Source organism: Micrasema longulum, unplaced genomic scaffold (genome assembly GCF_059751315.1).
Source record: "Micrasema longulum isolate JH-2025_06_02 unplaced genomic scaffold, ASM5975131v1 h1tg000378l, whole genome shotgun sequence".
NCBI classification, from domain to species: domain Eukaryota; kingdom Metazoa; phylum Arthropoda; class Insecta; order Trichoptera; family Brachycentridae; genus Micrasema; species Micrasema longulum.
Window position 1 is genome coordinate 274,172 of NW_028277579.1, and position 72,089 is coordinate 346,260.

General features: G+C 34.2%; 4 protein-coding genes across 8 annotated transcripts in view; 3 read left to right on the forward strand and 1 right to left on the reverse strand.

Annotated features, from left to right (window-relative positions):
• The window catches only part of LOC148282078 (uncharacterized), a 17,406-nt gene extending 13,640 nt beyond the window's left edge, over positions 1-3,766 (forward strand). Inside the window, exons 7-9 of the mRNA XM_088225665.1 lie at positions 906-1,028; positions 1,824-2,306; positions 3,428-3,766. Coding sequence (XP_088081791.1) covers positions 906-1,028; positions 1,824-2,306; positions 3,428-3,648 — 827 coding nt within the window. The 3' untranslated portion in view covers positions 3,649-3,766. The remainder of the gene's footprint in view (positions 1-905; positions 1,029-1,823; positions 2,307-3,427) is intronic.
• Positions 3,767-10,316: 6,550 nt separating this feature from the next.
• P5cr-2 (Pyrroline-5-carboxylate reductase-like 2) lies at positions 10,317-26,507 on the forward strand. 5 transcript variants are annotated; one of them, XM_088225651.1, is made up of 7 exons: positions 10,317-10,413; positions 15,742-15,832; positions 17,900-17,970; positions 19,011-19,193; positions 21,197-21,409; positions 24,036-24,240; positions 25,647-26,507. In XM_088225651.1, the coding sequence occupies exons 2-7, from the start codon at positions 15,763-15,765 to the stop codon at positions 25,724-25,726; spliced, it is 822 nt and encodes a 273-aa protein (XP_088081777.1). In that variant the 5' UTR covers positions 10,317-10,413; positions 15,742-15,762; the 3' UTR covers positions 25,727-26,507. The 5 variants fall into 5 exon arrangements, with proteins under 5 accessions (XP_088081777.1, XP_088081774.1, XP_088081778.1 ...); XM_088225648.1 differs by having other exon boundaries at positions 10,322-10,413; positions 15,681-15,832; XM_088225650.1 differs by lacking the exon at positions 10,317-10,413 and adding an exon at positions 10,436-10,573.
• An 11,887-nt stretch (positions 26,508-38,394) lies between these two features.
• On the reverse strand, positions 38,395-56,813 carry UbcE2H (ubiquitin conjugating enzyme E2H). Its single transcript, XM_088225653.1, has 5 exons — positions 56,603-56,813; positions 49,676-49,752; positions 45,393-45,560; positions 41,781-41,909; positions 38,395-40,316 (listed from the first exon to the last, which is right to left on the reverse strand). Exons 1-5 carry the CDS (start codon positions 56,653-56,655, stop codon positions 40,141-40,143), a joined length of 603 nt encoding a protein of 200 aa, XP_088081779.1. The 5' UTR covers positions 56,656-56,813; the 3' UTR covers positions 38,395-40,140.
• Positions 56,814-58,189: 1,376 nt separating this feature from the next.
• LOC148282081 (adapter molecule Crk-like) lies at positions 58,190-70,915 on the forward strand. The gene is made up of 6 exons (XM_088225655.1): positions 58,190-58,733; positions 62,041-62,163; positions 63,936-64,155; positions 66,695-66,823; positions 67,832-67,966; positions 70,059-70,915. The coding sequence occupies exons 1-6, from the start codon at positions 58,699-58,701 to the stop codon at positions 70,260-70,262; spliced, it is 846 nt and encodes a 281-aa protein (XP_088081781.1). The 5' UTR covers positions 58,190-58,698; the 3' UTR covers positions 70,263-70,915.
• Positions 70,916-72,089: the final 1,174 nt, after the last annotated feature.

A 72,089-nucleotide genomic window follows, 5' to 3' on the forward strand; every position in this document is an offset into this window, starting at 1 on the left:
TATAAAATGACGACGGACATAGTAACGTCCGTAAAGAGTACTGAAGAGATGTGTAGTGGTCCATGAAACGGGTCTTCCTTTAATACGCTGGATTCCTTTGTTTCCTGGTCTCCCACTACGACGGAGGGAAGGTAATGTCCTCTAGGGCGATGGACTGACGAACAATCGAATTTGCGTTACTTAGGTCAATGATAACCGCCTGGATCGAGGCTAGTGTTGCGTGTATCAATTTCACTTACGCGTGCTATGGTGTGTCGTTGACCTGAGTTCGATGCTCCACACACATCACTGTGACTTATGTAGATATATTGTGATGGATTCCCGTAAATTAGTTTTCACCTTCCAAGCACGGGTCTTTAAAGATCCTGGCGTGGAGGGCCTTTAAAGAGTGGAGTGTGAGTGTTCTCACATAACTAAATCACCCCCTCCAAGCCCAGATCCTTAAGTCAAGTATTAAGTAGGGGGCTAGTGCTCTAACATCTTCAGATATGACCAGTGATCCCCCGATGATGTCGCTTATTTTGTGACATAAATCATAGCATTCACATAGAATGTGTAAAGGTGTTTCCTACATCTAGAAATTTCAGAAAGATTCATTCTAGCAAGATGGTTATTCAATCTGCAGCTCTAGATAACCCTTACGTGGTTTGAGCTAAGTTTCATTGGGTCGAAGGCAAACCTAAGAGAGTACACCTTAAGTGATTTAAGTTATATGAAAACCAAGCACATACAGAAAATGTCGCACGTAAATATGGAAAACCTATAGGTAGAATGGTGAATGTGAAAGTAATATTTTAACCCAGCCCATGTTTTTAATAAGTTTTTCTTCCGATTTCAAAGTATTCCACTCTTTTTTTACTGATTCTTCAGCAAACAAATTTGATTTACGTTTATTATTTTTTTAGGGTCTTGTGTAAACCGATGTAATATAAGAAATGTTCAGAAAGGAGAGGGAGACTGTTCCTGCTTGGACGGGTGTGAAGATGAAGGAACATGCTGTGCAGATTATATAGAGTCCTGCTTTGACGGTTTGAATTTTTCCAACAGAATTCTAAGTAAACTATAAATAAATACATATATATCCTCAGAAATGCTGTGCAACACCAGTTAACTAACTTGTTAATGTGTCAAAGCAACAATAGAACAACCCTAACCTAGCGTAACTTAACACTAGATAACTAATTGATTAATCGGTCAAAATAACAATGAAACAACCCTCACCTAACCTAATCTAACCTTACACTAGACAACTAACTGATTAATCAGTTGAAATAACATTGAAACAATCCTTACCTAACCTAACACTAGATAACTAACTTATTAATCAGTTGAAATAACAATGAAATATCCCTCACCTAACTTTTCTTAATACTAGATAACTAAATGATGAATCAGTAAAAGGATCAATTAAACAACCCCGACATCTTTTTCATTATTCAAATGCTGGATATAAGTCTCTTTCAAACATTTTCACCCTTTTCTGTCCTTTGCTTTTTTCATGCGTAGTCATTATCTATCAGCTATCAAAGCAATGTCGTCGGCCCATCTTTTTTTGGCTTTCCATCACCTCTATTGTTTACCAATGGTCTCCATTATAGTATACGATTCTGGCGGTCCACCTGTCATAATTTTGTCTCGCCAAGTGTCTTCCCCACTGCCATCTTAACTTTTCTGTACGATCCATGATATCTTCTTTGTTTATTTATTCAGACATACACCGAGCATCTGTCTTTCCCTGGATCATTGCGTGCCTGTTCCCAATTTATAGATTTTGTCAGTTTTACGACAACATTATTCAAAATGCGTTTTTATTTTAATTACAGACAGAACAATATCACCTGACTTAGCTTCATCTACCAAATCTTCCAACACAAAACCTATGGCTGATGTTGATCCAAAATCAAAAAATAAACAAAATGATGCAAATTCAACCAATAAAACAAAGGACGGTCTAAATAAAATCGAAACAACCACCACCGGAACACAAACAAATATAACCAAGAAACAAGAAGTCGTTCTTTCAAAATCAATCAACAAACAAAGTAATATCTCTTACACTACTCCTGTATCAAGCGTCAAAATGGCGGCAGTGACTTTAATAAAAAGCGTATATTCAAAACAAAATCAGACCAAAAGTGAATTAGCTTCGAAACAACCAAAAATTGAGTCCGCACCGGACAGCGAAGTTGAGATGATAAATATAAATAAAGATTTGAAGCCAAGCCAAGATGGAAATGTTGCCAAGAGTCCACTAAAAAATAATAATGGAGACATGACAAAAAGTGAAAAGCTGGTAGAGAATGAAGGTAAGTGTTAATTTTTTTTTAATGAAATGAAAAACATAACTGTAACCAAAAATCCTGACTTACACAGAGTCGACAATATTTTAAGTTGGTCCAAATTTTTGTAGACAGGACCTGGATTCACCCCCTTCGGGAGCTGTTAATATTTACATATTACAACGGAGATGGGGAACATTTTAGAGAAGGGAATACAGAAGTCTAGGCATCTACAGGGCTTATGACCTGTTATTGGCGTAACAATCACCATTCTACCAATATTTTAACATCTGTTTTCCTTCAACTCTTCCATCTGTTCGTGTCTGTGAAATTGAAGAGCTGAAACCTTTATTTAAGTGGATGAGATTCATCTGACTGAATTATTTCACCTGCATACTAGGAAACGCCTGAAAATATTTTTCAATTTTTACACTTATTTTTTGAAATATTCTCCATCTTTGTTGTAATATGGTTATATTAACAGCTCCCTAGTGGGTGGAATACAGTTTTTGTCTACAAAAATTTGGTCGAACTCAAAACATTGTTGATAAATCCAAAAAGTTAGTAGGTCCACTTGAACATATTCCCTCCTCAAAAATGTTTTCCTTCTACCGAGAAGAATACCGTGCATCAAATTTAGCTGTAAATGTATTGTTCGCCCCACCTTTCGCTAACAGATCGGCACCAGACCAACAAAAAAATTATGAAAGGGATGCCAGTCGGAGACATTAAGTTTCCATTTTTAAATTAGAGTAGAGGTACCTTTTCTCTCGCTGTAGACGTAGCTGATCTAAGCGTACGACGCCTGTCAGCTAGTTCATCTGTAATGCATAGTTCCATTAGATATTCCGAAGCAGAGTTGTGCAATGATTAATAAATAAGACCACGGGTTTTGTATTCCACCCTCTGTGGATTAGTGTGGTAGCCAGTGTAATTCCCGAAGTAATGGAGTGATATGGCTGAACTTAGATATTCCAAAAATAAGTCTCGCTGCAGCATTTAATACAGACTGTAGGCGAGTCATTTTGTTCATTGGTAGCTCACATATTTGTATTATTCTCTTTGCGCTCCTATAAAATTCGCTATTTGTTAATAGCTTATTTTTGCCGTATACCTTTCATATTATTATTTTATATTCTATGTTTCAGAAGGAGATCACAAAGATTCGATGTCAGAGGTACTAATCATCTGTTTGACCATACTTCTTCTTGCCGTCTGTACTGTTGGTGGGGCCTTTCTTCTGCGATCCGGTGGAGTTAAAAATTTAATAGAAGCCAAATGGTGGAAAATCAACAACGCACCGACTTCTAAACAATCTGACGAAGATCTGATGGTCCGATACCACAAGCTTGAACTTAGTGATGAGTGACGCAATTTCGTACGGCATTTTACTGTATTTATTTTCTAATTAATCAAGTTTGATATACGAGGTATATCCAGAACCTAAGATCTATTTGTGATTCTTGCGATTCAAACTTACCCTGCGCCTGGCCAATTTTTGTGAAGTTTCAGGGGTTTCTTAAAAGTGCTATAATCATAAAAATGCTGGGTTAAATCAACTGAAACTTAATCTGAATCTCAATCTTCAAAATCAAACGTACCCTGCAAGCGTGATTGAGCGAAACCATAATGGCGAATAGCGATATGGCAAACGGCCACGATAAGCCGTGAAGAAAAAAAAGGTTTCAATCGATAAAGGAGATCCCTATATTTATCAATATTGCAAATCAGATGACAGTTTTAGAATGGTTCGAGTATTTGCTATTCACAGAACTACGAAAAAATTATAAAATAAGTCACTTCATGTCAATAAAATGCACATTTTTAGACGGCTGGTAAACCACGTGAAAACACGGGACCGGGTTACAACGCGTGGTTATACAATCACGCGTTTGTCGGGTGTTAGGAAAGGAAAGAAATTTTAGCTGTAGACCTTTATAGAAGCTTTTCCGCATTTACTTAATGAAGAAAAACAAGAAAGAAAACTCATTTAAGAGAAGCCGGCTTATTGAAGAGATAGGCATATTGTGTCCTTTTATCATTTATTGTCCTTATTACCTGTGCTATCCTAACCATGAAAGATACTACCTCTTGTGATAAGTCATTGAGACTTATAACGAAATAGATGTGCCTTAAATCCCCACAAACACTTCTGCATCGCGTCTCCGGGCTATGCCTTTCGACGCTGAAAAGGGGGCTGATGCATCAACGAGTTGGGAACATCTTGAGGGGTTTCATCATCACATAGACAGCAGCTGGTATCGAAAAGTTTAAAACGCTGGAACTTGAGTGGTACTCACCCTGGCCTATTGAGAAGGAGTCAAATCATTAAGCTGAGTGTCGTGTATGCTTCGCGGTGCTTGTTTGAAATGCCGGATAAAATTTAAATCCCCGCCGCTTGTGAGAATGGTTTCGTTAATGCGAAGAACATTAAACCAACCCGCATTCATCGACAGATCTGTGAGCTGTACGGAGAACATCTGATAAGTGATTTAATAGTAAGGATATGGGAAATATGATAATGTGCATGGAGAATAAAGTTCTGAACTGGTTTTTACAAAAGGAGAGGATCTTTGTCTTAGATATATTTTATTAAATATGTATTTTTAATGTAAATATAAAGAGAAAAAAATAAAGATATGAAAAGTGTTTTAAAACAGTGTGTACAATTATTTAGATATTTTATAAATTTTCACATTCTCGAACGGAGAATTATCTCCACTTGTTGACAATTTTGCCCACTTGGTAATTAACTGTTATTTTTGGTTTTATCATCCTTATACGGTTTATTACTACATTTTGGGCGAAAAAAACGTTTAAACAATAGCATCATTGAGGCATCACCATTATAAAATCAATGAAAAAATCCGGTCGGCCAAAATTGTCAACTATTTCCTCAATTTTTCTATACAATGTGGATTTGTGGGCCAGGGTTGGCACATAATTGGATTTTTAACAAAACCAAAGGAGTTTATCTCTAATCCTTTTAGTTTGTTCGTGTTTGACTAGGCATAAGCCATTTTTTTTTTACGAACCATTTCAGTTCTGATGCGATTTTTCTTTAAATGTGTGTGTAGAAAAAAAAAACGATCCTGATTTTTTTGTACAGCAGTGCAATTATTTGCTAGATTACCTATACTTTAAAATTGTATTTTATGTACAGAATTCATAATATTTTGTATGTTTTATTTTCTTCTTTAGACTGTTAAAAATATTTATACAAAAAACATTTAAAATAAAAATAAGTTTTCATAATTTCACAAAAAGCTGGCAAATTTAATAAATAAAACTTTCTAAAAGGTGGTCGGATATTTTTACATTATTTTTGAATGGTAAAAATTAAAATTGTTTTTTTTTTTTAAATTTTTTAATCAACAATTTTTAATTTACTCACAGAAAATGACACAATCTTGCAGTTTCTAAGATTTACATTGAATTTTTGAAAACTTTGACGCAAGATTACAGGCTCAGGTAAAAATTTCACTATGTTCCAATTAAATACATCAGCAATATCCTCAACTTGAGATCACACAAAGCTCCATTACGTTTGCGTCTTACAAATGACATAACAATATTAAAATTGTGGTAGTTGATGCGCTGATAACTTAACCGACATAATATTTGTCATTTTGCGTATCAACAGTGTAAAACTTTTCTAAAACGAAAGCGACTTCTTCACCGTTATTAATTTCAAGCGGATCAGACACTGTTTTTTCGTTTTCCTCGGCCGAAGATTCGGAGGCACGTTGTTCATATTCGTCGTAATGACTTATGATGAATGTCTCGAAATCTGTTGATTCATCAACTGAGTAGGCATCAAAGTCTGTTGTTTCCGTGTCGCTATGACATTTTTTTCAATGTTCTCCTCTATAAGGTGTAGGTATTTTTTGATCCTGAGGGCAGAGAAAAATCGGATGGATTGTTTACTAATTGCTGTGTGGTATAAAAAGTTTAAATGACTTCACGCTCAGCCACCGTACGGGCTGGGCGTGAAATATAGTTCCTCCCCAACCGTAGCTTATAATCTTATAATAAATCTGAAAATAAGTTGTTATATGTTAGAAAACAATGAGTTTATGTTTATAAATCATTAGTGTGTAGTAGTGTAGTCATGTTTCAACAAACAGTGGAAAAAAGAAGACTATTTATTTAATAGCATTGTTTTATACTTTATTCTTAACAAAATATGTGACAAATAGTGAACAATGGAAACTTACAAAAATAGTGCGTCTGTAACCTTAAAATCATAAAATTTTATATGAATCCTTTAAAACCGTTTAAGAATGCATCAGTTTTTGACGCGAAAGTACCTAAATTTTGCTATTTAGAACACTACACCCATAATTAAAAAATTACAACAGTGCTACTAAAAGTGAACTGACATTTATTGATAAATACATAATATTTCAAATATCTGCCTTCTAATAATATACAAAATTATAAATCAAACCGCTTATACACGCGTTTGTGTAATATTCATGTAAAGAAGTGAATTTGAACAGGAATGTTGCGTCTCATAAAACGAAATAATACGGACCAAAATGGACACCAAGTCGTTGGAACAATAGGCGTAATCCTGGGGTCTACACACGTGCGTTTCCAGAAATTCTCCAGCAGCCTAGTGGACCACATGGTGACGATATCTACCTACTGTCTACAAAAGATTCTCTTCGGACATCTATCTCCCTTTGTTAACCATGGAGTTGATACAGTGCTTTATTTATTTAGTTTTTTATTGCTTACTTCTTGGTATGAACACTTGACCAATTTACTACTATACTCTATTTTTTATAAATTTATTGATATTGTTTTAACTTTGCTGGAATTCCTCTCATCCATGCGCTTTGTAGCTGCACGATGATTGGTTATCTAGCTTTCATATTTCAACTTTAAAATACCTTAATTTTGTAAACGGGGTCTAGAATTCCAATCGTCTATGCGCTTAGTAGCAGCAAGGCGTGTTGTAATCTTACTCCTTTTTACTATTCATATTATTATTATTTTGTAATACACTAAATTTATTTGTCAATTTTTAAAATGTGTAAATGGGGGCTAAATTTCTAACTGTCTATGCGCTCTGTAGCTGCAAGACGTCCTGTAATCTAGCTCCTATCTATTATAATTTTTGATTGATCTTAATTGAAAACGAGGAACTAGAATCCCAACCGTCCATGCGCTCTGTAGCTGCAAGACGTACTGGGATATTTATTAATTGTACAGCGCCCTTGAGGTGATTTTCACAAAAATGGCGCTTTATAAATTATCCAACTATATATATAACTATATATAACAGAATAACTGGCTTGTCATTTTCAGCGTGTATTTGAGTTGAAACCCCCATTACATTTTGAAATCTTATTTGTTAAATCTTTGACAAAAAATCTGATTTATGGGCCACTTTGAACAAAACATCGTTACCTTGTTTAAAATCATGTTTTTGCCATTTACTTCATTTTCTTTTATATTTTCTACTTTGTTTTTTTCGACTTTCTTGGATAATGTTTTTTCAGTGTAGTATGTAGCGACAACCCTAGACGTGGGCGAAATTGTCAAAACACTAGCTAAGAAATCTAAGATAATTTTGCCCACTTAAATATCTATTGTGTTTGTTCAAATAGATATACAAAAATACGTTCTATAGCGTCTTTATTTTGTATGCAATGAAATATATAAAACTTATTTGCCTCCTTTCAACACAAACTCCGCAACAACAAAAGTTTTGAAAATATTTGTAGATGTACACAAACAGACCTTCAAGTTTAAGTGATCAACTAAAGCTGGCGGTAAACTAAATATTTAGTTTTGCCATGGAACTATCAAAATATACTTACCAAATGTAATTTTTATGATACCAGTAACTTTTTTTACTTTAAAACTTGATTTTGTTAAGGATTTCGGCAGTGGGCAAAATTGTCATGGCTGGGCAAAATTGTCATGTTTGACGGTACTTTTTTTTACATTTAATTTAATTTTTTACATGACTTAAATCTTTTGGATCACAAAATTGACAAAGTTTCCGAAAAAAGTATGACTAAAGACTTTTTGACCTGTAATGCAACGAGTCTGGTCGTGTCAAAAGCAGACAGAACCGAAGGGCATGTATGACAAGATGTATGAATGTGGAACAGGCTAGGATTGTATGCCAGGATAGACGTGTGTGGCGGTCCATTCTCTCTGCCTACCCCTACGGGGAAATGGCGTGATGGTAGTAGTAGTAGTAGAAGTAGATATGAATAATCGAGCGTACCTTCACAATCAAAATAAACAAATATGAAATGTGATATTTATCAAGGGAAATATTTAGGTAATCATTTTAGATAAGTATGTATTTACAACTATCTACAGATAATACGTTACTATCGCTCTGACCCCTGGTTTATTCCTAAGAATCCTATACTAAAAATATTAGGTCATTTACAAGGGCCGAATCGGGCCAGAAAAGGGGATTAAAAAGATTTATTTTTCATGAACATATTAGGTACAACAACGGTGAAGAACATTTTAGAGAAGAAAAACGGTAGTCTAGCCATTAACTGGGCTGTCATTGGCTGGTTTAAGTAGCCATTTTACACACTGTGTGACATTTGTAGGATTTGAATGCATGTGGATGCATCGGGGCTCCGACCCAGTTGAAGATTGACAGAAGAGAACAATATTGAGGGTTGAAGTGTATTTATTACTGAGAATTCTTCATAACTCCTTAAATTATAAAAAAAAAACATTTTACAACAATATTTTGAGTTTGTCCAAATTTTTGTAGACAAGGACTGGATTCAACTCCCTGGGGAGCTGTTTATATTAGCATTTTACAACAGAGATGAAGAACATTTAAGAGAAGGTAATATGGAAGTCTAGGCATCTACAGGGCTTATGACCTGTCAATGGCTGGTTTAAGTGGCCACTTTACACAATGTGTAACATTCACCATTCTGCCTATATTTGAACATCTATATTCCTTCAATTCTTTCATCTGTTGATGTTTGTGAAGTTAAAGAGCTGAAACCTTTATTTATGCGGGTGAGATTCATCTAATTGAATTATTTCACCTACATACTAGGCAACGCCTGAAAATATTATTTTTTCAATTTCAAGACGAGTGATACTTTAATCCACAAATTTGGAATATCCAGTGACCGGTTTCATCGCTTTCGCGACATCTTCGAGACTGGTATCTTTATTAAAAAGTTCAATGTATTTATACATAACAGAGGTAAGGATAGATAATTCAAAGTTATATGAAAGTAAATTAAATAAAGTTATTTTTATCTTAAGGATCATTATCAACATTTTTTCTTCGGGTTAACTAATGAGTTGATATAATGCTATTTTAACGAGTTTAAGTATTTTATTTTATTTTTAGTGTCCCATCCTTCGTGAGTGTGGTTTTGTAAATAATGATTTCTGAAAAACAAAGGGTAAAAAGTCATTAGTAAAATTATATTACAATGGGTAAAGTAATGGAGAATGCACATGTGTTATCTGTTCATTAAGTAATTCTACGTCGGGTTTATTTTTTAATCTATTAATTTCGAGAATTTCTAATTTGTCAAGTTTATGGCCTTTAGGTGCAATAAAATTATTTTAATGTGCCAATATGGCTTCTTGCTCATACTGATCATCGTGGTTTCGGATGTGCCATGGTTTAGTGAACACCCTGTATAATAAATAAATTACTCCCAAGGTGGTTAAATCCAGTTCTTGCATACAAAAATATCATAGTATCATAAAATATCACATCTTGATACAAAAATTTGGACAAACTCGAAATATTGTTAAGAAGTATAAAAATAAAAATATATTTTTAGGCGTTGCCTAGTCCAGTATGTAGGTGAAATAATTATAATTAATAGCAATAGGGCCTTGAGGCTTGACGTCTGGAGACATCTGATGATGTCCACATGCTCCACTTAAGAGCAGATGTGGAAAAGAAGACGTTTGCTAGAAAATATAAATTAATAAGGAAAATCCCACCCTGGATGCAGCAGCAAATATAATATATAAGATAACTTTAATTTAGTTACAATAATCATAAATATTCAGTTTACAAATTTTCTTTCTGCAGTGAAGACTTAAAACTTGTTCTTTAAGTAAAAATATAAGTTTTAAAGCTTCGTTAACCATAAAAAACTTTTCAGTGCGTATTTATTATTTTCTGTTATTAGAAGCGGTGCCTGTCAGTTATATTTTAAAATACAAATAATATTAATTAGAAAAATACTCACACATTGGGGAAGTGGTTTATCATCATCGATACACCAATTACAGCGTATCTTGATCATTTCTGTTGCATGAAGGTAAGATGATCGTCGTACGCCTCAGTTACCAGTCCAGGGACTATGAAATATTCTAGTGTAAAAACACCCTTTAAAATTATATTCCATTTCAACCATGTCGGAAATCGAACCCGAGAGCTATCGCATGGTGGGCAAACGCGCTGACCATTACACCACGAGGCCGCCGAGTGGATACGAGAGAAATGAAAAGCACATTATACATGGCGTTATAATGTGCTTTTCATTGAAAATTCATCTTACGTTGTTTTCTAGACATGCCCTATAGTGTAAAATATTTTTGAAATTATTGACTTGAAAACGATCACATTTATTTATTTACACCTTTTATCAAAAATACAATTTTACATTCACATTGCCCAGCTAACAAGGGTACATACCCCGTTCCAAGCCAGGCAATTACATTCCAATATATAATAATAGTTAACAAATTAATAGAGAGCACAGACAAATAAAATATAAAATTACTCGTATACACATTTTAAAAAATATACATACACACATACACATATATACACATACATTTGTACAGAAAATTTCTTCATAAGGTCGATTATTTGGGATAGTCGCTGAATGTGCATCTTGAGTGGTTTATGCTATGTATATGTGCCGCATGTAATGTATATGTTTGTATATGTTTTATATGTGCGTTCATGTGTGTGCGTGGATGGCTCGGAGTGTACATTCGGTATTTTTATTTATTTTATTTTATTACCTCCATGGAAAACGCAAATGTCAACAATTAATTATTTTTTATTTTTTTGTCACATTTAATGTTTATATCTTTTTAATTTATGAAAACTTAATCGGTCTTTTTATGTTGAAAATTATTGTTTTTGATACTTATTTCGTATGACTGTTTTTTTTTCATTTTATGAATAAAATAAAATAAAAATAATATATATATATATATATATATATACACACATATATACACATGTACATACACACACACGTACATACATCCATGCACATACACATACATACATTCATAAAACATAGACAATTTATTTATAATGCGAAACTTCATCTGTAAATATATTTTTTTCAATTATTCTTTATTTTAATATTTTACTTTCGACATCCACTAAGAATCTCCAATCCGTGGCATGCATCAACTTTTCTGACTCCCTACGACCAATGTCATGAAAGAGCGAGGTCAACACCTTCCGCAACTTGACAACACTTCCGTCTTTCCACGATTCTGGAAAAAGGTTGTGAACCTTTTTGCCTACGTAATAGTGTTGTCTCGATGCCAGAACAGTGTTGACCCCTTCACCTAGAAACAGATCCCTATTAGAGTATCTTGTATTATGGTTGTGGTTGATGCTTGGGTAAATGTCTCTATTTATGTGTGTAACCACTACCGTTCTCAATATATACTTATAATAATATTCAGTACTCTGAATTCTTTGAAGAGCAAGTCACTTGGATAACGAAATGTTTTTTTTTAATTACTCGGATTAAAGAACATAGTTACTAAGTTTGTTTATTTACGAGATGTGCTTAAAAATAACGGGAATTTTAAATTTCGCGGGTTTGGAGAGTCCGATTGTCAATTTTTAATTTTGTTATGTTGTTATACATGCCCCTGAAGTGATCTAAAATTTTCAGATGTATTAATTGTTTACTTTGTCTGTGACAGCCGCTGAGGTAAGACTGTTTTTATGAGCTCAGGGATTTTCGTTTGTTAAAAAAAATGGATCAAAGAATTAGAATCAAAATTTGTGTAAAAAAATAAATAAAGTGTAACAAAGTGTGTGAAATGTTAACAAAGGCCTCTGGTGAGTCTGCTATGAATAAAACAAGAGATTACGAGTAGTTTAAGCGTTTCCAAGATTGACTTAGGATGTTGAAGATGGCGAACGGCAAGGACGCCCCAGCACATCAACAACTGATGAAAACGTGAAAAAAGTGAATGAAATGGTCATGAACGATCGCCCAATCACAATCAGAGAAGTCGCTGATGATGTTGGCATATGCCACGAAATTTTTTCAAATGTTTTGGGTATGAAACGCGTGGCAGCAAAATTTGCTCCAAGTTTGTTGAATTTTGAACAAAAACTTCATTGCTAGTTTGTGAATTTTTTGGCCAAAAACAATACTGTAACGATGCACCAGCTTCCATATTCGCCAGACATGGCTCTGTGTGACTTTTTCCTATTTCCAAAAATAAAGAGAACCCTTTAAGGCTGTCATTTTACAAGTACATATGACATTAAAAGCGCATCGCTGAAAAAGCTACAGGCTACTCCAAAGATGGAGTTTAAAAGTGTTTGGAGGATTAGAGGAAGCACTGGCACAAGTGCATAATATCTAATGGGGACTATTTGAAGGCGACAACATTAATCTAGACGAATAAATAGAAATAGTAGACACTCTTTATAAAATAAATTTTATTATACAAATTTATAAAGAAGAAAAAATAAAAGAATTTGAGATGAATAAGTCACTCAGATACCAACATAATATTAAAATTCCTAAATTCCACACAAGTCATGGTCAAAATAGCTTTGTCTTCAAAGGTGTAAAAAATTGTAATAATCTAAAAACTATTAAAAATAATATATGAATAAATAAATTTAAAGTAAATCTAAAGAAATTTTTTGAACACGTGTAAAAACTACATTAAATTTTAATTAGAATGAATGTACTATTGTTTTTTATTTTTCTTTAAATATCCTATGTTTTTATTTTGTTTTTCATGTACTTGTATATTTAAAATTATATAAACTCCTATAAATAAACAACTACAACAGTGTAAGTCACTTTCCAAGCACAAGAGTTAGTATCTTTTTTTTGAGAGTTACAGTGATAACATTTACTAGATGTATAAAGTAGATCTGTATAGAATTTTAAAAAAACATGTACCTTTTATAAAATTTATGAATAAAAAAAAAAAATTTTTTTTCAAAAAACTAAAATTCTCGTTATTTCCTGAGCACCCTCGTAGACCAGGGCTGCATTCAACGATCATGCATATGCTACTAAAAATTAGAGGATACTCATTGTTGGTACATAAAACAGTTTGTATTTTATCACCAGCATGAACACGATCACAATACTAGAGAAAAGAACGAAATTAGACTTCCATTTAGGAAAAAGGCAAAGTCACAAAATTCAATTTTATTTAAAGCAATTAAAAAGTATTACGAAATGGAAAAAAATATTTATGAAGAAAAAAACATATCAAAATTAAAATAATGGTCAAGACATATGTGATAAACAATTTAAACAAAAAACAAAACAAACCATCACGCCGTTTCCCCGCAAGGGTAGGGCAGAGAGGATAGAACGCCACAACACTCTATCTTTGCATACAGATCTCGCTTCCTCTACATTCATACATCTTCTCATGCACGCGCGCCGATTATTCCGACTTTTGACATGTCCATCTTTAAGTATTTGTTGGATTTGGTCATGCCATGTCTTTCTCGGTCTTCCTCTATTTCTGCATCCATCAACATTCGCATTGTAAATATTCTTAGCCGTTCTCTCGCTGTCCATTCGTTCTACATGTCCAAACCAGCGAAGAGCTCCTTCCTTGATTTTGTCGATAATGCTTGTCTCAGCCTTACATAATGTACGGATCTCAACATTTGTGCATCTATCGTACATAGTTTTATTTATAAATTAAATATATTTGCAATGTTATTATTAGAACACACATAACAATATGTATGATATGTGTGCCTTACTTTAAGATTTAAATAAATAAAGGTGATTCTAAACGATAAGTTATCTTATTTTTTGTTTTGTACACCATTTTGTGAAAAGGGTCTAAATTGTATTGTTATGGTATTTGTTACAATCAATATAGTGTAAAGTTTCCGCAAGCCAAGCTTTGTAAAATTTCCATTGAAAATAAACGTAAAAATTGCATTTTTCAATAAAAAATTATAAAAGCGCCATCTTTGAATAATTAGTTTCGTATTTTCGTTTCGAATTAGCTAAATAATGTTTTATTTTTAAAATCATCGTTCTATTTGGTGGATTCCAATCAGAGTCTTCTCTTAAATTCCTTACAATGTTGGCACATTCATTTCTTTTCACTGGATTTTGGGGAATACAAAATAATATTAATTCACATTTATTATATTTTAAAAACATATTTCTATCAGTGCGCTTCTGTAAGTAAGAAGAGCTTCGCAATTGTGCCACTAGGCGTAGTTTGACATTTACAAAAATCATGTTTATATTTGAAAAATAATTGTTTCAAGCCTTGTTGCTCATGAACAAATATTTACCAATGAATAGCTACACAATCCTATTTACAATGTTTATCCGACACGCTTTTATGACATAAGCAGGTAGTTTGGTTTCGATTCTAAACGCCACGCCTGGCTAGCAGTCGAAGAACGACTAAATACGCACTGGGCATGACTAAGCGTTTGGGCATGAGTTAGGTGTCATCATTTTGGAGGGCTCAGAGCATGTCTATGTGAATTAATATGCCAATGATTAGGGGAAACTGGGGTGGCATGGTACGGTTTTAGTTAGAGATTTTTATTTAAAAAACCAATAATTATATTGATAAACTAATTGCACCATGAATTAGTGTATTTCATAGTGATTCATTATTCTAAGCAAAGATTGCAATACTGTTTGTACTGACCATATTATTTGTACTTTCGTCATGGGAAAGAAATTTAATCAGACCTTCCCGATATAGGGATTTTTGATCTTTTATTTTTTGAAGTTATGTGTGAAAACATTTCTCTACAATATCCATATTGATTTTGAAAATACCATTATTTTTTCTAATTCCATTTCATATGTTTTTATCGGTGTTCGAGGCATGTAATATTTCCCTATTCAGACAACCTAACCTAACCTAACCTAACTTTGTTATGTATCTAACCAAACATTGACATAACCAAGTTTCAATAATGTAGGTTTGTGATTAACCGACTTGTTTTTAAGGTGGACAGTAGTTTGGATAAGGTTTAAGTGATATTTCACATAAATTTTATAGGTGTTTGTAGTATGTAATGTTTCCCTATTCAGACAACCTAACCTAACTTAACTTTGGTATGTATCTAACCAAACATTGACATAAGCAAGTTCCATGAATGTAGATTTGTGACTAACTGACCTGTTTTCGGGGTAGACACTAGTTTGGCTTAGGTTTAAGTGAAGGTATTTGATCTGATACTATGAATTCTACAAAGGACATTAAGACAGAAGAAAAAATGCTCCGAATTGGATTCCTCGGAGGAGGCTGTATGGCTAATGCAATGGCCAAAGGATTCATCTCGGCTGGTAAGTAAAAATTGTTACAAAATTCATATTTAACAGATGTGAATAAATTACATACAGATATAAGTATTTGGGGTCAGACCTTTTAGTCTTCAGTCCACACGTCGGACTTTTGATTAGACAGGAGATTTGTTGTTTGGTTTGTTTTTTTACGGCCAGTTGCCACCTGGCGCCGAGACAGTAACCCCTCTTGCTAACTGGAGCTTAGGGTTCCACCGTTGACAATTGTTCCTCCGCTGGCATCCTCGACACGATGTCCTGCCCGACACGATGTCCTGCCCGACACCGCTGTCTCCCAACAGCCCATAGCCCGAAATATGTCCGGGTGGCCTGATAGATGATTCTGCCTGTTCCATCGTACTGATGCACTTCATCTCCACCGCCCCAGCCGTGGAGGTCTTCACCTTTAGACCCGGGCGAGGGATCGCGTTAGACCCCGCAATACTGGGTCCTCATCCAAACTTAGTCACCTAAACACTCTGGTCTGCTGAAGTGAAAGGTGCCCACCCCCGCGACGTGGATGCACTGAATGAGAATTACTCCAGTGAGAACTGAGAAGGTGACTCAGTCCCTCAGGAGCATGGGTTAATGGTCTCGTTTTGATATGACAGGCAAATTTTTATTTTTTTATATTTATTTTATTGTTGTCATTATTTCGTATTTACTGCATTTTGTGATTACCTACTGTATTGTATAGGACTCGTCGCACATTATTCATTCGATGTGTATCAGATAAATTTAAAAAATAAAATGCTTTTTTTTTTCTTCAGAATACGGTTTTGAAATTTAACATACTTAAAAAAAAAAAAAAACAAATTATATCATTTCGTCATTTGAATTTTAACAAAAAGGTTTCTAACTTTTTACTAAGATCTTTATTGTACCATTTTTAATACAATTTACAAGTTTTAAGCAAATATATTATTTTCATACTTACGCACCCATACAAACGCACCCTTTCCCTCTTTCATTCCCACACGCACATGTATCCTCTCCCTCATTCATTCACGCATACACACATTCACATACACATGAATACAAACGTCACACAAATAAAATTACTAAACTTCTTTTCTTATATATTATGTGTCATTATATTTACAGTGGATTTTTTTAATTGGCTTTAGTATTGTTAAGATTTTTCTAATTATTTTGTTTATGTAATAGCTGTAAAAATCCCAAATAAAATGAAATAAAATAAAATAAAATAAATATATGCCAACAAACCGTCGTATGAGACCAGGGGCTTTTTTTTAAGGCTTGTAATCAAATAAAATAATATATGGAGCGTAAAAGCAAACACAATAATATTTTGTAGAGGGGAAAATTTTCTTTGAATAATTTTTAAAAAAACATGACTATTTTGTTTTACTTTTGGTTCACTTTTTCAAATTTGGAAAAACGGACACAACTTTTAATATATAAATGATTTGATCCGGCACTGTAACCCAAACTCATTGTACGTCTGAAGAAGAAAGTTTGAGACAGGATTAACAATGAAAATGTCCAATTTCAAACTATTTTTATGATGATTTCATATACTTTAACACTTTAATTAAAAGGTACATGGGAAAGGTTTGTTTTCGACCTAATAAAGCTTAGCCTTATCAAATGGGGGTTATCACTAGAGCCCGCCCAGGGCACTGCAGATTGAACAAACACCTTGCTAGAATTAACCTTTCCGAAACTTCTAGATGTAGGTTCTGTAGTGCAGATGAGGAAACACCTATACACATTCTATGTGAATGTGAGGCTTTACATCATAAAAGAAGCCTCATCCTCGGGAAACCACTGGAACCTGAGGATGTTAAAGAGCTCGCCCCCTACCATTAACCCGATACTTTACAGATCTGGGCTTGGAAGGTAGGATTTAGCAAAATGAGAACACTCGCCTTCTTTATAGATCTGGGCTTGGAGGGCGAGAACTATTCACGGGGACCCATCACAATAAATCTTCACAGGTTGCAGTGATGTCAGGAGCTTGCGTAACACTGACCTCCACCTCTAAAAATAAGAATGCGCCTTGATTTAATTTTGATTTGCTCTGTATATTTTGATTTTTCTTCACAGGTTTGACAAAAGCAGAAAATATGATTGCTAGTTGTCATCCGAGTGACAAGAAAAGTGCAGATGCGTTCAAGGTTAGTGATACGCAATAAATTCAATGATATTTATTTATAACTATGCTGGATGTTGATACAAAAATATTTATCCTTGCTACGCAAAGGATGAATGTCCGCTAATTCAGCAACACATCTGCATAAGAGAGAGCACAAAGATAGAACTCATTACAAGGAAGACAGAGACGCTGTTCTGTAGCGGATGTTGTGTAAAACAGATTCAGTCTTTAGTCAGTTGATGACAGTGATGGGGGACGCACACGCGTAATATTTATTTATTCATATTTTTTCTGTAACAAACTATAATTAATAATAAAAATAATGTGACCTCACTGGAGTTACCCGTGCTGAGGACACTAAACAATATACTTTTTTTTTTAAATATTTTTACATTTGAGAATAAACAAAGAAGACTCACTTAATAAACAGAGATAATTAACAAAATGTTCAGACAGTTTTAAACACTACGTATTTATGTTTATAATTAATTTATATTCATCTATATTATTTATACTATAAAACGCACAATGAAAGAACAAAAACCTAACATAAGCTATACACTTGTGGAGCAGTTGATTCAATATTGGTTTGGGCGAATGAGACAATCCATTTTACTTCTACCTAACTCCACTGTCCACTTTTTTATAGCCTTTTTGAACATTTACTGATTGTTTTAATAGATAGTGGAAGTAGGTTATAGATTTTAATTTAATAATACTCAAAATCCCTTTGTCCGAAAGTGGTATGAGCGGCGTATTTATGATTTTAAATTTATTTTGCTATAACAGAACTAAATTTTATGTTTATTTGCATAAATTATTGAAAATGAATTATTAAACAGTATGTCTCCATGTTTTTTTTTAAATGTATGAACTTTAGAATATTCTGTCTTTTACCACAGTATTTTAAGAGGTTTACAAAGGGATTATTTACCACAGTCTTTTAAGAGTTATTAATTTAAAATTGTAAAAAACGAAAACCTTGTATTTCCCTATTATTTAGTTTGACGGATATAAAGGTTTAACTTTTTATTACTAATATTAACTTTGCAATGTTTACAGGCCTTGGGATCCGAAGCAATCTTCGAGAGTGTTCCTGTTGTGAAAAATTCTGACATAGTGATGGTGTCTGTGAAGCCGTCTGTAGTTCCGGACGTGTTAGGGGAAGTGAAGGGTGTCTCTCAACTTAAGGACAAACTATTTATATCCATTGCCATGGGAGTCACGCTGAAGGATATTGAAAGTGTAAGCCAATATTTTTTTAAAGAATAAGGTGTATTTATTTTTAAAAACCAAAAAATTACAATGATAATGGCATTATTAATTTTTCCCTATGACTTCGTATAAATTTTCTACAATGGTTTAAAATATGCATATTTTCAATAATATTTTTTTTATTTTATTTAATATAATATAAAGTTACAACATGTTTACAAAAAGAAATACATAATAAAACAAAAGTACAAAAACAAAAAACAAAACGGAATCCACACCAAAAAAGAAGCAACCTCTTGTGCTTGCTGTGGGATTGTATAAAATACACGTATATTTCAAAAAATAAATGAAGGTATATGAAACATTTTTTTTATAAATAAGTGCATATACACACATCTGTCTATTTCTAAAATCAGCAAAGGACCGGGATCCTCTCGAAACCGACGGCATTTACAAACTGGATTGAAAAAACTGTCCTAAGGTATACATCGGGCAGACTGCCAGAAAGATTACAAAGAGAGTAAAGGAGCACACGAGTGCATGCAGGCTCGGCTACCCCGAAAGATTGGCCTTGGCCGAGCACCACATAGAATCGGGGCATAAGTTTTCCTTTGAGCCGATAATCTTAGGGAGGCCAAAGAACCACCAAACTCGACTAGTAAAAGAAGCAATTGAGATTTACAAACATCCCGACAACATAAACAGAGATGATGGGATGCGATTAAAAACATCCTGGTACCCAGTCATAAAGAAATCGCATAAAGACTGCAATGTAACACAGATTTGTGATACGATATTGATCCTAAATACATAATGGTACACATTAATCTAAACGACTACGACACGGTACAAATCCCAAATACATAACGTCACACATAAACGACTACGACACGGTACAAATTCTAAGTACCTAACATAACACATATTTATACATAAATAACATCAACCCTGATAATGGACGCTGTAACACGATCCGAAACGTCGGTAAAGAGTACGAACGACACACGGCATAATAACCCAGAAAAACTTATTGTGCATCTTAACGGCCGTGAATATCTAAGAAGTTTAAGTGCATATACATATGCATGCAAATGAGCATATATAATTGCGAATATATAATTACACACACATATGCATAATTTTTTTTAATAAAATATTTGCGCTTTTATGACTTAGGTACCCAAATATTTGATGTTGAGGGCAATTTTCAACGAGTTGTAAATAACTCACTATTAAAAAATGGGATCAAGTTGGGGTAGAGTGGATTCGAACCACGGATCTTTGAGCCTTGAGTCCGAGGCACTAGCCACGAGACCACAACCCGATTTGAAAATGATACATTGAAGGGTTTAAAAAGTACATTCTTCCACATACCCAAAACCGTTTTAAAGACCGTAGATCTTCCTATCGGTTTCAAACGATTGAAAAAAGGAATCGTTTTTGTCAATCAACGAATCACTCTTTTAAAATTTCCAATTTCACATATTACGGTTTTAATAGATTTTTTAGTTTTAAAAAAATTATTTTTTACCTAAATATTTCATTTAGAGGGCCATCATCAACGAGTTGTAAATAACTCACTTTTAGAAAATGGTAATCAAGTTGGGGTAGAGTGGGGTTCGAACCACGGACCTTTGATCCGTGAGTCCGAGACACCAGCCACAGGACCACAAACCGATTCATTTAACTTTTTACTTTCAACTCTTTTACTTAACCCAACTATTTTCACTGTAAGTTTGGCAAATTATATGGAGTGGCTTAGTCAACAACTTAGTAGACAAAAGTCAACAGTTAGAAAGTTGAGGAAATCTGTATGTTTAAACATAGGGAGAATGGTGAATGTGGCCACTTAAACCCGCCAATGACAAGTATAAGCCCTGTTTTAAGCCATGTTTTTCCTCTCTGTTGCAATAAATTTAGGTGCTAAAATGCCTGTATCAACACGCCACTGTTTGTATGTGAAGTAGACACTTTTCATAATAAAAAGTGTCCTTCTGTTGGATTGTCTGTGACCTCTTTATTTCTGATTCCAGTGGTTGCCAGCAGAGTGTAGAGTAATCCGCGTGATGCCCAACACCCCAGTTCTCGTCAGGGAAGGGGCCGCAGTATTGGTCCCAGGAAGCAATGCTCTGGAGAGCGATGTCACTCTAACGCAGAAGTTGTTCCAAGCTGTAGGGACGTGCTTTGTCGGGAGTGAGAGTATGCTGGATGCAGTTACAGCCCTGAGTGGATCCGGACCAGCATATGTAAGTCTGATGATAAAGAAATCGTCTAAAATCAAAGTTTGAATCATTTAGGACTCACTTGGGTTCATTCACGGGGCTGCCAAGATGCAAGCACCCTTAAAAAATGATCTTCTGGTAGTGAACATAAAAGGTAAATGTCCAGTACAGTGGACGACAAAAAATATCTCCGCTTTCAAATGGTGTAAAGAATAATCGACCCAAGCAGATCTCTTGGCTCATCCAAGGTTTGCTGCAAAGTAAGCACTGTTTACGGACGCCTCAGACAACACCGTCGGCGCTTCCCTTCATCAATGTGTCAAAAATCAGTGGGAACCGTTAGCATTCTTTTCAATAAAAATTAAGCCTAGCAGAGAAAAAATAAGGTATGTATGATTGCAAACTCCTGGCCATTTATCTCGCAGTGAAGTCCTTCCGGCACATGGTGGAGGCCAGTACCTTTACGACATATACCGACTATAAGCCAATTGCGTTTGCTTTTAAACAGAAGGCTGACAAATGGTCGTTTAGACAATTTAGGCACCTTGACTTCATTGGTCATTTACAGCCGACATTCGGTATCTAGCCAGTCTAGGGTTGAAGCTGTAGAAGCATCTCTAGACTAAACATCACTAGCCAGAGACTAATCGATCAACAATGAACTGAAGGGCTGCCTAGACAAGGGTTCTGATCTGGTAATGAGCAAATCTACATCCCGATCTTCTGCGATGTCTCCACAGAGAGCCAGGCCCTTTATTACAATGCAATACCGACGAGCTGCTTTCGATACAGTCCATAGGCTATCGCACCCTGGAACCTGTGCAACTATCAAATAGGCGATACAAAGGCTCATATGGCCATCCATAAAGGCAGACTGCGGAGAAAGGGTAGGAACACGCCTGCAGCTTCAATCGAAAGTGTCTTGTCACGTGTTCGCTCCGCTGGGGTAATTTAATTCAATCTCAGTGAGAAATATGGATATCGTATTGATGCTGTTCTTAGAAGGGTATCGGTATTGTTTGACACACTATTTTGTGATGTAATTAGAATTTAATATTTAAGTACAGTAACCCAACAAGTGCACTTGGATGCATCTTGTTATTTTCTAAAGTAAAATAAAACAGTACTATCTCCAACCCGGAGATGGAAGAAACAAACCCAAGATACGAGTCAAATCAATGCTAGAGACGGAGAAATCTGTTGTTCAAATGCCCCCTGAAATAGAAAAAAAGACTCCCATTCCACATACGACAACCCGTTCAGGACATAAAGTGCATTTCCCAAAACACCTTTTGGAAATTAAGCTAGGGTTTCCTAGGATAGCGGTACCCGTATCTTAATGGCCGTAGTGAACCATGGTGCAGTAGACAGCCGTCGTAACGGTGACTAGAGAGTGGTTTCCTAGGAAAACGGCGTTATCAACACCATTTAACACCGTTTTCATAGGAAACCATTCTATAGTCACCGTTACGACGGCTGTCCACCGCATCACCGTTCACTACGGCCGTTAAAATACGGGCGGCACCGCTGTCCTAGGAAACCCTAGCTTTAGATACATAAAGGAAAAAAAACATTCTGATAACGCTTATGAAAATTTAGAAATGTAATTCCCAACACAATTAATCTGTATGTTTTATTTATCGGTGTAATATGACTGTAAATTGAGTTATCTCTATAAAAATGCAGAATGGCAAGAAAAATAAAGACGTTATGTTAAGCAAAGTAAGCAATAAATACCTTGAGGTGATAAGACTCCTATAAAAGCAGAGTGTGTGAATGACTCAAACGACCTGATAATTGTTAATCCTGGATTAGACATATATTATTTTTAATCAGAATTTATATGCAAGCAAATATAACTACACAATAACGTTATAAGGTAAATTCCCAGTAGTTTAATTTATGAATACATTTTTATTACAATATTTATCTATATATTCGATGACACACTTTTTCATTTCTATGCGAGACATGCAATTTTTCTCAGGCGGGCGCGGGAGAAAACCACCTGTAAGTTTTACTTATCGCAGGCCTGACGTTGCGTCAGTTCAAAAGCAGCGCTGTCATGGACAGCGTCAAGTCAACTGAAGAAGTGGTGCACAACGGCACTGGCAACCGACCGCACCCAGCAAATGATGCTGGGGTAGCAAATAGCCATGGAGGCGGATTGTGTATCGCCACTGCCGTCGATCCCTGACGACGATCGTAGCGGCTAAAGACACAGCGGACTTGGAAGCTGCTAAGCCCCAACTAAAAACTCCAGATCGCGAGTCCAACGGCAAATAGACTCACTAGGGGAGGGCAGATGTGGGGGCGAGAAGAGAGAGGGAGGGAGAGATGCACGTCGCACGTGGAGCGAAGGAAGTTCATGCGAGGAGACTAGCACATATGCCCATGGATACATACCAGTGAGCCACTTCGCCGGAGGGAGTTGGTCCTTCCCCTGCCACGAGGCAAGGATGTCGCCTCTATGTAGATAGTGAAGTAGTTAAGTCAACTCCACTTTATATAAAAGTTAGTTATAAAAATAGAAAGTTAGTTATACATCAGAAAGCGTTTTCCATCGCATTCCTGGCCTTATTTATGATAGGGCCCCAAACTGATTAATATCAAAAAACAAATAAAGACAATTCTGGCCCGTTCGATTTAGGTGTACCTGATGATTGAGGCTATGGCGGACGGCGGGGTGAAGATGGGTCTCTCCCGCGAGTTGGCCCTACAGTTGGCCGCGCAGACCGTAGTGGGCGCAGCCCGGATGGTTCTGGAAACGAGAACACACCCCGCTCAGCTCAGGGACAATGTCACCAGTCCCGCAGGATCAACAGCTGCCGGATTACATCATTTAGAGAAACATGGTAATCATTATTATTATAGGAAAATATGAAATTCAAGATATCCAATGGGCCTGTCTAAACTGATACTGGGCCAGAGTAGTGGTGTACAGTATTATAGAATTGCATTTTAATCAGTAAACACCGGAATTATTTAGTTGACTATTTTTGTCTTTATTCAAGTCAAGTCAACAGCTTAGCATTATTATTAGCAGTTCTGTGGATGCGTGCCAGGGGTTCTCCCATGTGGGTGAAGTTTACCCTATTGTACTCATACTGGAACATGTGTCGGAGTCTGGTGGTCCTTGTGGGTACACGAAAGTTTATCGGGAACAGTAATTTTGGGCAATCTATTATGGTGCATATCACTTTGTGCATCAGAGTATGGTCAGCAATTGTCCTTCTGGTGGAGAGCAATGGTAACCTCAACTCAGACATCAAAGTTTGGAAGCAAATTTAATCTACAAGTTTACCCCTTTTGAACTGTATATAGTGTAAAAACATGCGCTATTTCCAAATGTTTGTAGACAAGGCTGGATTCACTCCCTAGAAACAGATGGAAGATTTAAGAAAATATGGATATTTAAATAATACCTGGGAGTAATCATTGACTGTCAACTTAAATTGACCAATCATCTTGAAATAATTGTTAATAAACTGAGATATTTAACTTATGTGTTCAAACGACTAAGTATTTACGCCCAGCTAATTTTTTTACAAGTACACCAAACATTTTTTTACAAGTAATTCAAATAGATCAAGTCAAAGAAGGAATCGTGTGTTAGAAATACCACATTGTAAAACGGGGTTCGCAGAGACATGCGTATTTTATAGGCCCAAAAATTTTTAATTCTTTTTTTACTGATAATTTTTCATTGATTCCAAAATTTAAAAATTTTCAGTCTTTTAAAAAACACGCACTATCCTGGATTCAAACTACAGATATTAACTCTTTTTTTTATTTATATATGATATATTTTGTTGCCCTTTAATAATAAGGAATATTTTTATTTACTATAAAAAAAATACCAAAAAATCTTTTACAGAATATTTTATTTTCTCTTTCTTATGTTACAAAAATATTAAAACCGTCTATTTATTATAGGAGCAAAAATTCATTAACATTTTCTTGTATACCCACGAACAGGCCATGCCTTCGTGGGATTTTTTTGTTTAATATTAATATGTATTTCATTGCTATGTCCTTTATTTTTTTAATACTCTGTTTTACCTAAGATTGTATATAGTAAAAAAAAAAAATACATACAGGCAAGATGGTGATTATTACACAATGTGCGAAGTGGCCACTAAAACTAGTCAATGACAGGTCATAAGCCCTGTACTTCTATATTCCTTTACCAAAAATGTTTTCCCTCTGTAATGCAATAAATATAAGATAGCCATTTAATAAAGAGTGAATCTGTTTTCAGCATTCCGAGGGACGATAATTGGTGCTGTAGAGGCCGCAACAGAAAGGTGTAAGCTAGTTGCAGCTAGGAAGAAGACTTAGATTAGTTAAGTTGGTTTCAATACAGTAAACGATGAGGTTAAAATCAAAAAATTATTATTTTTTATTTAAATCTTAAAGTAGGGCACACATATCATACATGTTGTTATGTGTGTTCTAATAATAACATTGCAAATATATTTAATTTATAAATTGTTTATCACATATGTCTTGACCATTATTTTAAATTTTGATATGTTTTTTTCTTCATAAATATTTTTTCCATTTCGTAATACTTTTTAATTGCTTTAAATAAAATTGAATTTTGTGACTTTGCCTTTTTCCTAAATGGAAATCTAATTTTGTTCTTTTCTCTAGTATTGTGATCGTGTTCATGCTGGTTCCGATCAATTTTTTTCCAAAATTCTGTTTTTTTATTAGAGTTTATGATTTTATGAACAAATATCATTGTATTGTAAAATATTCTTTGTTTATATGTTAATAATTTCATTTCATTTACCATCGACTTTACCCTCGTGCATCTGTTTTTTTTTCAAAATTATTCTAAAGGCTTTATTTTGTAATACAGTTAGTTTATCTATGTTTTCTTTGTTTGATAAAAATAAAATGCTACTACAGTAGTTAACGTGTGGTTCAATAATTGCTTTGTAAATAGTTTTGCAAGAGTCCTTATCAACAAATCTTCTGATCCTTCCCAAAATTGATATTTTTATATATTTTTAATTGTTATATTTTTATACGTATGAATTTTTAATTACTATGCGATTATTACAAAATGTAAACTATATATTGATTTTTTTGAAATAAACGATTGTCGATAGAATATTTCTTTCATTATAAGAAATTATGGAGAAATACAGTTATGCAGATAACTGCATGAAAGAATTAAAAGGCTTAAGGATTGGAGCAAAAATGTGTGAATGAACTGTCAATTGTCTTTTGTATGCTGATGATGCCGTGCTTCTTGCAAACAACAAAGAGGAACTACAATTCTTGGTATCAAAGGTCTACGATGTATGCAAGGGAAGCGATTTGCTGATGAATGTCGATAAATCGAATGTGATGGTTTTTGAAAGAAATGAAAGTGTGACTAAATGTGAAATCACTGTGAATGGAGTTATACTAAAACAAGTAGAGGAATTTGTTTATCTGGGAAGTATGTTTCCTAGGGATGGAATGACTCAGAAAGATATTGAAAGGAGGGTGAATGCCGGGAACAGATTGCACTTAAATCAACCTTGGCAAATAAATATTTGTCGCAAGAGGCAAAATTAGCAGTTCACAATGAAGTCCTCGTCCCATTCTTGATGTATGGGAGCGAAGTATGGACTTGGAAAAACAGGGATAAAAATAGTCTAAATGCTGTCGAAATGCGATCTCTCAGGCGAAAGTGTGGTAAAACTATGTACGATAGATGCACAAATGTCGAGATCCATACATTATGTAAGGCTGAGATAAGCATGACAAAATTGTGAAAGAAATTCTGCGCTGGTTTGGACATGTAGAGCGAATGGACAGTGAATGAACAGCTAAGAATATTTACAATGCCGACTGATTTACAAGACCGAGAAAGATATGGCATGACCAAATCCAACAAATACTTGAAGATGGACATGTCAAAAGTCGGAATAATCGGCACGTGTGCATGAGATGATGTATGAATGTAAAAGAGGCGAGATCTGTAGGCAAAGATAGAGTGATGTAGCGTTCTATCCTCTCTGCCTACCCTTACGGGGAAACGGCGTGATGGTTAGTTGTTGTTGTTGTTGGCAATGATTTTTTTTAAATGTATGAAGGATGTTTGGAAACGGTTGTTCAGAGAAATTGAACATCAAATATCATATACAACATTCTATAATGGGACTAAGACTTTTGAGACCATAAGCCAGGAACTGAAATTATATTATTAAAAAACATTTCGTTATCCAAGTGACTTGCTCTTCAAAGAATTCAGAGTACTGAATATTATTCAACAGTATATATTGAGAACGGTAGTGGTTACACACATAAATAGAGACATTTACCCAAGCGTCAACCACAACCATAATACAAGATACTCTAATAGGGAGCTGATACTAAGTGAAGGGGTCAACACTGTTCTGGCATCGAGACAACACTATAACGTAGGCAAAAAGGTCCATAACCTTTTGCCAGAATCGTGGAAAGACGGGAGTGTTGTCAAGTTACGGAAGGTGTTGACCTCGCTCTTTCATGACATTGGTCGTAGGGAGTCAGAAAAGTTGATGCATGCCACGGATTGGAGAACCTTACTGGATGTCAAAAATAAAATATAAAAAATAAGGAATAATTTAAAAAAATATATATTTATAGATGACAACCATGAAGTTTCGCATAAAAAAATTGTCTATGTTTGATAAATGTATGTATGTGTATGCACATGGGTGTATGTACGTGTGTGTGTATGTACATGTGTATATATGTGTATATTTATATATATGTGTGTATATATGTGTATGTCTGTATGTATATGAATCAAAATGTGTATCCGAATAAGTTTATATTTTGTTTGTCTGTGCTCTATATTAATTTGTTAACTATTATAATATATTAAAATGTAATTGACTAGCTTGGAACGGGGTATGTACCCTTGTTAGCTGGGCAAAGTGAACATGGAATTGTATTTTGATAAAGAGTGTGAATAAATAAATATAATAAACTACCCGACAAAACTTAACAAAAGACTCGGACCTTTACAAAAAAAAATTCAAATGTTGTCACACATACCATAGAACTAACTATGGTTTTCATTCCCCTATCCCCAGAATTCTTAGGTCTGCCAACGATCATAACAGTCTTGATTTCTTTGATAACAAGTTATCTTCTTTCAAACGATCACTGAATCAAATTCTATTATAAACGTCCGCTTTCACTCCCACCGAGTCTACTATATACCATTGTCTTTCTACTATTCATTTTAATATTTTTTTATGTATAAATATGTCCTTAAAAATGCCCATTGGGCACATATATAAATGAATAAAAAAATAAGAAATGTCTTTCTCGGTCTTCCTCGCTTTCTACATCCATCAACATTCGCATCGTAGATCCTTTTAGCGGTTCTTTCGCTGTCCATTCGCTCTACATGTCCAAACAACGCAGCACCCCTTTCTTGATTCTGTCGATAATGCATGTCTCAGCCTTACACAGTTCACCGATCTAGACATTTGTGCACCTATCATACATCGTTTTACCACACATTCGCCTGAGGGATCGCATTTTGACAGCATTTAACCTACTTTCATAATAATTTTTCAATTACATACTTCGCTCCCATACGAGTGGCACTAGATCTCCATCGTGAACTGCTAGTTTTGCCTCCTTCGACAAGCATCTGTTTGCCAAAGTAGATTTCAGTGCACCGTTCACCCTGTTCCCGGCACTCACTCTCCTTTCCATCCCTAATAAACATACTTCTCAGATACACAAATTCTTCTACCTGATTCAGAATATCTCCGTTCACACTGATCTCACATTTAGTCATATTTTCAACCCTTTCAAAAACCATCACTTTTGATTTATCAATTAATAAGCAAATCGCTTTTCTTGCATACATCGTAGACTTATAATAAATAAGTATTTACCCACCCTAATTTTACCGGACCGAGTTGGTTGACAAGATATGTGTAAAACAGGCCTGTACATGAGATACTATTAAGTAAATAACAGCATTTATCAATACTATTCCTGGCCGATTACCTTTCTTTCCCATCCATCGCTTGATCCATCCTTATGGTACCTACCTAACATCAAGATAGAAGATATTCAAAATTAGAAGATTTGGATTTACTACAAAAACAAAACAACATTTTTTACTTAACATAAAATTGCATAAAAGGGCTTTAATTTGTTGCGCGTCGTGGAAAGCATAGTTTCATTTTATAGTGCATTATGTCACCCAGTGCCCGAAATTGAAGAACATTAACATCATATTAAAGGTAGGTATCCATTCCATGTTCCTATCCTTTCTTCAAATATTTCCCAATCACAAAACAGAATGAAATTAGTTTTTCATTTACAGTCCGCCTTTTCGTTAACAGACGCAATCAATCATTTTTAGACTATTAATATTATAGAAGATAGTAATACAATAAATATCCATCAGTGGGACACGGGGAACAGAATTGGTACTTACAAAATCTGTATTACGCTAAAAATAAAAACATCGGTTATTTTGTATATTTTTATTGATTTTCATGTATTAATAATAGCGGTTTCTATTTACAACACATAATGCAAATTATTAATGATAATTTTGATATCGACATTTAAAATTTTCATCTTCCCAATTGTGATACACGCCTTATTCGGTACTAAGCGAGGGGGTAAAGTGTGACAGTACGTGATGCAGTATGCTCCCGAACCCTCGTTCCATTCTTTTGTTTTGCACTTCGATAACAAAAAATACTTTTTTAACTAAACAGCTTTTAACCACACGTCACTTGCTGATGGAAGAACGTCCGGAGTGCTGTTTGCAGAACTAAACGGCCTATCGGTAGGATGCACATTTTAATTTCATTCGTCTTTATGTACAATAGGATATTTTCACAAATCGGAAATAATGTAGAAAATGTTATAGCTGCATTCAATTATGTAGTGAACTCTTTTGTTGGAATGAAATGGTTAGTTTGACTTAAAAGATTCACTTAAATTGTTCTGGGGTTTAATAGATAATATGATGAAACAAGATTATTCAAAAAGCGATTAAATTAAGTACAACACTGAATGAATCAACCGTGACACGAATTTATGTTAGGTGGGTATTTGAAAGTCTTAGAGAGAGAGAGCAAAAGAACAACCAAACTGAAGCCGACAAGGGACACGGAGATTCTGGCGGGTTTCGATTACGTTGACGTCGAGCAGTTCCGGTGTGCCTTACGCGGTGTTGTTAGCGGTAAAAATGCAGCGTGAGTGCGTGCCCATAATGCATGAAATATTTAGAGTGGAATTTTACAATTCTAATGATATTTATTTATTTATTTGACAATTGCAGTCTACATTACTTTACGGGTTGTTTAACCCATCACGTAATGCAGACTGTAAATATAAGTTAGAAGTTAATGAATAGAAAGCAAATAGCTGCCAAACTGCCGATATGTACAGAAAAATAGATCCAATTATCCACAGAAGCCGTATTCAGCAAGTGAATTAACTTATTAATGGGTGAATTCTGACTTGCATTCGTACGGTTTCTAAGTGTGTAAAACAGTGCATGAGATCTCGCTCTAGTATAATTATTGGAAACATACAAACTGATCTCTTTCAGTATATTTGGATTATATATACTTCCAGCTTATAGAAATGTTTCCCAAGAAAAAAATTATAAAGAGATTCGAGGGTGTTGTAATCCAGCGTCCCTGCTAAAAATAATGATAGATGCAAGATGGACAATTATTATTTTCTTTAAAATATAAGTATTGCAAAAATCGCTTTTGAACCTTCTATAAAAATAAAATATGATAAAAACAGTAGAACATCGTTTATCCGAACTTCAGTTATTCGGATTAACAAATATCCAGATTGTTATCAGGAAATAAAAAGAAGAGAAGTTTTTTTAAAAATACATAATAATGTTTCATCATCATCAGCATTCTACCACCAGACTCCAACACATGTTCCAGTGTGAGTACAATAGGACAAACTTCACCCACCATTCTCCCATGCCCTGGTGAGCATCCACAGAGCTGCTAATAATTATGCCGAGCTGTCGGACTTGCCCCACACCACTCCTACTGCAATCAAATCAGCTATCCTATCCATAGAAGGCCATCCCCTCAATTCTCCTCTTTTTAACATGTTTTCTCTATTCATCTTCACATTATTTCCTTTTTATTCCTTACATTATTTTCTATAATGCTTTATGTACTTTTAACTGTACATATATTGTAAAATTTCCGTGTATGTGGGAACCGCCAAGGAGACTTACATCCCAGATGCGGTGTGCGGTATGCAGTGGGCAAGCCGTATATTGTAAGAGCCCTCCGGGCGTTTATTAAATTAATACAATTTTAAAAAGAGGCCCAGTAGATGCCTAGACTTTTATATTCCTTCTCTAAAATACTATCCGTCTATGGTGTAATTTGTCAATTGATATATTTTGGAGGGACACGGGTCTTGGACGTTGGACGTTCTACCATCAACATTCTGTTTTCAAACGATCGTCTGAATGTATGCTCTCATTCAACTGTGCAATCGATGAATTTCGGCTTTACGATTTTAAATATTCAATAAAATATTCTACTTAAGTGTTGTAAAAATATGATACGGTTCACCAGGCAACGTACTGCATAAGCCTCCCTCGGCCTTAACCAAGCTTGTTGGGCTCGTCCTGGACCTCCACTGTCGACGCTTCGTGTCTGAATTACAGAAAACGGGCCGGAAGTGGGAGTGGAATTGGCAGCCGATGGGTGTTTGAGAGGAATGGACGCAGAATTAAATTAGTACCTGAAAAAACGTCACAGCGGTCCTTATAAAAAAAACACAGTAAAGACGCATCACATTTGGGAAGATTTTCTATGCATAAGAAATAACCTATGACTTAAATTTAAATTTAGAATGAGAACACAATTAATGAAAAAAAAACAAGAATGTCCATTAGAATTTTGAAATAAAAAATAACATTTAATTTAGTTGTTTTATTTATATATTTTTTTTATAATTATCAGATTACGACATCTGTTTATTGAATTTTACAATTATGTATATCACCATTGACACAAAACTCCTAGACATCAGCTTCTAATATATTTAATATTAATAATCCATTAAACCTAATAATTTACAATCTAAATATAATCATTACTGAAATCAGAAAAAAATGTTTCGAGGATTCATTGAAAGAAGTTATGCGGAAAGCAGCCATTCGCAATTTTAAATAAATTAAATATATGTGTTATCGGGTGCTCTAAGGTCAATTTCGTATTCTGCTAAAAACTGTAATTATCACCCTCTGAAAATAGTTTGCGGTGTCAAGTAATATAATTGAATATTTTTGCAAGATTTCTCAAAGTAATAATATGTCAACTTATTGAGAAGCCCTATCACTATGTTTCATAGAACGCAAGCGATTAGCAACAAATTCTCACATAAATTATCCATTTAAAGTTTGTGTCTTTATCGAGTAGAGGTCGATTAAAATTTTACTCGAAAATAGTAAAGCTAACCTTGAAATTGCATCTTAAATGACGTGTCCAAATTTAAGGCCGCTACGACTCGCCGTTTCGGAGATGTGACGGACAAACAAACAAACTCAACACAGGACTTTGGTTCCACGGAGTCGGGATTTATGTCTCAATAAATGTAACATAAGTATATTGTGAATAAAATGAATAAATAAATAAACACACACGAGTATTTTCTGTTTTACAAAATAAATATAGGCGAATTCTAGAAAATTAAATTGGAATAACCCTGCAATAATAAATACGCAGGTACATATTTAAAAGTATTTACAATGCAAATTAATAGCCAATTGGCAATTCTCGACCTGAGTACGGGCCATTGTTTTGCTGCGAACTGTAGCTAACTTAATACCCAATAGTCATACAATGGAACAATGTTTGAGTATGTCCAAATGCTTGCAGACTGGCTGCATTTCCTCCCGAGGGAGTTGTTCATATTTAAATTTATTTCAACAGAGGAAAAAAAAAGTCTAGGCATTTACAGGGCTTATGAACTGTCATTGGCTTGTTTAAGTGGCCACTCTACACACTGTGTAACATTCACCATTCTGCCCATGTTTGAACATCCACATTCCCTCAGCTCTTCCATCTGTTGACTTTTGTGAAGTAAAAGAGCTGAAACCTTTATCACGTGGGTGAGATTCATCCGGCTGAACCAAATCACCTACTAGGCAACGCTTGAAAACAATTTTCCAATTTTTATACTTCTTCTTTTACCGGGTAGTTAATTCAACAATGTTCGAGTATGTCCCTTCTCAAAAATGTTTTCCCTCTCTGTTGAAATAAATTTAAATATGTCATAGAATGGTTTTCCAATGTTTGGGCTCCTCTATAGCTTGGCGCATTATTACTCTGAGCAAGATTTACATACGGTTTTGAATTACGCTATTTTTTACGTAGATAGGATTTTATTTTGGCATCAATAACTAATTTATTCAGGTTCTATTTCACAATTTATTATTTCTGTACTATTTAACTATTTCAAGTTGTGGTTAAGAACTTTTGATAATCAAGTAGATACATACTAAAACGCGTGCTTCTAATTTTTTTACAATTTCAAACGATTTCTGGAAACACTGTTTTTCTGATTTTTTTTTATTTCTCCATTTTTATTATTACACACTGCGATCCAATACAATTCAAAGTGTTTTTCATCATTTTCGTGACAAGGGTACCAATCACGTTTTAAATAATGTACAGTAAAATCCCCTTTTACGTTTTTCAAGAGAGCAACAAATAAAAGTGTAGAACTGAGCTAGGGAGGTAATTAAAAATGTACGGAAAAAAAACTGAATTACACAAAAATTAAACGAATGTGCTGTCAGATGTCAGATTTTGATATTTTGTACAATAATTTATCCTTTATTTGTTTACCTGCTTTTATTCCTCAGTTTGGGCACACGCGGCGACGCGCAGCTCCGCATTTTTGACACATCAAATGAGTTGTGAAAAATTTTCAATTTTTTTCTTTAAAACGTCTGCCGTAATGGCGGCTATAGGTGTCATAATCGTCTCTCATTTAGGAAATGACTGTTAACGTTCAAAGTACTTACATGGCAGGAGATATTGTGACCCTATAAAAAAAACTCTTCTAATCGTAAGTGAAATACAATAAAACCCCCGAATTATGTTTTTAGGGGACAAAAAAATGTAAATGGAGGACAGTGAAAATAAATTCATTCTGTTAATTATTTTATATTAAAAAAGTTATGGAGCGATGTTTGGATAATTTTTTAATGGTAACTCTTAAATTATTATTTTCAAAGCAGAAACCACACACCACACATTCGCCGATAGGTGCACAAATGTCGAGATCCGTGAAGTGTGTAAGGCTGAGACATGCATTATTGACAGAATTAAGGAAGGGGTGCTGCGTTGGTTTGGACATGTAGAGCGAATGGACAGCGAAAGAACGACTAAAAGGATCTACGATGCAAATGTTGATGGATGCAGAAAACGAGGAAGACCGAGAAAGACATGGCACGATCAAGTCCATCAAATACTTGAAGATGGACATGTCAAAAGTAGGAATAATCGGCGTGCGTGCATAAGAAGATGTATGAATGTAGAGGAGGCGAGGTCTGTATGCCAAGATAGAGTGTTATGGCGTTCTATCCTCTCTGCCTACCCCAACGGGGAAACGGCGTGATGGTTTGTTGTTGTTGTTGCAAAGCAGAAATATACAAATCATCTATAAAATTACGACAAAAAAACCACAAAAATGTAACGCAATAACCTGATGATTTCTAGGTTTTGTCTATTGATTCAACTTACCAACAAGTTGGTATAATAATAGAGACTAGAAACTAACTTCAGACTCTTGAGCTAACAGTTTTCAAATTGCAAATTTCTTCGATCATCAAGTTAGTATAATGATAGGGACTAGAGACTATCAGACTCTTGAGCTGTCAAAAACACGAAAACGGCGGCAATAAATATTATAAAGTCGGTTTTCAATGCGGGCAGCAAATATTTCCAAAGTTGATTGCGGGAAAAAATGCAAAATGGGTTTTAAATGTACTAAAAAATAAAGAATTCAAAGGGACTTTAATAACTATACGTGAATTCGGGGTTTCACTGTATTCCAAAAAAATATTAATACGGTTGAAAATAAAATATATATATTTTTAAATACAATGAAAAATCTTTGGCTTAAGATATCTCTGAACAAAGAAAATGCAGATGTGATTCTTTTTTATAGAAGTATAAAAAATAGATGTCACGGATTATTTTTAAATTATAACGTGCAAATTTTTTAAAACATGATTGACACAACTTGGTCACATCATTAAGCGTTCCCTTACATAATTAATATCATAAACACTTCAATGCCAAACTTAAACTAATATAAATCTAAACTCGATGGATCAAAAACTTAATTTCTCTGATTCATGTTTTATATATCCAAATTTTATATATATTCATTTTTTTTATCATTTTTTTCACACCACTTTTGTTTATACAATATATATTTATAATTTATATTGTTAGTATTAAAAATCTTGTTATTGTTGATAAAACTATAGTAATAATAATTATTAAGAAATTAACATATGCAGGTTCCTGTTATATTCGACAAATCTTTGATGATCTATATAATTTATTAATTCAAACCTGAAAAGGTGTTGTATGCAATCCACAAACAAAAGAATGAATGCATTTTTTTCGTATAACCAAATCTTTTTATGCAAATACCAGACACAACCCTCGCATTCATTTTGGTGCATACGGCACTACATTCGTACACCAACCACAGCGATGATCATATTTACCATGTGAAGGCAAGAGTATTAATTGACTATGAAATATTCTAGTTACAATATTACACGTCGACCGTCTGTAAGATGTACAAATGTAGTGAGATCTGTATGCAAACACAGACTAAAGTTATGTTTTAACTCTCTGCCTGCCCCATGAAAAAACGGCAGGATGGTTTGTTTTGTATGTGTCTAGTAGGTTGAATTCCAGTTAGTTTATAAAGATTTGGATATACTTAAAATAATGCGAAAATACATTTACAAAGTAAAAAATCTAGCCGTGGATTTCAAACAAAACGTTTTCAAATTTATCATTAATTCATTATAATATCGTAAACAGGGTATTATCACTTTGAGGAGTATCGGTTTTAAAGTATTTTATTATTATTACGGATAATTTATACAGCGCCATTTCGACTTCTATTCTAGTTAAACTGGTGTCGGAACTGGCAGAAACGGAAACCTGAACTGGATTAGCAAAAACTTCCGCCGAAACTCATTTCCTCGAATCCTCGATCGGTCACTATAAGAATTAATTACAGCATACTTTTGACACGTGGCAGTTAAAAAATGATTATCATAAAACGGAAACTTATTAAGACGGTTACGAAACCTTACAATGTGTTGATTGATAGGTTTACCGATAACTTGTTATTTTCAAAATGATTTCATTTCTTTTAATTTAATTTACAAACTAAAAATGTGATAATACCCTATTTGTACGTGCTAATTATTATTAAGATAATTAACTAGCCCCCTGTTTACAACATGCCCCGGAAAATGAGGTTAATTAATTCGGCGGTACGGCAACATTCAAATATTAAATATGGCGATACTTTCAAGCGTCCTGACAAAATAAAAATATTAAAACAAAATCAGGAAAACAATAACGGCATGATTTAAAAACGATGCGACCAACATTTGTATGAATTATTAATTACTTTGAAAATAAATATTTCATACATTCCCATTATTACAGTAAGAATATAAGAGATTTACTAATGTTTGTCGATAGTCAACTCCAATTTTTTTTTAAACTGGAATCTTTCTATGAAAAAAAGTACTGATCCAATTTGTTGGAATACCGGTTTCATCGCTTTTGCGACATCGTCAACACTGGGTGATATCTTTGCTATAAAAACAAATCTGTAAATACAAAATAAGAAAGAATAAAGAATCTGAATGTATAACGTCTATGTAAATCCAATACTGCAGACGAGGGACAAAAAACCCTGAGGTTTTGCAGTTTATTTTGTGTTGTTGATTTATATTAGATTTTTTTTACAATCGTTTGTCTATACGAAGTCAATCGTGGCAATTAAACTGAGTCTATTTTCAAATAATGCTACAATACCACACACCTATGGCCCGCATGTGTCGGGAATATAATATATGCTGCCGAAATAACAAAATTGTCATTTTTCATGACTCTCTCTCTCATTCTCCCAACTTTTGCAAATAATCTCTTAGGAATAAATCTTAGTTAAAAAGTACACAAGTACAACTTACTTTTCCTTGTATTGTATACTGTATAAGTGATTAAAAAAACAAATGTAATTCTATCTATTTTGTATAACAAACTCTATAATTGAGGACACATTTGCATGTGGAATTGTAGCGACGAATACCTTCAAATTGTACATTTTCTAGTGTGTATCTTTGTTGAATTTCAATCAAAACTTTATAACTCCTACTTTAAAGTCGCACCAAAAAACCCAATCTCCCATTGTTTTACTTTAGTTTTTTTAACATGGTACCGTGTGGAACGTGTCCCTTGTTTAAAAGGGGACTCTGGTGTATTTTTGTCTGAAGGACCTTTTAAAAAATTTTACTGGGTAACTAAATTAAATTATTATTAATAAAATATTGTTAATTCATGCTCGTTTTCAGAGGCAAAACTCAAGGTGAGAAAAATACATTCTACTGTACTCACCTTCAAGTTATTCTCTGCATATGAGATAAGAATGTACTTTCCACAAAAAAACTCAAGCTGAGGAGAGTACATTTTACCATCCTAATCTTTAAACCATTCTCCGAGTGAAATCAGAATAGACTTTCCTCAAAAAATTCAAGATGAGAACTACTGTCCTCGTCTTCATCTTATTCGCTGTATGAGATTAGAATGAGTTTCCTTAAAAAACCCAAGGTGAGGAAAGTACATTCTACTGTCCTCACCTTTAAGTTATTCTGCCCATATGAGATTAGAATGTACCTACCCATCTTTGGGTTTTGTTAATGAATATAGGGAAAAATATTTTTTGCAAAATTTCTTACATTCTCATTGCAACGTGGGTCATGTTAGAAGTGAAAAAAAAATATTTTTTTTAATTGCGGATGAGATTCATTTGTTTTGAAGGAATTTTAAAATTGGAAAGTCTTTAGTTTAATATGAATATCTTCAGTGACAATATATTTATGTATTATTAAATTTGACAAATAATCTACAATATAATTTGTATCTTATATTTTAAAGCATTAAGACAAACATACATGTAGATCTAAATGCTATCACATATACGTATCATAAAAACATTTAATGTTTGGCTAGAGACAAGAGGAAAATAACCATGCGAATTCAAATGATTACTGGTTGAAAAATGTGTGTTCCCTGCAAAATTGTGCCTGTATATTTTGAAGTTTGATTTTAAACGGTGTTCCGGAATCTCTTTTAAAAAAATGACAGTAAAACTAAGCCTACGTTTAAATTCGTGCTGCGACATAGCCGTAAATATTAGTAAATATTTTTAATTATTATTTTTGACAATCTATGCCATATTTGTCTTAGAGACACTCTAGAAAAATATAGTGACTCGATTTTTCAAGCGTCAAAAATGGGTACACAACATTTTGCTTGGTCTATAACTAGATTATACAATTTTGGAACGCACGCACTTGCGACGTTGCGTTTTATGACACGGTTGAAATCAAATTGACGTAGAATGAGCGACATTTTAAGGTGACTCAAAATGCTGAGATAAAACAATTTGGCGAGAAAAACTACGCATTCGGAGAAAATATAAAAATAAAAACGTACGATGCTACGTTTGTTAAAAATATTTATATTATTATTTTCGCGCTTGATAAGAAAAAATACAATCTCCGCGAAATAAAAAAATACAATTTCCAATGGCACTTTATAATTATTAAAATTTTGATTATTTACTTGATCAAAAAATATTATTTTTTCGCGTGGCGATACATAAGAAATATATAATTTGGAGAGCGGCGATATTTCAAAAGCGCCATATTCTGGAGAAGATTCGATTTCGCGAGCGCGTTCAATCTCTCCGCCCACTTCATCGCAGTAGACCCCTTCGCCCACGGAGTTCATATCACTAACAACAGTATTATCACATGTAGTCTCAACGCCGACTAACGAAAATGAAAAAAGACTCTTTGAAAAACCCCTCAAAACATGATCCTGACTTAAAATGAGATATTCATATTCCTTCGAAACAAATGAAGTCCGCTTGCAAAACAAATGACAACCCTTGACAGTAGACTCGGCCTTAAAGAATTCAAAATCCGAATCCAAAACAGTCTCAAATATTTCGAAACTGCAGCCATTGGAATTCTTTTCAAATTCGATTGAGAAAAAACAATTGGTAAATTCAAATAAATCATTTTGAACGGCTCTGAAAGATATAAAACCGTTGCGTTTGAGTGTCGTTTTAAACTCAATAGAAGAGAGATGATTGTAAAATTCAAAACTTGAATTATGAACTGTTAAAAAAGGTGTGAGGCTGTTGTCTTTGAAATTAATTCCAATTTTTGAATTCTGGACGGTTCCAAAAGATTTGAAACCGCATTCGATGGAACTGAGACGATTGGGGAGGCCAAATTTTGAATTTCGAACGGCTCCGAAAGAGGCGATCTCGTCGCTTTTGTACCCCGCTCCGGATTCGGTCGGGGGGCGTCCTCCCGTCCGGTGGTCGGTCGAGCCGGGGGGTGTTGCGGGGGGCGCGCCGCTCCCGCCGCTCGGCGTGCTGGCTTTGCTTCGTTATAACTCCATGTCGCGGGCCTCGTCCTCGCTGTAGTCGCTCATGGAGCTCTCGCTGTCGCTGGCGCGGTCGCCGCAGCCGCCGCCCGAGCCGGAGCCGGAGCCGTTGGCCGTGGAGGAGGTGGAGGAGGAGCGCTCGTTGAGGGCGTCTTCCGTTGCGAATTTGCGCACGTAATCTGCACGAACAATTGATCAGTCAAAAAAATGTTAAAGAATTTCATTAACAAAATGTATTGAAGCCAATCAAAATTTGAAGAAATTTGTCTAATGAGGAAGTTTTAATGAGAAAATTTTTTTTTTGTTAAAAGACAAATAAAAAATTATGAATCATATTATCATCGCTATGACATATTTTAGGCTATGATCTAATTATTAATACCTGCCCCAGATTTGCACTCTTGTCTGATTTCATAATTCGTAACCCTGTCATACATTGATTTTCCACAAATTCGTCCAAGACATTTAAAAAACTATTCAAACTAATATATCAGTAAATAAATTCGAAATAAATTTAAAGAAATTTTTTGAACCCGAGTAAAAACAGAATAATATTTTAATTGGTATTGCTGTATTATTATTTTCTCATCTATATTTGAAATTATATAACTTCAAATGACAAAATAAATATAACTAAGTGTAAGTCACTCTCTGAGCACGAGAGCTGGTATCTTTTTTGGAAAGTTACAATTTGATACCCAATTTCAAAAGATGCCTAAATCCAATTTTATCGGTTTTGAGTTGGCAACACTGCAGTGTAGAGCATTTTGTGAAGTATACATTTACCTAATTCTTTTTTCAACAAAGGAATACCTACCCATAGAGTTTTGTATATGAAAAATTATTTAAAAAATATTATTTCAATTTCAAAAAATCCCTAGGTCCTAAAAATCTCTTAGTCCAAGAGTTTTTTTCCCTGAGAAAAAATCCCTCAGTCCTTTAAAAATCCCTAAGTCCTGACCTTAGGCTTAAGTCCACTTTTTTACAAGCAATAATTTTGTAACTAAACATGTAACAATTTTGTATTTTTTTTGTCTTAAAATAAAGAAGAAGAAAAACTTTACAATACGTATTTTCAATTTTCCGAAATTCTGTCATTTAACATTTCAGGAACAAAATAAACACTTAAAATTGAAAGACATATCTCAGAACTACAAAAATGGACTTAGGCATTTTTTTTCAATTAGGCATCCAATTATAGCATTAAAAAATTATAAAAGTAGAATATAATAGAAAAAAAAGATGTATCATTTATGTAAGTATCAATAAAAAATTAATAAAAAAATTAATTTAATAAAATAAAATTGAAAAAAACATGATATGAATCCCTTATCAGCTCTTATACACGCTGAACTCTCCTCATAGAGAGACGAAACAGCTCGTATAAGTCTATTTACTCCTTACTGTTCCAACACGCCCCACAATTTCTACTTTTTCAACTGCTTTTTTGTTCAGAGAAATTAAATATTTACGCTATTTTCAAATTATATATATTTATTTTTTTTTAAATTGGAAGAGGCAGTGGTCGTCAGGCGATCATTTTCTAACCTCAGGTTACCTAAGATAATAATAATTAGTAAGTTTTCCCACAGAAAGCTGTTAGTCTCTGTTGGAATATAAATCCGTAAAAGTTATATTCTCACCGGATACTTTTTTCTTGTATTCATCTGGCTTGTGAAGGTACATGGCGGCAGCGTCTCCATTCAGGGGGTCTATCGGGTTGGGGTATGTGAGAAGTTGCGGCAGGAATGATTCAAAGATGTTTGACAAATCTGCAACCATTATCAATAAACGACATTTCAATCTCAATTATCATCATTACACTGCGTGCTCCATTCCAGATGCTTCGGTATCACTCCGATATACGTCTCCCGTTCGAGGTGTTTCGGAATCACTCGGACGCCAGGGGCGAATCGTCAAAATTAGCGATTATGCACAGCTTACCATTATATTTGACTTTCGATAATAATGCTTTATAGTAACCGTGTTTATGGGAAAATGAAAAAAGTAATTGTTTTTTACTATAAATAACCACCACCGTATATTCTCCTACAAAAAAATATCTATGAAGCGCGCGCAGAGCCCAGCCCGTTCTCAGTGAACGATATCAGATTACCTCAGCTTATTCTCCATACAAAAAAGTTTTAAGTCTTTAACACTTCAGCTTTTTAAGTAGGTACTAAAATAAGCGAGAGGAAATTTCATAGAAAGAAGAGCCATAAATGCGTATGGAGAGAGGACCAGGGCGTATATACTCCCTCGCATAGTAAAGAGACTCCCGGACAAAATAAAGAATAATGATATAAATAAAAACAAAGAAAAATTGGTTTTAAAAATCTTTTTCTTAAATTCTAAGTTCAGTGGGTAAAAAAAAAAAATTTTAAAAATGGGGAAACCAAACAATTTAAAACAGTGTCAAAAAAGCGTTTGTTTATTATTTTTTATATTTTTCGTTATCAAAAAAGACTTGATTCACTTGTATTGAATTATTTTAAACTTTTATTTTAATGATATATTTAAGATATTTTATGTAAACATTATTATATTGTGTTACCAAAATGTTTAAAAGAGAGAAATCCCTGCAAAAAAACTGCTTTTACAGTTTGGTGGGAATTAAAAAAATTGTTTAGAAAAATGCTTATATGAAAAAATTTCAGTTAAAATTTTTTTTAAAAAGCTAGCAGATTACAAATATTATTTCAGTTTCAGTGCTGCAAAGCAGCGTTTATTTGATAATTTAAAATACATATAACAATATGTTACCCACTAAGTCTAAAGACTTTTCGGTGGAACACATTTTTTTTTATGACAGGTTTATTTTACATTATTTTATTTATATTATGCAATTTTATTTATTAACAGACACTATAAAGTATTTAGAAGATATTTCGTCAGTTCTTTTTTTTTCATTTGAAGATCTTTCATGTTGATTGAAGATTGTCTTCTTGGAAACTAGTATGCCGAACATTTTTTCTGAAGGACTATTTTTCTTTGATAGGATATTGTTGACATATTATATATTATGTATCACATAGGACATGTGGCGTTCGCGGTGGCCGTTTTTGGCATTATTCATTTTAAAAGGAATCGGCCAGTGTTCTGTGTTGACAGTTACTGCTGAATTTCATTGTGGTATTTGTGAATAAACTTTTGTACAAGTATTGTATTAAAATAGTGTAGAATAAAGCTGCGTATATCGCATGGTTAATAATAATTGTTGTTTGAGTTGATTTTCACAGAACCACAGAAAAAATAGTCATTTATAATTATATTACTGACATATTATGTACTTATATGAAGGTACAAATTAATAGTCATTTTTTGCAGACTCGCCACTGTCGGACGCTTGTTATTAATTAGCACTGTTTAATTTCACATTGGCTGGTTTAACTGTTTTAGTGCTAAGCAGCGCTATTATTGCGCTTTTATTTATTTGACACTTTTTATACATATACAATATATATACATATAAGGGCGGGCATATTGCCTTAAGGCAATTTCTTCCTACTGACCCAAACCGTTCAGTTTGAGAAAATTATAAATATTGAATCTTACAATTTTATACAAAAATTTAAAAAAAGATTAACAAAATGAAAATACATAAAAAAAATTAACACTATACTATGAAGAGAGGAGAGGGGATGGGAAGGAAAGAATAAGGATAAAGGAACAATTTAAATATTTAGATAGTGACATTTCAATCTTGACTTAAATGTAGATAAAGAAGGGGCGTCTCTAACATTGCGCTGCATGTATTAGTGGCAAAGATTGCTGAGCGGAGCTTGTGCGCCGCAGTCTTTAGTGAGCGTTTGTCAGTCGTCGTGAGTGCACGCGTTTTATTTGGGTGTAGTATATGGCGGTTGCGCGTGCTTTGAAAACTTTATTAATTATTGTTTATTCTGTGAAAGTAAATACAGGCTAAATTTAATCAATATTTTTCGCAATGTCGGATTTTAGTTCTATTGTGAACGATGGATCAAATTACAACGACAGGACACCCGTCCTGTATACCCTGGAATACCCATTCCGATAAATGAAGACAGTGATGACGGAAGTGACATTATTGTACATTCCAATAAGAGATTACGAATTGAAACTGAATCTTCAGATTTGTCGTCTGCTTCTTAAGGCACAGATAACCGTAGAAATGAAATTTTTAATATTATACCTCCAATAAAAGTTTTTGCAAAAACATCTGACGATTTTTTTGAAATTCCTGGACCTAGATGCCTTCCTCCTTCTGATGCGAAACCAAAAGCCTATTTCAATTTAATATCAAACTTTTTTTAATCTTTTTTTTTTTTTTAAATAAATATTTGCTTTCTTATGATTTACTCAAATATTTAATTTTGAGGGCCATTTTCAACGAGTTGTAAATAACTCACTATTAGAAAATGGGAATCAAGTTGGGGTAAGGTAGGATTCGAACCACGGACCTTTGGTCCGAGAGTCCGAGACACTAGCCACGGGACCACAACCCGATTCACTAATAACACAAAAACACCGTAGCAAATTACAAACATTCTTGCAAAATAAGCGTAGCACTAAAACGGTTAAGTGGCCACTCTACTGTGCAATATTCACTGTTCTGCCTATGTTTAAACATCGCTGGTGTTATTTTTGCGAAATAAATCTTTGAGTTAAAAATGTACAAAATACTGCAATTTATGCTCTGAAACCTTGGCAGTTAGTTGTCAATAGTACTATAACCCATTTCAAATCAATTTTTATAATTTTTATTACCTTATACTTAAATGATTTTAATTTAAATTCTTTAATTTACATAATTATATAAAATCATGATTTACAACCCTTGCTTGCACTTGTATATAACATAGAAATTTGTTTAGCTCCCACCAGTCTGACGATGTCGGTCACGACGAAACCAGGTCACTGGTAAAAAAATTATAAAATAATTATAAATGAAAGTGGAATAAAACTATAAAGTATTTTTATTATTATAATCAATAGTGGAGATCACGGTCTTTTTTTTAACGAAAAGATTTTGTCGGTGCTGGGGTGGTATACCTGGTTCACGAACCCAGTGGATGGTGACTTGAAGAGATGGTGCTCTTTAAGGTAGGTTCGGCAACATACTGTAGAGAGCAGTCCATGGTTGGTTAATGACATCGAGACACACGGTCTCCGCGACCTCGCCGATGTTGGAGTGGTACACCTCGTTCATGAACCCGATGGACGGTGAGTTGAAAGGATAGTGCCCTGTAAGGTAGGTTAGGTTAGGTTAGGCTACGTACCGTAGAGAGCAGTCCATGCTTGGTTAATGACGTCGAGACACACGGTCCCCGAGACCTCGTCGATGTTGGGGTGGTACACCTTGTTCATGAACCCTATGGACGGTGACTTGAAGGGGTAGTGCTCCGGCAGGTGTACTCGCACCTTCCACACTCCGCCCTCGTAAGGCGCTACAAAACAGTACAAACATTTTTTACATACATTTCATACAAATGTTGCCATGCAATTAACTCTTGTGTGGCTATGATATCGCACAAGTCTACATATCATAAAAACATAATATTGTCGCCGTTCAGGCAAAAGTCAATAATTCTAAAAATGACAGTTTTGAGTTCAATATGCCATTCAAAGTGGCATAAAATTATTCTTTAAGAAGTCTACTTAATAATAATATTTGGCTGATTAATACAGCGCCATTTTTAAAAAAAATCACCTCATGGGCGCTTTACAATTGTATATATTAACTTATATTCTAACTAAGCTAAAGTTACATTTTATACTTTCTGATTTAAAATTGGGGGTATGATAAACTTAAGAATACTGGGACTGTAGATGATTCGTAAGTTTGAAGGCAATCGGTTCCAGGCAGAGAGGCCGGCAACAGCAAAAGCACGATCTCCAAACTAGTGTTTGGGGAACGTTGGATTTCGACAATTTTTCCTCTGCCTGAATCAAATGCTGACCTAAGAGTAGATTATCTTTGACATGTATTTTCCCTAATACAAAGGTCCGATAGGTATCCCGGAGCCATTTCATGAAGGGATTTGAATACTGTCCAGCAAAGCTTGTATTTTATTCTCTCTGAGCTTTTTAACCAGTGCAAATCTCGGAGATGTTGAAAAAATAATGCGTCCGGAACAGTAATGGTTACCCTATACCTATTAAACTCACGCCCCTCCCTTCATCCCCTTCCTCTTTTTTTCAACTATTTCTCCCACAACATAAAATATTTTCATAACCTAATCAGTGCATGTAAGGGATGCCTATTAAAATGCATGGCATGTTGGTTGTTTATTTTTGTGTATAGTGGGTTTTGCATGTTAGTTCAATTAGTGTCCTGACGAAGAGACGGGTACGTCTCGAAACCGGTAGACATAGAAAAGTCGGTAAGTGATTATACGCAAATATTTAATAATATTTGTTGAAATATTAATTAATAAAATCATTTTTAAACGGCAATAATAATCGTAGAAATGTTTTTAAATTTATGACCATGAACGTGCAATAAATAATTATTAGCATACATTTAGTTAAAAAACCAGTATGTTGAAAGACTGTAGATAATTTATTCTAGCAAAAGAGACAGAGTTTTATTTGGTTCATACTATACGGATATGCAAATAACCACGCAGAGATGTTTTTTTTTTTTTTATTTATTTACAATTTTAAAAAACCCGTTAGGGTTACATTAGAAATTTAATATTGTCTAGTCATTTTATGTCTCGTCTAGTCTAGTTAGTTCAGTCATCATGTGCTTTTTCAGATTGATTTTAAATTTGTCTCCATTAAAAGTTTTCAAGTAGTAAGGTAGGTCGTTGTAGTGTTTAAGTCCATTATGTAGTATTTTTGACTGTCCTGTGTTTGTCTTTGCTTTTTCAATATGATAGTGTTTTTGTTGTCTGGTGTTATATTTATGTATGTCAGCATTTTTGACTAATATTATGTCGTCGTCTTGTATGTTTCCCAGTGTTATTTTGTGCACAATTTTTAAGGTCTCAATTTTAGTCAAGTAGTTTATGTCAAACTGGTGTGTTTTTTTGTACAGTTCAGTCGTAGAGGTCAGGTAGGGTAGGTTGTATGTTAGTTTAAGAATTTTATTTTGTTGTCTTTGTATTCTTGTTATGTCTGTCTTGTTACCAGTTCCCCAGAAGGCGATCATGTAACTCAATTTACTTTTGACATAGGCTTCGTACATCATAATTTTTTCTTTTCTTGATATAAAATCTTTAATTTTGTAGAAGAGGCTATGTAGTGATGCCATTACTTTAGTGAGTCCGTCTATGTGTTTTGTCCATTTTAATTGTCTGTCCATTGTAAGTCCTAGGTAAGTCACATGTCCTAATTCTTTAAGAGTTTCGTTGTTTATTTTTATGTTCATGTTATGGTTCTTCTTTTGTGTTTCGAAATGTATTATATTGCATTTCTTGGCATTTAGTGTTAAGAAGTTTTTGTTTGTCCATTCTAATAGTTTTTGCACGTCATTGTTGATGGTTTTAGTCGTTTCAATGTCATTTTTGTTTTCATATAAAATTCCTAAGTCGTCCGCATAGATTGTTTTTTTTCCCATTATGTCACTGTGTATTATGTCGTTAATGTATATTATATAAAACAATATTATTAATTAGATTTACTCCACACCTCCTGCTGCAATAAAATAAGCTGTCCTAACCGATGAATGAATTTATCAACAGTATTTACAACAGTAATTAACTGGTCCATGAAGAAGTATAGAAATTGAAAAAATAATATTTTCAGGCGTTGCCTAGTATGTAGGTGAAATAATTCAATCAGATGAATCTCACCCGCATAAATAAAGGTTTCAGCTATTTAACTTCACAAACATCAACAGATGAAAGAATTGAAGGAATATAGATGTTCAAATATAGGCATAATGGTGAATGTTACCAGCCATTGACAGGTCATAAGCCCTGTAGATGCCTGGACTTCTATATTACCTTCTCTTAAATGTTCTTCATCTCTGTTGTAATATGTTAATAATATTACTACCTGCTGTACAGTTATACAATATTAATTTATACCATTTATTATTTAAGAACGTTTTTGAGTAAATTTTCCGATTTTTCTCGACCTAAACGAAGTAACCAATTTTTTACAAATGTATCAAATCGAATCCAGGTCATGGTTTTGCAATGTTCAGGTAACATATTGAATATTTTGGGGCCCAGAAACCTGAAATTTTCTTTGCCCGAATTCAGAGTTTGCGGTAGACCCCATGACCCATCCTCTAGTTTGACTTCTGGTAGTGTGGGAGTGTTCCTTTTGGGATTTGATAGAATAATTTGCTTAATGTAATCAAATTTATGATTATAATATTGCAAAAGAAGACAAACAAACTGTCACGCCGATTCTCCGCAGGGGTAGGCAGAGAATAGCACGCCACTTTAGTATGTCTTTGCGTACAAACCTCGCTTATTCTACATTCATACATCTTATGCACATGCGCCAATCCAAATTATTGGCTGGATTTGGTCAAATCACGTATTTTTCGGGTTTTCCTCGTTTTCTGCATCCATTAACATTCGCATAGTAAATCTTATTAGCCGTTCTTTTGCCGTCCATTCGCTCCACGTGTCCAAGCCAACACAGAACTCCTCTCTTGATTCTGTCCCGGTCTTACACGATGCACGGATCTCGACATTTACATAGTTTGACCACGCGGAAACCACATTTTGACAACATTCAGTCTACTTTAATTAAATGCATATGCAAAAATTTGCCGGTTGATGCCGCCCGTCAATTAATAAATGCGTTTGTAGTGTCTAGAGTCGATTATTGTAATGGTATCTATGCAGGTCTACCAATGAACAAAATGACTCGCCTACAATCTGTATTGAATGCCGCAGCTAGACTTATTTTCGGAATCTCTAAGTTCAGTCATATCACTCCACTACTTCGGGAACTACACTGGCTACGTTTTCCACAGAGGGTCGAATACAAACTCTGTTGGCTTATGTATAAGTCACTGCACAACTCGGCTCCGGAATATCTAAGGGAACTATGCATTCCAGATGAACTAGCTGACAGGCGTCTCACGCTTAGATCAGCTACGTCTACGGCGAGAGGAAAAGTTATTATACCTCTACGCAAACAGCGCACTAAATTTGGTGAACGCGCATTTGCGGTGGCAGGCCCTATGGCATGGAATGCTCTCCCAGCAGAGGTGCGAGGCTGTGAAAGTGAAGTGATGTTTCGGAAAAAACTTAAAACCCACTTGTTCTCTAAATCATTTGAATAAATCCGTAGCACGTGACAACAAAATAAATTATTTTAATTAAATTACAAATTTAAAAGCTTCAATTAAATTAACTTAACAATAGAATCACCATGTAAAGCGCCCTTGAGGTATTTTATTACGAAAATGGCGCTATTTAAGTTATACATAATTAATTAATTACTTTCATCCTTGTTTTTAGAATTCCATACATGAGGGCCAGCACAATACTATTAATGTTGCTATATATACTTTGTGGACATTTAAATTTACTGTAAGAACCCACTGGCTATTTACGAATAATTAATAATAAATATATTTTTTAATACTTACTTCCCCGAGGTCCGAAGAACTTGACACAAAACTCATTGAGGCCACCTAAAATTGTGACCTCATGTTTGCTTTCAATACTGAAATTTTTTACAAGTTAAGGATTTTATTTGTGTACACTTTTTAAAAATACTATATTTTCAATATTTGTTTATTATTACAACACTTTATATACATATACATTTTATATACACATAAGGGGGGCGGGCATATTAATAAAGAAATAAAGGAGATAGAAAAAATCGAAATATTTCAAATTAATTTGAAAAAATATGTTATTGAGAAATTTTGATAAAAAAATTGTAATTTATTTTTTTTTTTTTTTTTTATTAACGGACATTGTCCATGTATACAATTTATAAGGTTTAAATATTACAATAAAAGAATAGTTTAAAACATTTAAAAAAAAAAAGAAAGAAGCATTGACAATCGTAAGGGACATCGAGACAAGATCTGGACTATTTATTTAGTGCTCGTTTAAATCGTTGTAAACTTAAACCAAAAAAGTCCAGATCTTGTCTTGAGTTAACAATACGACAAAGGCGGGTCATTGGAGAATTTAGGCCATAGTTTGTTCTATGCTGATCGATGAACAGTACTTCATTGTTTCTCAATCTACGAGTCGGAATATTGAATTTTACTTGTCCCAGTAATGATGGAACATCGATTATACCATTTAGTATGCCGAACATATATATGGAGTCAATATTAGTTCTACGTTTTTGTAGACTAGAAATATTTAACATTGACTCTATTTCAGCATAAGAATAATTATCTCTCTCTAGTCCAAGCATCCACGCTATTTTTCGAAGCAAGCGATGTTGGACTGATTCAATGTGATTTATGCGATTGACATAGAATGGAGAACAGACCACTGAGGCATATTCGTAATGTTATTAAAAGTTTATATTCGTTCTTACGATGTTATGGGCTAATTTAATAAAGCATAAATAAATATTGCATTAAGGCAATTTCTTCATACCTACCCAAACAGTTAGGACCCAAATATATTAATATTTTTAATTCTGTAATGTCCTGCCGGTAAAACAACTTTGTGACTACACATCGATTGCAGATCACTTCATTGATCCGGAATATTAAGAGTTTCCCACACTCACAAGACTAGATTAAAAACGAAGGGTTTCCTGGTCGTTCCTTGAATTACAAATTACTTCTGAGGACAAACATTCAATTGCGTTATTTCAAGGTTGTTCAGTGATCTCCCTCAAACAATGATTAACATGAAGGGTCTTCAATTAAAAAAAAAAAGAATTGAAGAAACATCTTCTAAATACTTGATAGTGTCTGTTAAACAGATAAATAAATATGTATAATATAAATAAAGTAATGTAAAAAAACCTGTATTAGAAAAAATGTGTACCACTGAAAAGTCTCAATACTAAGTGGATAACAAATTAAAATATTTATTTAAAAAATATAAAATAAATGCTGTTCTGTAGCACTGAAACTGAATAAATACACTTTTTTTTATAGAAACAATATTGACTAAAAATCTTCACTATACTATGAAGAGAGGAGGGGAATGGGAAGGAAAGGAGGAGAAAGGAAAAACTAATATTCAGATAGTGACATTTCAATCTAGATATACATGTAAATAAAGAAGGGAGTCTCTGATATTAGTGGGTAGATTATTCCACAATCGAGCAGCTACTACTGTGAAAGAGGAAGAAAAAAAATTAAAACCATGAATTGGTATTAAAAGGTTCTCTCGTTACTAGAGGAAAGAGATAGTCCATGTTGTGATAGAGGTTGGAAGAGCTCTCTCAGCTAAACGGGCGAAGTAGGATTTTAAAAAATATTGTGAAGAAGCATTTATATTGGAAAAACATCACATTTTTATCCTCAAACTGCATACGATTCTACAATAATTTAATTGAATTGAAAATTTAATAGGGTACCTCTTGAAATTCAGGATTTGCCAACAAAAAAATTGAAAGGTTTTGTCAAGCACAGCCTGTTTAGAAAGAGCTACTATAGAGTGGAAGAATAGTTGCAGGACAAGACAGCTTGGCATTAGATTCGTGATCGTTGATTTCAATTTATTGATTTTAGTTTTTTGATCTAAATAGTGTTGTTGATTCAAATTTATTCGTTTGACAGTCGGCCTCGTGGTGTAATGGTCAGTGCATTTGCCTACCATGCAAGGGGTCTTGGGTTCGATTCCCGACATGGTTGATGTGAAATATTATTCAAAAGGGTGTTTTTTACACTAGAATATTTCATAGTCCCTAGACTGGTACCTGAAGCGTAAAACTGATCACCTTGCCTTCATGTAACAAAAAAATATCAAGATACGCTGCGATTTGTGTACCAATGCAGTGCCCTATGCACCATGAGTTGCAGAAAGGGAATGATGATGATAGGTTTAATTTACTTATTATTGATTTATATTTTATAGTTATAATTTTATTGACGATTACAAGAGATTCCATTTAAACGGCGGCCTCTGTGGTGTAGTGGTCAAGACGCTTGACTCACACACGAAACACGCTCTCTGGGCTTTTTAACCGGTGCAAATCTTGAAGATGTTGTGAGATATGAGAATATGTATTTACTCCCGTAATAAGATTCGCTGCTGCATTGAAAACCGATTGAAGCTTATCAGTTTGGTATTTTGGGAGATTTAGGTATATTCCATTACGGTAATCTAGACGTGAAACAACATAAGCGTTCACAAGAGCTTTAGTTGCGTCTATAGGAATATTTATCCGTACAGATTTGATTTATCGGAGATGGAAGAAACCAGCACTTACCATTTTATTGACCTGAGAATGAAGAGAAAGATCTGAACCTACATGAACACCCAGTAGTTTAACATTTGTACGCGGAGTAAGATCACAACCTGTGATTGAAATTAGAGATCGGTCTGAAAGGTTTTGTCGCTTTTTTGACACTGTCAATAGAAGCTCAGTCTTAGATGGATTAAGTTCGAATAGGTTTGATGACATCCAGTTATTGACGGTTTGGATGCATTGAGACACGCAATGAAATAAGTACTTCCTTTATAAGAAATTTTCCCACACAGCAAATCTAAATATTTAAGAGCTTTCTTTGTTATAAAGCCACCTAAATATAAATTGCGTTGTTCAAATAAAATAAAGTCATCATTAAAAATGTTTTTCTTAAATGTCCTGTTTTTCTTTAATAATATTTATGGAAGTATGAGCACAATGTGACATTATAAAATATAAATAAAATTTCAAAGCTTACTGTTTTTATTATCTTTAAATCCTTGGAACCAATCATAGCTTTGAACGGAAAATAATTTATTTCTTTTTTTATTTAATAAATATAATTTAATGTAGTACTTAAATAAATATTTATTATTTAAAAGTATAATTATAGTGTAGTATTATGTACACAGTGTGAAATTCTGTGACATTATGAAATAAAAATATTTTTCGAAACTTACTATTTTTATTATATTAAATAATTCAATAAATAAATAAATTATCCTTAAATCCTTGAAACTAATCATAATTTTAAAGGAATAATAATTACATGAATATTTACATGCAAAAAATGTGCAAGTCCGCGAATGTGCAAATATTTGGTTTAAAAAAAATGACATAACCGCGTAAAAATGTGAACGTAACAATTACAGTACCCGAATAAAAATTATTTCTAAATTAAAAACCAATAAAATAAACCTACAGGTATTTAAAAAGGAAAAAAAATATATATTTCATTCATTACTTATGTAAATAACAACTTTATTCCCTCTCCTGAACATTTTGTTCCATGTCGCTTACGCGGTGTAGCATGCCGAACGACGATATGGTACATATGCGGGCAAACAAATAAAGTGTTGGAGGGCCACAGAAAAGATAATTTTTTTTGTTTTTATCGTTTATCATTTTATCATTTATTCATATATATGTACACTACAAAATAAAATATCTTCATTCATACATGTAGAAATAATTAGGTAAAATTAGGTATATATATAAAAAAACACATTAGTAAACATAATATCCAAAGAATAATATGTTAAAAAAGTAAGAGAATTTTGTAACGAAAAACTGAGAGACGTGAAAAATGTCAATGTCCAAAGTGATATTGTTCAACATAGAGATAGCCCTTCCAACAGGCATAACCATTGGCAGGTTGGTCCTGTATATTGGAATGTGAAACAGTCTATGTTGACGCTGTCTAAGGTAATTATCGGGAACATAAAAGCTAATGCTCAGCATAATTTCAGGGTTGTCAATAATACCGCGCAACAATCGAAAGAAGTGCGTTGTTAAATACACATTCCTTCTAGTCTTCAAACTGCTGTAACCGAGCATACCCTGGAGAAACTCAGTGGGATAAAGCCATGGATAATATCCGCACTCCCTCATGTAGAGAAACCGAAGAAATTTCTTCTGAACCCTCTCCACCATAAGAGAGTACTTCAACTCACACGGTCCCCAAATCATCGAGCCACTCTCGAGTCTACTTCGCACCAACGAGTTATAAAGAATTCTCAGTACTCGTGTACTACCAAAAACCCTAGCAGTACGCAAGACAAATCCTAACATCTTCAATGAACTACTACAAACTGTTTCGATCATAGGTCAATGACGTCGCCTGTATTGCCGGTAAATCATGGATGATGAAAGCGTGTGATAGGAAGGAATGGAGACGTTTGGAAGACGCCGCCATCCAGCAGTGGAGAGAATAAGGCTGAAGAAGAAGAAAGAAGTCAGTCTTAAAATAATAATTAGACAAAAAGATATCTTACAGTATCATAACTAAAAACAAGTACAAATGAAATGTTAGCATTATATCATACAAAAAATATCAATACGCATGTGCAATAAGACATATCAGAATACTCGAGTACGCCAAATAGAAAGATAAAATATGTCTCGAAATCTGCTCATAACAGGACTAAACATGTATATTGTAAGAACTCTCTGTAGCTCAATCACAAATAACTATCGACGTGCTTAAAAACAGGCTTAGCATTTGAGCGATCACAATGAACATGCTTAAGTTATCGCAGTCGTAAGTCAACGCGTGTGTAATCTCTAAGTCAACGCTCGTGTCGTTTTTTTTTGTTTTCCTCGTAAATAAATACAGTTCATTGGCGAAAAATCGGCATTTACTATAAAAAATAATACAATATATTGCATTTGCAAAATAGTAAGGAGTATCTAATACAAAAAAGTGAAAATTCAATTACAATTAATATGGCGACTGCTTTTCTTGACATTTGGCTTGCCAACCGCCGGCTGAATGCAATAAATAGCATGATAAATTATAAATAAAAATAGCAGTTTTGGAATATTTTCCATATTTACACCGGGTGAAATTCAAATATGTGAGCAGGATTATACGTTACTGAAGTATAAAGCTCTATTGGAGCAGCACTTGAGTACAGAACTGAGTAAATGTTGTCCTAAGGTGGGGCTGTATTTCAACAGGACTCAGCTCCTTGTCACGTATCGAAGTTTATGCTTAAGTATTTCAACGATAAAAAGATAACTCTTTTAGACTGGCCTGGAAATTTACCTGACTTTAACCCTATAGAAAATTTGTGGGCGAATTGTAAATCTAGGATACAAAAATTGGACTGCACCACCAAGATAAAGATGATAGAAGCTGTTATTCAGACGTGGTTTCGAGATGACAGAATAAAAGTAAATTGCTGAAGTTTAATTGATTGCATGCCAATACGTGTTCAGGCTGTTATCAAAGCAAAAGGAGGACATACATCCTATTAAATAAAAAACATTTTATAATTGTACGACACCTGTAACTCAAAATGTTAATTAAAAACGTATTTTATGATTACAAGGAATTTTATTCCAGTAATTCGCACAATACTGTATAATAATTGATAAGGATTTTCAGAGGTAGAAATGTGTAAATATGCGGAAAAAAAACAGCACTGGCTAGAACACCCCAGTAGCGAGGTGAAAAAAGCCATAAAAAAGAAGAAGAATGACTGCAGATTTTAACATTTTTATTTAGGTGCATTTGATTGCAATCATTTTGCGAAACAAAAATATTGCACAACTTTCGCAATGTTTATAAATCTATCTGTTAGGTAAAAGAATTTCGTACAATTATTACACATCGACTAATATGTTGCTCACACATGTCATTACCACAGCGAAATATTCACTTTCCGAATGTTATGAAAGAAAACTGCATAATTATAATGATAAGAAAGAAAAAGTTTATTTGATCTTCCTCGTGTCCTCATTTACATTCGCGAAACATGTTCGACTCTTTCGTTTTATTTACAAAAATACAAATTATCGAGAAAATATTTTACGTATTTGCACAAAACGAAATGTAAAACAACTGCGCCCTTGCATTTGTTTACAACTTACAAATATTGAATGAAGGCAGAAAATAACGTGTAGAGAACACTTGATATTGATAGGAAACTAAAATTAATTATACAACGTAATTTGAATATTGTTGATTCATTATCAGTATCGGAAGTCCAGTGATTTAATTCATTATATCCCCCCCACGAAGTAATGAGCCAAACTGGACTGGACCGAGTGAGAAAAGGTACTTCAACCATGACCTGATTACGAAAAAACGCACCTACCAAAGGCCCTTCAAACCATTCAAATCCTAACTTCGCTAACAAAGAACAAAGCTCGCGTAAACACGTCATTCGTCTCCCAAAAATAAGCAGCCATTAGAAGCACGCACCTACATGTTGCGACATGCGAATATCGAGCATTTCGCTCTCCGCACAGTTGCAACAATAAACTATTCGCGCGGATTAAGGCCTGAAAAAAAATATTCAGTTGTCTCATAACGAATGCCCTAACTGCCATTGTGTTCGGATGCAAATATCGATTTTCGCAGGGCACTGACAATCAGCTGATGCCAAAGAAGGCAACGTATTTACATGGGAGCTCGCTCCAATATCTGCTCGAGATAACAAAGAAAGGATACAGTTTGATGACGTCTGTGTCCATACGACGTTTACCAGCGCTCGGGGACGACATTTTGTCAACAACCAGCACGATTCACACCTTCTATAATCACTAGCGAGGCAAATATTTCACTTGAAAAAATATCGAGATAGATTAATCCGTCGCAGTGTCCAAAAAAAATAACATTGGAAAACAATGGTCGACCACAGACTGCTGCTCGGAAGTAGACTGGGGTGTTTTCAATTTTGTACGAGGACAAGGTTAAAGAGTCAATCCATACAAAATAGCTATATCTCTTTCTGATGTACGCGAATTGGCTTGAGTAAGGAAGATGGAACAACAGCCGCAATCGGGAAAAGTGCTTAGGTACCCACAATGCGATTGCGCAAAAAATATCCCGGGAAAATTACAGGATAAAAGAAAATTATCGTCTGATAATTCTTCTTTGTTGTCATTACTCATAACTGCAAAACCAACATGTTTTTTTTGAGCAAGTAAATTATAAAATAAATAAATCAGGAAAGTTTAATTTTATTTCAATCCGTAAAATTTCTTGCGATCTAAAAAGCGTTTTAAAAATGTAAAATACATTGTTATTATTTCATGCTTCTGTAAATATGATAACAATTATTACCTAGAGCAAAGTATACATTAGTGTTGCGAAATATTTTTTAAGTTATATTTTTTTTAATTTACCCCAAAAAAAATTTTTTTGATGAATAAATATTTTTTAAAGCAGATTCTAGATTGAAAATGTGCATGAAACCTTGTAATCAAGATGATACAATAAATTAGAGCTTCGCGCAGTAATATACAATGGAATTTGAAAATCCACATTTTATTATGGAAAAAAATCGCATCTGATCTAATTAGCACTTTCAAGTAAGTACTTTTCAAAATATAGTTTACAATAATATTTTTCACACAATATTTTACAAAAATATAGGGTCATTACGCCGCGATGAAAACCATTTTTAAAAAACACTTAGATACAGGTATGGATTTTAAGAAGCTGATAATTTATTTTAAAAGAAGGGCAATTAGCCAAATAATTTCTATATTTGTTTATATTTATGCTTGATGTTTATTATTTTATATAAACAAATGTATGCATCATGATTTCCTCATAATAAGTAATTATTTTCTTATTAGTTAGTATTTTATTATTTGTGTTTCATGAAATGAATTTAAGTAATGAGTTTTGCAAATATATTAAAATATATTCAAGATTTTTTTTGTTGCAATAATTTTGGATTGCAGTTTTGTAATTTGAAAAGCCTTATTTAATCAGAACCAAAATAATATTTTTTTTACAAATATTTGTATAAAACATTTAAATTTTGGGACCATTTTCAACGAGTAATATATATCTCAAACCTCGGACCTTTGATCCCTGAGTCCACAATACTAGCCATGGGATCAGAACCCAATTCAAACTTAATATAACCTAAACCTAAATTGTAATTTTTAGAGGATTTGCAAAATATGTTCATTGAACTGAATAATTTTCTAATTTTCCGATTTAGCAAATATAAGACTACCAGTCTTTGACCTTGAGGTCTTCTATGTATTCTCATGGATATTTTTTGGTCTATGAAAATGAAATAATTGTCTATGTCTATGTTTTAATAATTATCTTCGCTGTGTGTGAGAATTATTTATAAATTGATTTAAGTGATTAGGTACATCAGTATACGGCTCGATATTAAAATATTTAAATAAGCATCATAAATTGATAATAATTTCGACGGTTAACGACAGCTCGATCGGTATCTGCATCATAATCGGGCGCCATAAAGTGATATGTGACAGATGGGTGTACTTTGTGATACTTTGGCCGCTTCGAATGGGGTTTGGATGTCATATTTACATGCTCTTCCATCGCGATCTGACGTTACGCAGATGTTTATAATTGTGTAAATAGTAGAGCGCACAGCACGCCAACTAATTTTAGACCGTGGAATACTGATTCACGAGTTTTTATAACCCGCTGCCATGTCCGAGCCGAGCGCTAACATTGCGACCAAATTATAACATAACCTTATGGGATATGAGACGAACTCGCGATTTATTCCTTATATGAAATTGTGACCGAAGAAGTCGAAAGGAATCAAAATGTCTGTATCATTTGATCAGAATGATATGTCGAGGTAAGGAGTTTGTTAAAATAATTATCTCTCGAGTGTTTATAAACTGGTTAGACTAGAATATTTGTTGTTCACTTCATTCGTAATTATTATGTACGATTTGTTGTTATAGTTAGTAAGTAACGCAATGCATTAATACTATCCGCATAAAGGATAATATTGCAAAAAATACAAATGGGTGCAGTAAAAATTAGGATTTAACTTGAGTATGATCTAAAATATGGACATTACAATGAAAACAGGACCTCTTTCCCGTGTAGGTGTAAGGCACTGCATTTGTATTTTAATGAATAATACTAATTTTAAATTTATTTACTTTATATACGTTTATGTACATTACAAAAATATATCAAGGCATAAATAACAGGAAAAAATCTATACTAAAATCCGAATGTACAAAGATTGTAAAACAAAAATACCCAGCGATTAAAGGAAAAGGATGCTATCCTCTCTGAACTTTTTTTCACTAATATGAAAGATGTCGATATCTGAAGACATACGGTTGAGTAAAGACATCGCTCTTCCTACTGGCATTGCCATCGGCAGGTTGGTTCTGCATGCAGGAAGATAAAACAGCTTAAGCTGTCTATGTCTAAGGTAGTCATTAGGAACATAAAGAAAAATACTCTCCGTTACACCTATGTTGATCGTAATACCACGGATTAATCGGAAAAAATACATGAAAAAAATATATATATAAGAAATGCATATAATATAAAAATATATGTATGCATTTCTTCTTTTCTCCAAACTATTGTAGCCGAGCATTCCCAGTATGAAGTCTGACGGGTACAGCCACGGATACAATGAAAGCATCCACCCCTTTCCCGAAACTGTTCATAAAGACTTGAGTCTTTCTTCAGTTTCGCATATCAATATCAAATTTTTTTTTTTAAACTAATTAAGCGAAAATTTAATATTTCTTTACAATCAAACCGCGAAAATAACAAAACAAATAAACTTTAAAAACTTTCATTGTACCCCTCACTGCAGTATTGTCAGTTTGTGATCAATCAAATACACATGGTCAGCACAATCACCCCTTTCTAATTTCCCAGTATTATAGCCACGGATAGTATTCGCACTCCCTTAAGTAAAGATACCTCAGAAATTTCTTCTGAATCATCTCCAGCATAACAGAGTACTTCAGTACGTGTGGCGCCCAGATCAGATATCCACAATAATGATTTATTAATACAACAGTTTTTATAATCCACTACATTTTTGTGGTACAGTAAACCTTCCTATGACGGTGTAGTGGAATCTCTTTGTGTGAAATGAATAATTATCATGGGTTTTGACTAACCGAAGTTTTTTTGCAAGGTTGCGTATATGGCATCATTGAGGTATATATCTATCTAGCATTCGAAATATGTTCCTGAACGCCACATCACTCTATCTTTGCATACAGATCTCGCTTCCTCTACATTCATACTTCTTCTCATGCACGCGCGCCGATTATTTCGACTTAGTATGTCCATCTTCGAGCATTTGTTCGATTTGGTCTTGCTCTATTTCTGCATCCATCAACTCTTTCGCTGTCCATTCGCTCTACATGTCCCAACCAACGCAGAGCTCCATTCTTGATTTTGTCGATAATGCTTATCTCAGCCTTACATAATGTACGGATCTCAACATTTGTGCATCTATCATACATTGTTTTACCACACATTAGCATGAGAGATCGTATTTCGACAGCATTCAGCACAAAATATTTTTAAATATTTCATCGGGTTGTGGTCCTGTGGCTAGTGTCTCGGACTCACGGACCAAAGGTCTGTGGTTCGAATCCCACTCTACCCCAACTTGATTCCATTTTCTAATAGTGAGTTATTTACAACTCGTTGAAAATGGCTCTCAAAATTAAATATTTGGGTAAATCATAAAAACGCAAATATTTCTTTTTATTAAAAAAAAAAAAAAAAAAAAAAGTGAGAATATACAGAGATAATTAACAAAATGTTCAGACAGTTTTAAACACTATGTATTTATGTTTATATTTAATTTGTGTATACCTACATTATTTATATTATAAAACGTACAATAAAAGAACAAAAACATAAAATAAAATATATATTTATGGAGCAGTTGATTCAATAATGGTTTGGGCGAATGAGACAATCCATTTTACTTCCATCCAGCTCCACTATTAATTTTTTATAGCCTTTTTGAACAGTTACTAATTGTTTTAACGGACATTAATAAAATTCTTGTGAAATTGTCAGAATTGTTTACAGAAAGACTGTTTATGCGTTGTATATCTATTGTACGGAGCACATTCCATAGAGAATTGTTTACAAGTGGAACTTGTTTTAAAATCAAAGAATTGGCAGATTCACAATAATTTATGTTTACGCGATACTAAAAAACGTTTCGACGATGAAATGGGATCTGTTATCGATAGAACAAACCAACAAGTTTTTTTTCTTAACTGTAAAGAATCTGTTATGAAGCCGTGTAGCGAAGCGCTGTCACAAATAAATTATTCATTTAATACTTAAAAATATCAGAAAATCAACATATGAATGGGGAAATATCACTAACTACGAAAACCCACAAAAATGTTCAACGTGGATTTAGAATAATTAATTGTATTTTCAAAATCAATACAGATATTGTGGAGAAATGTTTTCGCATATAACTTTAAAAAAGAAAAAAAAAATGTCACTAAAAAAACGGGACATGTTTGGCATTGATAGTTGTGACCTCAAGGTTCGTGACGATGTTCTGTAAAAAGAGACGGCTGGAGGATCTTTGTGGGCACCATATGCTCCAACTAGGGAGCGGACATGGAATGATGATGATGTTAGTTCACAATTGAGGATCGTTTTTTACCAAACACAATATTTTCCCCACATGGCGTTTTGTTTTTTTTCTTAATTAAAAGCCATTATTGAGACGCATCGATTACCTGAAAAACTCACTAAAATGTGCTAAAAACTGGCTTAAAAAAATATCAACGTCTTACACGATAAAATATCATGTTTGGAATATTTAATTGTGTATATTATTCACTAATTTCAATATTTTTTATTGGAATATAATGAAATATAAAAGAAAATTATAAACTCACAATTAGATTACCTTCAGGTTTGGTTGTAAGGTGTAGTTTTTAAAACAATTATTGTTCGTGCGATTTTACACTAATCGCAAAAAACTCTAGTAAAATCGGTCCTCAATTGCATTTTTTAACGTATCTTTCAAATAAAAAAATAATATTATCGATGGTTTTATAGTTTTCAAGACGAGACTATTCTATTCATAGTTGGTGTGATGTGGTAAATAATTTTGCTTGTAATTATCATTTCAGTTGGTACTTTGGAGGGCTCACTCGAGCTGAAGCGACACACATGCTGATGGGGGAGAGAGACAGCGGTGTGTTCCTAGTGAGAGACAGCAATACCATCCAAGGAGACTACGTGCTCTGTGTTAGGTGAGTTAGCATTTCTCTTGCGGTAACAGTTATGGCCAAACCGCACTAGGAAGGCACTACTCCAAGCCTTAGCAATAGGGTTAGCCACAAAATATGATGCTCTGAGTACATTCTCCTTTATTGACGTGGTGGCCCTCATAAATTTCTTCTGTCCTTCGCATTCCAATTTTTTTTCTTTCAAAATACCCCAGGGGCTCGCCTTTCATCCAGGGTGCTTGGCGTTCAAGGAATAATTAATTTTTGACAATTATTATTTAATTTTTTTATTGGGTATGTTTCTTTTTTTTACGTAATTTTTATTTGAATGAATGGATGACGAAAGAATGGTAAAATAGATATCTGTATATGGCTAAAATAAATGGTCTTGTTTTTTTGTCGGCTTCGTGGTGTAATGGTCAGCACGTTTGCCTGCCATGCAAGAGGTCTCGGGTTCGATTCCCGACATGGTTGATATGAAATATTTATTTAAAAAGGTGTTTTTCCACCAAAAATATTTCATAGTTTCTGGACTAGTACCTGAAGCGTAACACTGATCATCTTACCTTCATGTAACAAAAATGATCAAGATACACTGCAATTGGTGTGCCAAAGCAGTGCCCTATGCACCATTAGGTGCGGAAAGAGAATGATGATGATGATGAGAATAAATGGTGGACGACCAAGAAAGCAGTGGCATAAATATCTGATAAATATTTTTTTTTCTCAGTATAGTCAATAATGATGACAATATAAACATCATCATCATCATTCCTTTTCCGCACCTAATGGTGCATAGGGCACTGCATCGGCACACCAATCGCAGCGTATCTTGATCATTTTGTTACATGAAGGTAAGATGATCAGTCTCACGCTTCAAGTACCAGTCCAGGGACTATGAAATATTTTTACTGTAAAAACACCCTTTAAAATAAGTATTTCATGTCAACCATGTCAGGAATCGAACCTGAGACCTCTTGCATGGTAGGCAAACACGCTGACCATCACACCACGAAGCCGACAATATAAAGATTTTAAATATAAGGAGGGGTGTATTATTATTATTATTCCTTATAGGCAGGCAGCCGAAGGTTGACTGAAATATAATGGACAACTATAGTACTTGAAATATAGCTTGATTAGAAAGACAGTTGTCAGCAAAAGTGATGACATAATTTTGTAGTTACGTCTAAGGAGTGATTTATATTGACACACGAAAAATCATTCGTATCTGGCGTGTTAATTTATTTTTTCATACAACGCTTGACATATAAATCAACATAAAGCTGATTTTATATATTAATATAAAATCAGCTTTAAAACAGTAAAAAAACTTAAGTAAACCTAATTATTAACGACGTTCTTACAAGGTTACACCATTTTGCAAAAACGTTACAGATGGGACAAATTGATCAATGTAAATTGATTGAATAAAAAAAAAAAATAATTTGATGTTGTTCATGAAAAAAGTATAAATGTCTTATTTTTTGGTGAATAATTGTCTTAAATACACTATATTAGGCTTGTTTTTGCGTTTTTATATATATCAATTTTCGGAAACAGAGTTTCATGTTTGCATGAAAAAACTGATAAAATCGATTTGATCGGTACATGATCAGTGATCAGTAATTTCCCATCACTATTGACATTAGTTTGGCAGCTGTATTTTAATCAAGCTAAATTTTAAGGACTATATGCTTGGCAATCTATTCCAATCTGAAACTAATTAAACTAATTTGCCTTGAGGAAATTTCTTTCACCTACCTGTATCATTGTATTATTGTTTCTCCAACCAGGGAGGGCGAGCGCGTGTCGCACTACATAATAAACCGCGTGGCGAGCGGCGAGGGCGGCGTGCGCTACCGCATCGGCAACCAGCTGTTCCCCGACCTCCCGGCCCTGCTCGCATTCTACCGCCTCCACTTCCTGGACTCCACCCCCCTGGTGCGGCCCCTGCCCCAGCCCCACGGCGCGGTGCTCGAGACCGTCATGGCCAAATACGACTTCGACGGAAATGTAACTACATATTCTAATCTTGTAGATGGGTCTCAGTACTTAAAATAAACTCCCGACATCATTGCGACCCGTGTAGATCCATTGTGACGAATCCCCGTAAATTAGTTCTCGTCCCCGAAGCCCGGATCTTTAAAGAGCCTGGCTACTATGTGGAGGGTGAGTGTTATCATATCGGTTATCGCCGTGGTCTGGTCTCCATTCTATGTGAATCACATTGAATCAGTCTAACATCGCTTGTTTCGAAAAGTAGCGTGGATGCTCGGACTATAGGATAACATACGCTCACATCACCCAAGATTTGTTCCTCAAAACTTATAAAACATGTTCGTCCACTCCTGGTGTATGCCTACCAAATCTGGAGTCCGTATTTAAAAAAAGACATAGAGTTGTTGGAGAAAGTCGAGAGAAGAGCAACTAAAATGGTAGTTTCTCTAAGAAATAAATCATACGAGGACCGCTTAAGGGAGCTCGGGTTAAGTTCACTGGGAGCGCAGGCAGCGTGGCGACTCCATCTTAACTGAGCAATATAATGTACCCAAGTTAAAATCAATGTCCACTATGAATGAAAACCGCCATCTCAGAGGTCATCATTGAAACTAAACACTGCCTCCTTCTCACCCAACCCCGGGAAGAACTCCCTGACAAACCGAGTTGTGGAGAAATGGAATGGCCTTCCCTAGAAAGTGATTGGTGCTAGTTCAGTGAATGTTAACTAGATGCACACAGCAATGTATAATGTTTAATAACAATGTACACTTGATATACACGCATTAGCTTAATAGCTGCTAGTGTATTATTAATAATAATAATAATTTGCACATACACGCATTAGCTTAATAGCTGCTAGTGTATTATTATTAATAATAATATAGAGAGGTAACTATACATATACTGATATAGAGTCAATGTTTCTAGTCTACAAAAACGTAGAACTAATATGGACTCCATATATATGTTCGGCATACTAAATGGTATAATCGATGTGCCATGATTACTGGGACAGGTAAAATGCTATATTCCGACTTGTAGGTTGAGAAACAATGAAGACTGTTTATCGATCAGCATGGAACAAACTATGGCCTTAATTCTCCAATGACCCGTCTTTGTCGTATTGTTAACTTGAGACAAGATCTGGCCTTTTTTGGTTTAAGTTTACAGCGATTTAAACGAGCACTAAATAAATAGTCCAGATCTTGTCTCGATGTCCCTTATGTTTGTCAAAGCTTCTTTTCTTTTTTTAAAAAATGTTTTTAACTTTTCTTTTATTGTAATATTAAAACCCTATAAATTGTATAAATAGACTATATCCGTTAATAAATAAATACATATCGCTAAATCGTCACCTTCAAATCTAGATCCATTAAGTAGGAGACGAGCGTTCTAGCATCATCATATTTAACCAGTGGTCCCCCGAGGATGCGGCTTCTTGAACGATATAAAGCATCACAGTCTCATAAAATGTGAATCGTCCATATAAGTGACTATTTTTTTATTATTTTTATTTTATTCAGAAAACATACAGTCATACAAAATAAGTATTAAAAACAACAATTTTTTAACTTAAAAAGACCAATTAAGTTTTCCTAAATTAAAAAGATATAAACATTAAATGTGACAAAAAAATAAATAAGAATTTTAATTTAGAAAAGAATAATTGTTGACATTTGCGTTTTCTATGGAGGTAATGAATAAAAATACCGAATGTACACTCCGAGCCATCCACGCACACACATGAACGCACATATAAATCATACACAAACATATACATTACATGCGGCACATATACATAGCATAAACCACTCAAGATGTACATTCAGCAACTATCCCAAATAATCGACCCCATGAAGAAATTTTCTGTACAAATGCAACGTGCAGTTAAAAATGTCTACATCAATACTGAGTCCGTTATAATTTCTACAGGTACGTCTAATGAATGAATTCGAGGTATAATTGTTTTTACAAGTTGGTACATAAAGAAGGGAATTTAATCTAGTATAGCGAAGAGGACAACGGAAACCAATATTTTGTAAAAGATACAGCGAATCAACTATATTATTGAGAATTTTGAAAAGAAAAATTAAATCATATGTAAGGCGCCTTTTTTGTAGTGATTCTATATTAAAATTGATCAAAGATGCGCCGTAATGGTTGCTTTACTTTAACACCCAATTTTATATCAAGTATTTGTATATTTTTAAATATGTTTCAAAGATTAGATCAAATCGTTGATTTATAACCTATTTTATTCAATGGTTTGATTTAAGAACTTAATTTATATACCTGTTTTACTATTCTTTCGTCGTCCATTTGTTCTACATGACCAAACCATCTCAGAGACCTTTTCTTAATCTTGTCAGTTATACCTGACTCAGATTTACACTCTCCAAGATTCCAGTAATCGAATCTCAAAGATTCCCGTAATCCAAAAATTTGTTAAACCAAATGGCTCATGTTTTTTTTCATTGTTCGGATATTTGAGAATATTCTGTATTTGCACTGATCACTTTGAAAAATGTTTAAATATCTTTTTTGTTTGTAGGACACAGATGATCTGCCATTCAAGAAAGGGGACGTGTTGGAGGTAATCTGTAAAGACGAGGAGCAGTGGTGGACAGCACGCAATAAAGCTGGCCTTACCGGCTCCATCCCTGTCCCATATATCATGAGGGTAAGTTTAAGGTTCCAAGGTTGATTCCAGTGTATTAGAACGATTCGTATGCAAAGAATTTACTGGGAGAGTATCAAGCAGGTTTCGGGACTAATAGATCCACAGCAGATCAGCTATTCACCTTGAGACAAATTTTGGCAAAGTGCTGGGAGTTTAATATAGATACCAACAATTAATAGACTTCAAACAAGGATATGGTATGATAGCGTAGATCGGGAATGTCTACCCAATATATCGCTATAATTTCAAATCCCCCTATACGGTTTAGACTTGTTAAATCAATTATGTCAGATTTAAAATGTCTTGTCAAAATACAAGGCATTTTCAGTAAGTACGTATACTGTGATCTTAACGGGCTGTGGTTTTCTGTTGATTAGTAGTGTCTAGTTGCGTGAAAGATGTCAGCAAGAAATCGCTTCCCACCCACGGAAGGAATAACACCTACCGATTTTTTTTGAGAATCAAAACGGTTTACGGCAAAGGTGTTATGAACAGAACGAGGTGTGAAGTGGTGTAGGGAGTATATTGGAGAGGAGTGTGCTTGTTGCGCGACGACGCCCGTCCTCACACAGCCTTAACCACCAAGGTGCTCTTGGACTCATTAGGTTGGGATGTTTAGAACCACCCTCCGTATTCCCCTGACTTGGAGCCTTCAAATTATCATCTTTTCACCTCAATGAAGGCACGCATAGGTGGAATTCAATTTTCAGCCGACAAGCAGGTGCAGAAAGAAGTTGTGAAGGGAGAGAAGGAGCTTGCGGGAGAGTTCTTCGAGGAGGGCATAAAGATGCTTGTGCCACAGCTCACCACACGCAATGAACGGAATGGCAATTATGTGGAAAAATAGTCAACAATTGTACCCTTTAATTTAAAAAAATAAAATAAAATAAAACAAACATTTATATAAGTGAAATGCAAAGAGAAACGCTTAAATGCCTCAACTTCCATTTTGCTTTTTAAAACGCCATGTCTGCCTGGGTCTGTAATATATTTTTTTCTTCCTTGCAGTACGTGGAGACTAGCGGGAACAGTAATAACGTGAACTCTATGGACGCCCTGAACCAGTCGGGACAGAACAGCGGATCTCCCCACCCGCCCGATGGCCAGCAAACCCCCACTAATAACTCCAGGACTCATCTGCAGGTATTTGATATTATTATTCTTCCGGTTGCTTCGGTTTCATTTGGAAATACGTCTCCCATTCTGGACGTTTCGGGATCATTCGGACGCTCTTTATTAATGAGCACTTCTCAATTTCTTTTATTCATCATGAAGCATGTTGTTCAGATGTTTATTAAAATTTATGTTTCCGTTATAATTTTGTATATTTAGTCTTCTTTAAAACATGCATGCTTCCACTTTCCATTATGTTGTATTCCAACTCAACACAGAGCCTCATAGAGTTTTTTTGTAATACAGTAAAATCTTTGTTTTACGTTTTTCAAGGGAGCTGCAATAAAAAGTGTTAAACTGAGGAAAACGCTAAAGTGATGAAATGAAAAACTGCAGAAAAATTGTAATAACGGTCATAATTTGGAATTATTCATAATTACCTATGATTTCATTGTAAAAAAATGTATTTTTTCAATCAATACCACAATGTGGTTTTTTTATTGAATTAAAATAAAAACATGTTTAAATAATTTTATGTAGGTATTTAACCTCAAAAACACAAAAATAAAAATTTAGATTTGAATAAAATGCATACGATGATTTCTCTCCTCAATATTGGGAAATTTTATTTATATGGTATCAGTTTTTTTAGTATGGCACCACAGAATTTCAACTGTCATTTACATCGCGGCAAAACTGTTTCACACTTTTATGATAACTGTTTAAACAATCTTCTTTCCAAATTATGTTTATAACTTCAAACAATATTTCTATTACCAAATTTTTTAACTTTCTGCATTGTAATTTATTGATGCAAAGACTTTATTCTTCATGCATCAACCGCATGTAACAATTTAGTAAAATATCAAAATTAGACTATAGGCAATTACACTGAACCTACTTTGAATTTAGTTTGAGACAATAATATACACTTTTTTTTATTCACCATTTTGGGCACATGCGGCGGCACGCTGCTCATCTTCTTTTGACAGATCGAATGAGTTTTAAAAATTTTTCAACGTAAAACGAGGTTATCAAAAACGTAAAAAATGTTGGTTGGGGGGATATTTGAATTAGAATTTATGGAAAAAAATGGAACCTAAACATTTCGGCGTAAAAAGCGGGAAAATGTAAAATTGAGGTTTTTTTTTTATTTTATTTTCTTTTATTCAGGAAACATACAGTACAGTTACAAAGTTTAATATTTTACACAATTGGACTTAATTCTAATGGACCAGTGAAGTTTCCATATTAAAAAGCAATTAAATCTAATGTTAATTATGAAAGTATAAAAAAGAGAAGGAAAAAGAAAACATAAATGAAAGTTGTTTAAAAATTTAAATTTAAGTGAAAAAAAAAAATATTTTAAGGTTTGTAGTTTGTAGTGAGTATTTACAAATGGAAATAATATTTAAAATGAAGAAAACTTGTAAGAGTAATTAAGAATTAAGAATGGAAATAAAGAATGAAAAACATACTCAGATGTAAAAATAAAATAAAATAGTAATAACATTTTTTTTTAAAAAAGGAAAAACATAAACACTTATTTATTTTAAGGGATTCAAAGAATCGATGAGAAGAATGAGAAGAATCTTTAAGTTTTACTGTACGTATCTTTATATAAATAAATAAATTATGTTATTCTGTCGTCACAGTCTACATTACATTATTATTATTATTATTAATTTTAAGCGAGCAGCTTAAAGCTGATATGCTTAAATCTATTTAACTAAAGTTAGCTGTTGGCGCACTTTAACTTTTCCCAAAACAGATCTAGTCCATTTTTTAACCCATTGAGACTACACATTGAGATCAGCTCTTGTAGCAGCTTATTCCGACCATCAACAACCCTATTGCTCAGGAAATGCTTCCGTGGATTTAGATTGAATCTCGTTTTCTCATGCCTGAGACTGTGACCTCGAAGACGAGCATCTTGTTTAAGCTCGAACACGGGATCCAAATTTGGGCAGCTATAGTCGGGTTCAATAAATAACCCGTAAAGCAATGCTGACTACAATCGTTAAATATATAAATGAATAAATCTGTGTGTGGTTTCCACATTCACAATTATTTGGAAGATTTGGATATGCATACTGAAAACACTGTTTCATTTTTATTCTAGCGCACTCTGCCGGCAATGGCACGCGTGCGACAGTCGCGCGTGCCCAACGCGTACGACAAGACGGCCCTGCGCCTCGAGCACGGCGCTGTAGTCAAGGTCACCAAGATAAACATCAACGGGCAGTGGGAGGGAGAACTCAACGGCCGCACGGGACACTTCCCCTTCACGCACGTCGAGTTCATAGACGACCTGCCTGACAGCTAAGGACCAAACTCTCCGATATCCACAGACGACCTGGTGGACAGTCAATGACCAAACTCTACGATGTAGACGACCTGCCCGACAGATAAGGACCTAACTTTTAGATATCCATAGACGACCTGGCTAACAGCTTAGTACCAAACTCCCAGATATCTATAGACGACCTGCCCGACAGATGAGGACCAAACTCTTAAATATACATAGACGGCCTGCTTGAAAGCTAAAGTCAAACTTTTCAGATTTCATAATATAACAGACTCTCGTTGTGATCGGATGTGACAGTACACAGAAAAATGCTGTTTTGTGTAATGAGAAAATGCTTTACAAATTACAGATTTATCAATTTATTCGTAACAGCTATGCAATTTGTTAAATGATTAGTTAAATTGCGCAAAAAATCGACTTTTTCGAAAACTTTAATCTCTGGTTGAGGGTCAAAAGTAGCATCAAATATTTAAAAAAATATTTTTTGCATTCCGAGTAATCCATCCAAAAGGCAACTTTTTAGACTCCTTTCATTTGAAAATATAAATTATCGACCCACCCTAATGTACATCTCTTTCTCACTCGAATGTTTGCATGTATATCGTGATTTGGAAGGTGTGAAGGGCAAAGCAATATTTCGTCTATATAAATTCAATGCCAAAAGAACAAAATACGTTTTTTGGCGTTTCCAGTTGAATTGATTGGTGTATTTCAATCAATTAAATTCAATGCCGCAAATGAACCATCCCCACTGACGAAGAAAGCGATACCGCGCATACCCGCAAATCCAATACAGCGGATGAGATGTACTCGATTTGCGTAAAGACAAAACAGCGAATACGCTATGCGTAACTGGCAGTCTAACTGCCAAAGGTAACTTTGCATAGACACGTACGATGGTAAAAATAGATTTTCTAATACAAACAAGAAAACATGTTACAGCATAGATGAATTTTAGAGAAGGTGATATAGAAGTCTAGGAATCTACAGGGCTCATGACCTGTCATTGGCTGGTTTAAGTGGCCACTTTACACACTGTGTAACATTCACCATTCTGCCCATATTTGAACATCTATATTCCTTAGATTCTTTCACTCGTTTCAAATTTTGACGGACGTCATGTGTTGGATTGCAGATGCCAAAACCAATATGGCGTTTGTTATCACGTAATGCCATCTATCGAAGGCTAGCTTTCCGTCAAACGACCCTCATATTTGGGAAATGGTTCAAAATTTCTTGTAAAGCATTACATCATATTTAACTCATTTTGTGATTTTTGTCAAGAAACTGCCTCGTTGCTCGACGGCAGTATTGAATGTACATAGACAATTTGCTAAATATAGTATGCAGGTAGTGAGTTGTTTATTATTTAACTCGGCTTATCTCTTTTCTACCTGAAAGAACAAATATTTTATTTTTGGATATGAGTAGTCAAATTTTGAGAAAAATATTCTTTTAATAGGCGCGACTTTAGAATTCTATTTTAGTCTGTACGAACTCTTTGATTTCTGGTCTTAATTATTAAATTGGTATGATGTTTGTTGGGGGCGGAATTTATTGTGTGTATTTGACCACTTTGATATTTGTGTTTTGAAAAATAAAGGGGGGGTTCCATGCAAAGTGTGTATAGGAATGTCGTATGGCGAATGGAAAGACTATATTTTGTATTGTAAATGTATATGGAAACTAATATTTCTTTCATGTTTTACAATCATGTGTTTGTTGTATATACCCCAGTAATTTTAAAGAAATACACAATACCAAAATTTCCCACTGAAAATGCGATACTTCCACTTTGTGCCCCATCTAATTGAATGTTTTTTTTTTTTATAATGGCAACACAGA

Excerpts from the sequence above, each read along its gene's own strand:
- P5cr-2 (XM_088225648.1), top strand. The coding sequence starts at position 15,727 with ATGAATTCTACAAAGGACATTAAGACAGAAGAAAAAATGCTCCGAATT. Across the intron at positions 17,971-19,010 it reads AAAGTGCAGATGCGTTCAAG|GCCTTGGGATCCGAAGCAAT; the intron begins GTTAGTGATACG and ends CAATGTTTACAG. Across the intron at positions 19,194-21,196 it reads CGCTGAAGGATATTGAAAGT|TGGTTGCCAGCAGAGTGTAG; the intron begins GTAAGCCAATAT and ends TTCTGATTCCAG.
- UbcE2H (XM_088225653.1), bottom strand. The coding sequence starts at position 56,655 with ATGTCGTCCCCGAGCGCTGGTAAACGTCGTATGGACACAGACGTCATC. Across the intron at positions 45,561-49,675 it reads GTTCTTCGGACCTCGGGGAA|CGCCTTACGAGGGCGGAGTG; the intron begins GTAAGTATTAAA and ends ACTGTTTTGTAG. Across the intron at positions 41,910-45,392 it reads AGCATGGACTGCTCTCTACG|ATTTGTCAAACATCTTTGAA; the intron begins GTACGTAGCCTA and ends TAATGGTTGCAG.
- LOC148282081 (XM_088225655.1), top strand. The coding sequence starts at position 58,699 with ATGTCTGTATCATTTGATCAGAATGATATGTCGAG. Across the intron at positions 62,164-63,935 it reads GACTACGTGCTCTGTGTTAG|GGAGGGCGAGCGCGTGTCGC; the intron begins GTGAGTTAGCAT and ends TTCTCCAACCAG. Across the intron at positions 66,824-67,831 it reads CTGTCCCATATATCATGAGG|TACGTGGAGACTAGCGGGAA; the intron begins GTAAGTTTAAGG and ends TCTTCCTTGCAG.